The sequence below is a fragment of the Acomys russatus genome, chromosome 7, assembly GCF_903995435.1.
Source record: "Acomys russatus chromosome 7, mAcoRus1.1, whole genome shotgun sequence".
In the NCBI taxonomy this organism is placed as follows: Eukaryota; Metazoa; Chordata; class Mammalia; order Rodentia; family Muridae; genus Acomys; species Acomys russatus.
Window position 1 is genome coordinate 36420434 of NC_067143.1, and position 52336 is coordinate 36472769.

At 47.3% G+C, this 52336-nt stretch overlaps 1 protein-coding gene and 1 non-coding gene across 2 annotated transcripts; one reads left to right on the plus strand and one right to left on the minus strand.

Annotated features, from left to right (window-relative positions):
- The first annotated feature begins 13643 nt into the window (after window positions 1-13643).
- Window positions 13644-13770, plus strand: LOC127192491 (small Cajal body-specific RNA 15). The gene has a single exon (XR_007830976.1). It is a non-coding gene; the product is annotated as a small Cajal body-specific RNA 15 (non-coding RNA).
- A 4700-nt stretch (window positions 13771-18470) lies between these two features.
- Fsd2 (fibronectin type III and SPRY domain containing 2) lies at window positions 18471-50513 on the minus strand. The gene is made up of 12 exons (XM_051148833.1): window positions 49843-50513; window positions 49354-49449; window positions 43617-43847; window positions 42509-42531; window positions 40036-40157; window positions 38180-38335; window positions 34631-34765; window positions 33400-33550; window positions 29913-30046; window positions 27531-27663; window positions 21021-21197; window positions 18471-18865 (listed from the first exon to the last, which is right to left on the minus strand). Exons 1-12 carry the CDS (start codon window positions 50467-50469, stop codon window positions 18613-18615), a joined length of 2238 nt encoding a protein of 745 aa, XP_051004790.1. The 5' UTR covers window positions 50470-50513; the 3' UTR covers window positions 18471-18612.
- Between the last annotated feature and the right edge of the window lie 1823 nt (window positions 50514-52336).

The window sequence follows — 52336 nt, forward strand, 5'->3', positions numbered from 1 at the left end:
AAGTCTTCTTAGCAAGGGGTTTCTTTCACTGGTGCCACTTGGGGTATGTCTGATCTCTCTGTGGCTTCTGTAGTTGGCAATCAGTGGATTGTAATACAACGTGCACTCTATTGCAAGCCGCTTTCTCTGTTTGCCCTGCAAGAGTATTGTGTGACAATTCAAGTAGGCGTGGGTAGGCAGCAGATCATGTGTGCTGTTCCTTAGTGCTCACAATGGAGTGGAGGTGGGGATTTCCCCTGACACTTTTTATCCTGCCTCTACAACTCAAAAGTTGTCCTGAAACTGGGTGCTCAAAAGGTAGCGAGGGGCTCCAGTACGGTAATTCTGTTTCGATACTGGTGCAGTTTCTGGCGTGTCACAGGAATGGATGCAGACCCTGATCACAGATCCCCATCTTTGGCACTCATGTCTGTTGTAGTGCCAGAAGAGCCACACAAACCACAGGAGCACCCATCTCAGTGAGAATCATGATCTGGGCCACAGAAAGGACTCGGAAGCTTAACTGTGATGCCAATCTGTATATTTAGGGCAGTCTTTTTTTTTTTTTTTTTTTAATAGGAAAACCAACTGTAGAAATGGGAGCGGATAAAACATTTTAAGTTAATTTTGGCTAACTAGGCAAAGTATTATCAGCTAACCTTTAAGATGCTTGGTCTCAAGTGAGGCTGTGGTTAGGGTCTTCCGGAGTACAGCCAAGCGTAGAGATAACATAGAGTGCAACCAGAGTGTGGCCAGTTGTGGTGATAACAGAGCCTGAATTGTGACACCATTGAGTCATGGTAAAGTATACGGTGAACTTGACCCTCTGGCAGGGTCTGCTAGTGTCAGCTATGAATAACTACTTCTTGAAGCAGAGTTAAATTTCTTTTAACTTAATTTCACCTTATAAACAAAATGAACTTAATTTCATCTTTTATAAACAAAGTGGAAGATGAACAGCTTCAGCTACGTTACAAAGAGCAGGCCCTAACAATGTCCATTCTTCTTGTCAGCGTATGGTCTGATCTGACAAGGTATGGGTAAACCACTACTGAGGACCCTTGTAGCTGTGTTGCCCACAGCAGGTGTGCTCGCTCTCTCTGCTGTTACTATGGAAACAATGGATGCAAGCCAAGTATCTTCCCCACCCTACTCTAGGCTTCTGCTGTACAGACTAGAAGCTAGACCATGCTGGGGGACTGGGCTCAGACACGTGCCGCGTGGCATTCTGGTCAACAATGGATCACGTATGCGGATGTAGTTGCGTAAGATTAAGCATCACAAATGACACATAGAGTAGATAATGTCAACTCACAGTCACAGCATGCCATAATGTTGCAATTCTCAGAAAAATATCGGCCAGTAAGCTATGCATAACTGTAGCTACTAAGGGTGTCATTACCATGAGTCCCAATCCCATGTAGCTCTCAGGGAACAGAGAAAGATTTATATAGAGACAGACAGTCACACAGGGGACACCAAGTGAACATGCAGGTAGAGATCTGCAAATCAAGGAATACAGAAGAATGCCCGAGATTACAACAAACTACCAGTAGCTTTGCAAGAGGCATGAAAAAGATGTTCCTGCAGAGATTCATAAATAATCCTGTGGGCCCTCGGACCTCAGACTTTAAGCCCTTAAAATGGAGATAATAAATCTCTGTGGTTTAAAACCATTCTTCCTTTTTTTTTTTTTTTAAAGATTTATTTATTATTATGTATACAGTGCTCTGCCTACATATACACCCGCAGACCAGAAGAGGGCACCAGATCTCATTGTTAATGGTTGTGAGTCACCATGTGGTTGCTGGGAATTGAACTCAGGACCTCTGGTAGAGCACTCAGTGCTCTTAACCTCTGAGCCATCTCTCCAGCCCACCCATTGCGCCTTTTTAGAGAAGCCCTAGCAAGCCTTTCAAAACCTACCAAGACTAGGATCTCCCTTCAACCCTGGTGAAGACGGCAGCGGTTAAACCAAAAGAAGGCAGGCAAATAAAAGGTGAAACAACTAAGGGGCGTGGTCTCGCCGCCGGAGTTTGCGCTGTGTAGCTCTAGTGCCCTTTCAAGTAGGAAGAAGGCAACAGTGGAGCTGTGAGCGGTGTGAACTCTGCCCTATGCTCAAGGATGTCGTCACGAGAGAGTATCTTCTCTGGATTTGTAAGAGGCTCCTTTTTCGTAAGGATTTTCTTTTAGATATTAAGGTCTAGAGCAGTTGGTCTAGACAATGAACTTATTTAAATATTTAGTCCTAAGTGCTAAAATGATTATGAAGAAGATTAAACTGTATGTGCCAGGCTTTGGAGAGAAACTGGCTCATTTTACAGATGGGAAGACTGAGAAATGAAGGTTACAAAGCCCTGGCCTGCTTGATTTCAAGTGTCCGCTTGCTAATGACTGTCCCCAAACCACTGCACACAAGACACAAACTAAGTCAGCGGACGGTCTGGTCTCTCCCTCAGGAATCTTTATCTTGAATGCAAAGAAGGAGCTAATCTGCAGCCAGGATGGGAGAGGTGAGTGAAATGGTAATCCTGGACATGGGATCCAAAGGAGCCAGACACCCCAGTAATCAAGGTAAATACCCAGGCACGGAAGCTTATGCTTTTAACAAAACATCTTCAATGGAAGTGAGCCAAGTGATGGGAAAGAAATTATTTTTTAATTAATTGTATATGAGTGCTTTATCTGCAGAAGAAAGCATCAGATCACATTATAGATGGTTTTGAGCCACCATGTGGTTGCTGGGAATTGAACTCAGGACCTCTGGAAGAACAGGCGGCGTTCTTAACCACTGAGCCATCTCTCCAGCCTCCAGAAAGAAATTCTTGTATGTCCCAATGAGTTGTCTTAAAGGAAGTGATGAGACAAAAATATTCCCATTTAACCAAGTGCTTCCTTGCTGTGTACCCTATAAGGGATCACATCTGGGATCTGAGGACTTATACTCTTGGGTTCCTCTTACTGACCTGTGATCTTATATAGTCTTTGGTTATGTGTATTGTAAAGATCTCATTATGATGCTGCTTGGTGAATTAATTTAATGTTTTTTAAGATTTTCTTTCTTAGCCGGGTGGTGGAGGCACCCGCCTTTAATCCCAGCACTCCGGAGACAGAGGCAGGTGAATCTCTGTGAGTTCGAGGCCAGCCTGGTCTACAAAGTGAGTTCAGGACAGCCAAGGCTGCACAGAGAAACCCTGTCTTGAAAAACAAAAACAAGATTTTCTTTCTTTCTTTGTTTCTTTCTTTTTTTATTTTTCAAGACAGAGTTTCTTTGTGTAGCCTTGGCTGTCCTGGACTTGCTTTGTAGACCAGGCTGGCCTCAAACTCACAGAGATCTGCCTGCCTCTGCCTCCCAAGTGCTGGAATTCAAGGCGTGGCCTACAACATCCGGCATTAATTTTTAAAATATTTATTCATTTATTATTTATACAGTATTCTACTTGTATTTGAACAAGCAGTCTAGAAGAGGACACCAGATCTCATTATAGATAGTTGTGAGCCACCACGTAGTTGCTGGAAATTGAACTCAGGACCTTTTTTTTTTTTTTTTTTTTTTTTTTGGTTTTTTGAGACAAGGTTTCTCTGTGTAGCCTTGACTGTCCAACTCACTTTGTAGACCAGGCTGTCCTCGAACTCACAGTGATCCACCTGCCTCTGCCTCCTGAGTGCTGGGATTAAAGGCGTGCGCCACCACACCCAGCTTGAACTCAGGACCTTTGGAAGAACAGCCAGTGCTCTTAACCTCTGAGCCATCTCTCCAGCCCCTGAATTGATTTAATTTTGACAGAAAAATTTATCATTCTTTTCTATCCTGTCAGAATTTATATTTTATTTAAGAATGTCTCTAAGTAAAGTTTTCTTTTACTTTTCCTGGAAGTGTGTGGGGTTGTGGCAGGGTGTATGTGCGGGAGGGGGGTTTCGTGCTCTCCCTGGCTCAGAGAGGATTCCAGAGGACCTGGGTTCAATTCCCAGCACCCACATGGCAGCTCACAACTGTCTGTGACTTTAGATTCCATAGGGAATCTGACACTCTCACACCAATGCACATAAAATTAAATTATTTTTTTTAAATGTGACATTGACAAGTTCTAGACTCACTGGTGGGACAAGGCTCCAAGCATGCCTGTGAAGGATTATCTAGATCAGACTAGTTGGAGACTATTTAGGAGAGACCCAGGCACTGCACTTACATATATGCAGGTAAAACATCCACGCACGTGTAAAAAATAATGTTCTCAACTGCGGATGTTGCTCAGTGGTAGAGCCCATCTCTAGCATGTATGAGGATTTAGGCTCAAGCCTCAGCAATACAGGAAAGACAGAATTTTCTCCTTGCCCCCGGAGACGTTGCTTTAGTATCTTCTCACACACTTCCCTCCCCTGAAAATGAAACAGATGGCAATTCGGTCCCCATCTTTTCTGTTAGGGGGCTGGAGAGATGGCTCAGTGGTTAAGAGCACAGGCTGCTCTTCCAAAGGTCCTGAGTTCAATTCCCAGCAACTACATAGTGGTTCACAACCATCTGTAATATGATATGATGCCCTCTTCCAGCCTACAGGTGTATATGCAGCCAGAGCACTGTATACATAATAATAAATAAACAAATCTTTAAAAAAAAATAAAAATAAAAAAAATTTTAAAAAAGAAGAAAATCTTGTTAGGATATGTAAGATGAACGTGTGTGCATGCATGTATGGTGTGTTTGTATGTATGAAGTGTGTGTGTGTGTTTAATTTACTCTGCTTAACTCTGCTTAATAGCTTTTCAGCAAACAGTCACAGTCTCACTCACCCGGGCTTTGCTGCTTAGGTTTGGCTGGCCCTCGGGGAGGCTCCCAGGGATCTGCCTGTCTCTGCCTTCCCAGCATTGGGATCAGAGATGTAGGATACACACACCCCCTTTTCCACACGGGTTCTGGATATCAAAATCGGGCCTTCCTGTGTGCTGCACAAACACTTCACCTGTAGAAGCCCTCGCCTGTAACTACTTTCCCGTTTCTTCTGCAGGGGGGAAATCCAGAGCACACGGCGTTTCTACAGACTATCAGCCATCTTCTCCCTCATACTATAGTCGTTCCCTTAATTTTAAATATAGTTGGTGAAGACTCTCCCTTCAACACTTGAAGACAGCTGCCAGTATGGAAATAAAGGTTAAGAAAGCGGATCTGGGCACTGGGGGGTGGGGGGTGGGGGGTGGGGGGGTGGGCGGGCGGGCGGTGTAGCTCAGTGGTTGACTGTTTGCCGGGAGAGAGGGAGAATGACAGGACCATACCTCAGATGGTTAACACGTGAGTTCTACTTCACAGATGGACACAAGTCTGAGCCCTACAGACGCACTACAGGAGGGAAGCGTGTGCAGCCAAAATTCAGGAAAAGGGAAAACTAAGAGTGAAAGGGAGACTGAGAGTATGGAGGTAGCTTCCAGTTGATTTCTCCAGGGAAAAAGTGAGGCATGGCATGGAGTTCTGGGGAGAGAGGAGGAGTGAACATTCTCCTGAATGCTGGGGAGTGCACTGAGAGAAATATTTAGTGTCTACAGAGCAATCAGGTCTTCCTGGTACCTAGCCTCCTGACCTAACATTCTTGCTGTAAATTTGTCTCCTCAAACTTGGCAGCAATGGCTCAAGGGAACCTGCTATGAAGAGTTTTTGCTTTAAGCCAGATCTTGGCCTTCAGAGGCCGCTTTAGCACCTGAGTCCAGGTGTGTTCCCTCATGAAGGATAAAAGTGTGCGGCCACCAGTAGGCATGCCAGTTAGGAAGCTGCCTCACCTGGCTCCTTTGTTAGGGACTTTTCTTCTCCCTTTTATTGATTGATTGATTGCTTTTTTCTTTTTCTTTTTTTCTTTTTTTTTTTTTTTTTTTGGTTTTTCGAGACAGGGTTTCTCTGTGTAGCCTTGGCCATCCTGGACCCACTTTGTAGACCAGGCTGGCCTCGAACTCACAGCGATCCGCCTGCCTCTGCCTCCCGAGTGCTGGGATTAAAGGTGTGCGCCACCACGCCCGGCTAGATTGCTTTTTTCAAGACAGGGTTTCTCTGTGTAACTTTGGCTGTCCTGGACTCACTTTGTAGACCAGGCTGGCCTTGAACTCACAGTGATCCACCAGCCTCTGCCTCTCAAATGCTGGGATTAAAGGTGTGTTCCCACCATGCCTGGGTCTTCCCCCTTTTAGAAGAGGCACCTGGAAGATACTAGAAGCCACTTATGATAACCAAGAATCTAACAGCAGAGTTCAATTCCCATTTGATATTTCGTGCCATACACCTGTTCCTGAGATTCCATATTCAGCCAATACTAGTTACCTCAGAAATCTTGGTGCTGACATAATAGGGTTCTTGTGTCCTTTCAAGGTCTCACATGAACATGTTAAAAATACAAGATGTACCTAGTGTTAGATTGTGTTTGATCAAGGCAGCGTGGAAATAAAAGGCAGAGAACACTGACCTCACTGAGGCATCCTTGACTAGAACAGCGAAGGGCAGTGGTCTCTCTGATTGGGTGGAGACTGTGCTGTGGGGCTGGGAAAGCCAGGGTTGTATAGGGGAGTCAGAGCAAGGAAATGTTTGTGGTTTTTAGGATGACTGCTGGGGTCATTCGTAGAATGAAAAGCTTAATTTCAGGAATGAACAACGTGTACGATTTAAGTTGCACGCCATTCTGGGTAGCACGATGAAGTCACATTATTATTATTATTATTATTATTATTATTATTATTATTATTATTTTATTTATTTATTTTTTTTTTTGGTTTTTCGAGACAAGGTTTCTCTGTGTAGCCTTGGCCATCCTGGACTCACTTTGTAGACCAGGCTGGTCTCGAACTCACAGCGATCCGCCTGCCTCTGCCTCCCGAGTGCTGGGATTAAAGGCGTGCGCCACCACGCCCGGCTCTAAGGTCCTTTCTTTAAACCTACTTTCACAAGACGGATTCTTGTGTTCTTATTTTGCTTCAAATTCTGCCCTATGCTTCTAGGATCCAAAGGAGCTCTGACATCATTGTTCTGTGCCCATTTACTGACAGCTTTTGTTGTTGTTTTTCAAGACAGGGTTTCTCTGTGTAGCCAGCCTTGGCTGTCCTGGAACTCGCTCTGTAGACCAGGCTCGCCTTGAACTCAGAGATCCGCCTGTCTCTGCCTCCCGAGTGCTTGGATTAAGGCCGGGCGCCACTACACCCAGCCTACTGCCAGTCTTTGGTTTGCACATTCCTGGAGAATTCTGACAGCTTCCTGGGGGTGTCCATGTCTTCCTTGCAACCTCGCTTGGAAATAAGTCTACATATGCACTGCACACACATCAGACTGGACCAAGCTAGGGCTTTTAATCCAATAGGATGTACATCTTTTTGTTTGTTTGTTTGTTTGTTTGTTGTTTTCGAGACAGGGCTTCTCTGTGTAGCCTTGGCTGTCCTGGACTCACTGTGTAGACCAAGCTGGCCTCGAACTCACAGCGATCCACCTGCTTCTGCCTCCCGAGTGCTGGATTACAGGTGTGAGCCGTCACGCCCGGCCTAAGATATATGTCTTTATAGGACACAGAAACAAGCAGAAACAGGGAGACACCATTTGATAATAGAGCAGAGCGGTGCTGCCCGAAGACAACACACACACACACATGATTTCTAGCGATCACCAGAAACTAAGAAAAGGCAAAAAAAAAAAAAATATATATATATATATATATATATTCAATATGATAAAGCCTAATGCCACCAAGATGCAAATATCAAATAAATCTGTTGCTTTAGTCTCTCAGTATTTGAGGCCTATTTACGGCTGCTCCCAGGAAACAAATCCAAAAGTGATTTTACTTATCTTCCTAGACTCAAAAGTACCACGCCCCTGACCAAGGCCAGGATGCTCTCTGTCCCTTCCTCGGTGAAGATGCAAGGGCCTGCAGGCAAGAGCTACTGAGTAAAGGCTACTGAGGCAGTGTTCAACAAGCAGGGTGACAAGAAAGAAGCTTAACAACCAGCGCGGGGTGGTGCTAGGCCACCGTGGAGTGTCGTCGGGGCGGGGCGGAAGACTTCAGTCCCCGAGATGACAGCCTGCTAAAGGAGTAAAGAATAACACACTTAAGCCGCGGATCGTCAAGCTCAAGGCGGTCCCGGGGTCTCCAGGTACCTTTAGCCTAGCTGCAAGCCTATGACTGGCTCTGAGCATGCGCACAGAGAACTGCCAGCCCTGCTGCGCAGCGCTGAGGCGGGACTTTCTCTCTACGCCCAAGAAACCGGAAGTGGTCTAGTTTTCCACCGGAAGGAGAGAAAAATTGCGACCCGGAGCCGGACACCTGATGCTCTCCGTTTTTGTCTCCTAAAGTTGGGCCGATATCTGGCCACCTGGTGTGGTTGGTGACAGTGGTGTTCCGGTAGACAGGCTGACGTGGCAGGCGTCCCAGAAGTGGGAGTAAAAGAGATGGGTAAGGTGCCGGGTTTCCATACTGCTCTGTGCTTGATTTTTCTCAATCTCTTGAAAGAGGGTTGATAGCCCACGGAGCTGCAGTAGGGGGTAGATACGTTTTTTAAAATGCACTCACACAGACTAAAGTTTAATTAAGCACACACACATGCATATGAACGTACATACATGCATACATACATATTCGCATATCACAGAGCTGATGAATATCGGCACTATAAATCCAGGTATTCCGAGTCGATGACTCTTGCTGTTGACTGTTGCAGTAATTGTCGCACGTGCACACACACAAATACAGAGTTGGTGATTTTTAAGTTTCTTGGCTTAGTCAGCAAAGTCATTTAATGTTAGAAATGCAACAAAGCCATTTAATGTTAGAAATGCAACAAAGCCATCTTGATGATACATCTTATTTCTTCTTCAGCCGAAGGGCAGCAAGGAGACTAGTGGAAAGTCGCATGGTTTGTTAAGGACAGAGTCATGACTAAAACGTCATTTCATTTCCAGCCTAGAATTCTGGTAATCCCAGTACTCCAGGAGGCAGAGGCAGGCGGATTGCTGTGAGTTCGAGGCCAGTCTGGTCTGCAAAGTGAGTTCAGGACAAGATGAAGAAGAAAGAAAAGGACAAGATTTTAGTAATGGTGGGTGCTTCTGTTTGGCTTCTACCTTCAGACAATATCTAAATTTGGTTGTTTAGAGAGAAGGACTATTACTAAGTACTAAGTCACTTTAGTTGTTTTATGTCGCTTTGTGAGGGAGTCTATAAAATGGTTCTTAAAGACACTTCCCATTTGAGAAGGAATCCAGGAAATAGCTGTGGCCTTTACAAGTTTATCATTACCTTTGCAGGCTATAGTTTCCTCTATAAAAATCTTAGATTAAAAACGTTGGGGGTCTCTGCAAACACCATGGCCAGCAGTGTCGAGCCACATGAGGCAGGAGAGAAGTCTGGTTCAACATGACCTAGTAGCCAGCATCGGTTCAGGCTTCTAGAATGTGACCTGGGTGGTTTATTTTAAGCATATTTAAGATAGTACAGTTTGGCCGGGCGTGGTGGCGCACGCCTTTAATCCCAGCACTCGGGAGGCAGCCAGAGGCAGGCGGATCGCTGTGAGTTCAAGGCCAGCCTGGTCTACAAAGTGAGTCCAGGATGGCCAAGGCTACACAGAGAAACCTTGTCTCGAAAAACCAAAAAAAAAAAAAAAAAAAAAAAAAAAAAGATAGTACAGTTTGGGCCGGGCTTGGTGGCGCACACCTATAATCCCAGCACTTGGGAGGCAGGGGCAGGCAGATCACTGTGAGTTCCAGGCCAGCCTGGTCTACATAGCGAGTCCAGGACAGCCCAGGCTAAACGGAGAAACCCTGTCTTGGGAGGGGGAGGGGAGGGGGATGGGGAGCGGGGGGAGATAGTACAGTTTGGAAAAAGTTTCTTCACGTATCACAATTCCATGTGCACAATAAGGCATAATTACATTGAAGCTCTTTTCAAAGTACGTGTCTCCTCTTCCATAAAGATGGATCCTGCATAGACTACATGTGTTATCTTAAGGGCCTTGAAGAGGATCGAGTATGGTCTCAGCCATACAGATAGTGCAAAGGCCACTAGGCTATTAACCATCTCCTGTTTGTGAGGGATGGGGGAGGGTGGGCAGGTGTGGCCTGGCCCTACAGATAGCACACCTAGGCTATTAACCACCTCTCATCCAGTTTTTTGGGGGGTTTTGTTGTTTTTTGAGACAGGGTTTCTCTGTGTAGCCCTGGCTGTCCTGGACTCACTTTGTAGACCAGGCTGGCCTCGAATTCGCAGTGATCCCTCCCGAGTGCTAGGATTAAAGGCGAGCACCACCATGCCTGGCACTCTGGTCCTATTGTAGAGTCTGGGGGAGCCATACAGAGAGAGCAGAGGTCACCAGGCTATTTACCACATCCACCCGCATCTCTTTCTTTAAAGAGACAACCCATCCTGCTTAGCATTCCTGGTTCTCCGAGTACTTCCATGTGAGCACAGGGACTTTGTGCCTGCAACAACAAGCTAGCCGGTAGCCATATTCTCGTGTTGGGCCTTGTGGTGTGAATAGGTATGGCCCCCATAGACTTATGTGTGTGAATGCTTGGCCCATAGGGAGCGGCACTATTTGGAGGTGTGGCCTTGTTGGAGGCAGGCTTTGAGGTCTCCTACGCTCAAGCTACGCCCAGTGCGGCACAGAGTCTCCTGCAGCCTGGGGATCAAGATGTAGAACTCTCAGCTCCTCCAGCACCATGTGTGTTTGCACACCACCATGACGATAATGGACTAAACCTCTGAAACCGTAAGCCAGCCCCAATTAAAGGTTTTCCTTCATAAGAGTTGCTGTGGTCAGCCGGGCGTGGTGGCGTACGCCTTTAATCCCAGCACTCGGGAGGCAGAGGCAGGCGGATCGCTGTGAGTTCGAGGCCAGCCTGGTCTACAAAGTGAGTCCAGGATGCCCAAAGCTACACTGAGAAACCCTGTCTCGAAAAACCAACCAACCAAACAAACAAACAAAAGAGTTCCTGTGGTCAATGTCTCTTCTCAGCAATAAAACCCAAACCAAGACGTGCTTAAATTGTAATCTAGATGGTTAAACTTAGTGGGTCAGGGGACAACTTACACATACTAGTCTGGACCAGGGATTATGAACCACATTTATGATTCACAGCATTTAAAATAACACATCATCAGCCGGGCGTGGTGGCGCACGCCTTTAATCCCAGCACTCGGGAGGCAGAGGCAGGCGGATCGCTGTGAGTTCGAGGCCAGCCTGGTCTACAAAGCGAGTCCATGATGGCCAAGGCTACACAGAGAAACCCTGTCTCGAAAAACCAAAAAAAAAAAAAAAAAAAGTAAAATAAAATAACACATCATAGACCTTTGGGCTATCTGGGGAACAGTCAACACTACACCAAGTATTAAATGTGAGTGCCAGAGTTTTATTGTAGTAACGGGCGAGCATACCACACCACCTCCAACACCAGCCTTGGTTCTTCTACACTTATTCTCTGCACAGTAGAAGTCACCACAGTTACTGATGGCGCTGTGTCAGCTCCCTAGGTGGTTTTGGACAGAAGAGAATTATTGACCTATGTTTTTTAGCATTGTCCCACATCCCCCAAGAGCCACTGGACAGCTGCCTTGATTTCTTTTCCTTTCTTTCTTTCTTTCTTTCTTTCTTTCTTTCTTTCTTTCTTTTTTTTTTTCAAGATTTATTTATTTGTCATATATACACAGTGTTTTGCCTGCATGTACACCAGAAGAGGGCGCCAGATCTCATTATACATGGTTGTGAGCCATCATGTGGTTGCTGGGAATTGAACTCAGGACCTTTGGAAGAGCAGGTGGCACTCTTAACCTCTGGGCCATTTCTCCAGTTCCCACTGCCTTGATTTCTAATGAAAAAGCTTTCCTTCGATTTATAAGATAAATTGATGTCTCACTTCTCTCTTCAGGTACGTGAATTCCTTGAAAGCAGAGAGCAGTTGTCTCTACACTCTGGTTATTCAGAGGCTGTGCACATACAACCCTGCCTTTGCGTTGTGTAATTCAAGTGGAGCAGACACAGGCCAGTGGTTGTAGTATCAACACTTGAGTATTCCGTAGACGGTGAGTGTTTGTAACTCTGCTTGAGAGAGACGTGGGAATTAGGCAGTGCTTCTGAGCCGTGATTGTGAGCTATTCAGACAGCAGGAGGGCAGAGAGGAGGCGGTCCCGCACCAGGTATTAGGAATCAGTTGATATTGATAAAGTATAAGTGGAAAAAAGACAAAATGGAGTGTCGTCTGATTTTCACTTCTCATTTCTTCCTTACCTCTTGCTGCTGCTTCAGATTAATGTTTGTGACGTGGAAGGAAGTAGGCGGCAAAGGACGGGCAGGCTGTGGAAGGTAAGTGCAAACCCTGTCGGTCCGTTTCTAAGAAGTGTGTCCCTGGTTTGTTGACATGAACAACTGAGAAACTGAGTTTTGTTGGGCGGGGACTTTCCTGGTGTGAGGATTACACTCTGTCTCCAAACCACTCTGTTTAAGTGTCTTAAATTCCCTTCAAGGAAAAGATCCCAATGTAGGCTGAGGAATGAGGCAGGTGTGGGTCCAAGTTCACACTGTGAAAGTATTTTGGCTGAGTAACTGCAGGTTCTTGAATCAGCTGTAACCGGTTTACATCTAAAACCTCAAATAAACAATGGTTTCATTCTACCAAATTCGAGTAAGTGAAAACATCAGAGAAACCAGAGTCTGAGAAAAGGAAAACGTCAGTCCGACAGTGAGTGGCAAATCCTGAGGGGCCTCAGGATTGCCGTGAGCAGAAGGTGAACAGTGGTGTGATGATAGGACGCAGTGAACTTAACAAGAACCGTGCAGCAACAGCTCCTGGCTTGAGAGGCAGCGGTGCCAAGCCACAGGTACTGTCCTTGCTGTGACAGATGCTGACAGGTGGACAGCTGTCTTGCATTTAGCTCTGTTAACCACTGGCAGTGAGGGACGCGTGCCTGCAGTGCTCTGATATCTTAATGCCTGAAGTTATAGATTATCTTCTCCTTAACATCTAGGCATTTTTAAGAACAGTGGTTTAAGACCAGGGTTTCATATTATAGTCCAGACTAGCCTTAGACTTGTGGCAGCCCTCCTGTTTCAGCCTCCAAAGTGCTGAGATTACGGGGTTGAGCCACCATGCCCAGCTTTTAGTTTAGTTTCTTCAGATAGGGTCTCATGTAGGCTGGCTTCAGATTTACTATGTAGCTGAGGATAACCTTGAACTCTTTTTTTTTTTTTTTTAAGGCTTATTATTTTATTATGTATACAATGTTCTGTCTGCATGTGTGCCTGCCCACCAGAAGAGGGCATCAGATTACATTATAGATGGTTGTGAGCCACCATGTGGTTGCTGGGAATTGAACTCAGGACCTCCAGAAGAGCAAACAGTGCTTTTGTTTTATTTTGTTTAGTTTTGTTTTTCGAGACAGGGTTTCTCTGTGTAGCTTTGGCTGTCCTCGCATTGTAGACCAGGCTGGCCTCGAACTCACAGGGATCCACCTGCCTCTGCCTCCCGAGTGCTGGGGTTAAAGGCGTGCGCCACCACTGCCCGGCGAGCAGACAGCGCTCTTAACCTCTGAACCATCTCTCCAGCCCCTAACCTTGAACTCTTGATCCTCCTGCCTCTGCCTTCTAACTTCTGGGATTGCAGGCATGCCCAGCTAAAGGATGATAAAGTTTTACATGGTGGATTTAGTCATAGTCTTCTGGAGACTTAAGAAAATAGAGTCCTTGAAGTCAAGCCGACTCTGCTGTTAGCCTCCTAAATGAAAAGGTAGATAGAACAGGTCTTGTTTGCAAATCAATTCAAGACCTACTTATCTACCAACAACCATTATCCGCTTTCCACTGTCTTACTACAGGAAGTAGGCGCAGTGGACTGATGTGTGAGAGGTGGGGAAATCCAGAGTGGACAGTCTCACTCTACTGCTGTGATCTACCTGGAGATCAGATGTGGGGGTTTAGAAACTTGAGAAGACGATTCCTATAGTGCAGGTTTTGAGAATCCAAAAGGTGTAGGGTCATTTACAGAATGCCACATCTCAGTAAATTCCACTGTGCACAGCTTCTGGGGAGGGAGTCATGTAGGAGGAGAAGCTGAGCACACCCAGCTGCCCAGAAACTTGTTCTGTTTTGTACTGAAGGCCAAGTACGTGCTTCAGACGTATTTTATTGCATATGTACAAGCGACTGCTATCATTTGAACCATCGGGGAACCGACTATTTATTTTTACTTTTTGTGTGTGTGGCAAAGAGTGAAGAGAGGGTTTATGTCCCCTGGGACCCACATAAAGTTCAAAGGACAGCTTGGAGTTTCTCCTTCCATCACATGAGTTCTGGAGATTGAGCTCAGGTTTGGCAACACGTTCCCTTACCTGCTGAGCCATCTCACCAGCTCCAGGAGCCAATCATTAACAATACTTTTTTGCCGTTATAGTGGCTCATGTATGAAATCCCAACATTTGGGATGCTGAAGCGGGAGGATTGCCACAAGGTCAGCTTTGTCTACCTGGTGAGACACAGTCTTAGAAAAACAAAACAAAACACCCAACAACAAAGACAAAACAAAAAATAATTCTGCAAATAAAAACTTTAATTTTGCCAGAAGTCAATGCTGTTTTATATCCCATGTTGCTAACTAATAACTAACTAGCAGATAGATAACACTCTATCCACTAAAGAGGCTGTGTTTGGATAATCTTGATACCAAATGCTTCCCACCACAGCTCTGTGAGGGCTTTACAGACTCTGTCCCCTCTGCTAGGGTAGGGAGGCAGCACCGTGCAATGACTGCCAGGAGTTACACACTGAGACAGGTAATGCTGAGAGAAGAGCAGGGATGGTGTAGTTTGGCTTATCTGCCCAGTAATCAGGGATTGTGTCCCAGTGGTCTCAGTTTCTATATTGGGCATGGAGTTCAAGGCTAGCCTGGTCCTAATAGTGAGTTGTAGGCCCCCTAGGACTACATAGTGAGACCCTACCTCAAACAAACACAAATAATGAGACGTAAATTTTTTTATATGTCTTTCTGTTTTGTTTTTTAACAGATTTAGCAGAGGCTGCAGTTGAACGTGGCCGTGGGGTAAACCCTGCCCCGGTTGAAATGAAGTCTCATCGGCTTCTAGGTGGAATTGTAAGGTCTTGGGATTTATCACAAACCCCAGCAGGGCTCTCTCTTTATTTTTAGATTTATTTTTTCTTTTTGAAGATAACATGCTTAAACAAAGGTTCTTTATGGTTAGTTACTGTGATGCTTGAAGTTGGACATCCCCTTAATCAGGTAAATTTTAAATGTCAAAGATCTAGATATTTTGTTAAACTAAAAAAGCTATCTTGTTAAATAAAAAAAAGAATGTATCAAAATCTCACAGGTGTTATGTTTCCTCATTTACCCATGCTTGTGTTATGTGTGAAACATCTAGGAATCCCACTAGAACTCTGAACAAACTGGCCCTGTCTTTGATCCATGTTTTCCATTTGGTGGTTTCTATTTCAGTAGCTGAGAACTCCTTCCACTATATACACATGCATATTTCACTCACAGCGTCAGCCAGCTCTGTGTTTACAGCTGCAGTGCCATATGTCAGGGTAAGAGGCCCAGCTGGGCAGAGCAGAGGGGCCTGTGTGTCACAGAGAAGCTCTTAAACCCTCCAGGCAAGTGGTAAATCAGTGCTGCCTGCACTAGAATAGCCCAGAAGGAATTAGAGCCATTATTGTGGCAGAATTTGAGTGTGCTAGAAAACAAAGTTATAAAGGATGTTTCTCTGGGTGGTAGGAGTAGGACATGCCTGTGTTGGTGGCATCGAGGGACGCGGCACTCACAGGTTCCTGTTGTTTTGTAAGTGGAGTTTGTGCGGGGAGCCAGGAATGCAGCTGATGGAGCCAGGTGCCTTGATGATCGCTAATTGACATGAAGACAGTGGGGCAGGGCACCTGAGAGCTGCTGGCTAGAGTGTTCCTCACTCTAGCACCCAGCTTTGACTTTGGCGAGCTGATAATTACTTTCAAATATCCTGGGTCCACCATATGTCACCTGTTACTTGGCACTTAGGTTTGTCATGAAGCCTCACATCCCCAGGAGACATGCTATTTTTCCTTTGTTTGAAGGGAGATGGCCCGTAAGGTTTAGGTAAGTAGGTACAAAACAGCAATCAGACCCAGGTCTTGGTTTCAGATCTGGCTGCTTCCATTTCATGACAGTTCCTACAGTGAATCATAGCTAAGGTTCTGCCTCATTATCTCCATCTGCCCCAGCCCCTTCTTCAGCATACAGGAAAATTACCCCATTCCCAAGTAGATTGCGTGCGTGGGTGTGTGGTGGTAGTGTCCACTGAGCCACAGGTGCCTTCTGCTCCACACTGCCTCCCTTATGGTTTCCTTCCTCCCCGCCACTGGGGCTTTGCTATAGTTTTCCAAGAGCCCTGCCACCATTCTCACCAAGAGCAGCATGAAGCAGTGTGGGTTGAAGAAGGCCTTGTTTCCATAGCATGTACTGGTGTGCACCAGTTCACTTGTTAGCCCCCAAGGTCAAGTAATAAGCAAGGCACACACTGCCTCTGCCTTTAGGCATCTCACAGGTAATTCCAAAATTAGGACAGTATCAGAGCCACCAAGAGAGAGAAGACAGCCTGTCACAGAAGTGAGTGTGAGGAGGAATTTGCCATACTGCTGCCAGCGTGTTAGGAAACACGGGGGGGGGGGGGTTAGGTGGCTGGCTTAGTCACTCTTCTATTGCTGTCTTAACACTTACTTAAAAGTACAAGGTTTCTCCTGAGACTCAAGGCAATCTCTTAGCTGAAACCCCCGGTAAAGCAAAAATAAAACAGTAGATCACATACTTTCAACATAGTGTCACAGAATAGACGTTAGCATTCTGGCAGGAAGGAAAGGGAGCACAGCGGAGGAACTGCTGGACCAACGCAGGACCCACGCCTAGCAAGACTAGTCTAATGTCAAAGTGCTCTTCAGAGCTCCAGCTCCCTCCAGCCTTGTGGACAGCAACACGCTTCTCTCCTGGGCTGCTTCCACTCCCTCCTCGCACCTCGCCTTGCCAGGTATCCATGGCTCTAGAATCTCCAGCATCCTGGGGTGTCCCAGGCAACCAAGCTTCACCATCACAGCCTCTCACCCTCTCCCTGTTTGCACCCCTGTGTGGCCTCGGTGGCTTTGCTTAGCAGTGGATGGAGATAACACAACTTCTTTCTTGAGAACCACATGGCTGAATGAAGCTGCCAACTTCTGCTAGATGGGCTGGAGTTCCGCCTCCTCTTTAAATCATGTTTGCATCGGCTTTCTGTTGCTAATGGTTTCCTTCACTGCTTCAGCTTTCCTCTGATTCCTTTCACAAGTTGGAAGCTTAGCCCTGTGGGGGTCTTTCCCTGAGGTCACCACTCCCTTTATTCAATTTAGCACCAGGCTTTTCTTTAAACTTTGTGTCTCCTTGAGCACAGAACTTGCCTGGAAGGAATCATTTCCTGGCGCTGCTTTTTTCCTCGGGCTTTACATTTGTTTTGTTGTTTTTTTCTCCCCTGACTCCTTTTCATTACAGATAGGCGCCACAAGACAGGGTTAGTACTAAACTGTCTTGAAATCTTTTTTTGCTAAAGCCCTAATCCAAAAACTCTTCAATTTAGCCTCAGGCAGATTTTCAGGGCAAGGGTAAAAAACAGGTTCTTTGTCAGATGATCACAAGAGTGGTCTCTAGGATGCTTACTAACACTCACCCCCGCCCCCTTTAAACATGATCTGGCCCCACAGTTCAGATCACCCCAGGACTGTCTCCTATGCTCCCATTGAGCCCCACTTAAAGTATCCAACCACGTTTCTAGCCCAAAGTCTTTCATATCCTTCCAACAAACAGCAAGGTCCGGCCTGTTACAGCACAACCCCAGTAGCTGATAAAACTTCTGTGTTAGGCATTGGTCCATTGCTGTGAACAGATGCCACGGCCACACGGCCAAGGCAACACTTACAAAAGAAGACAAACGAGATTGGGGCTCACTTAAAGCTTCAGAGGTTTAGGCTCTGTTGTCATCGTGGCCGGAGGCATGGTAGGAGGATGGCAGCACTCACAGTGCTGGAGCAGCCGCTGAGAGGTACATCCTGACCCACAGGCAGAGACACTGGGCCTTGCTTGGGCTTCTCAAACCTCAAAGCCCACCCCCAGTCAAATACACGCGCCTGTTGGGGCTGTTCTTCAACCCACCGCAATGGCCTTGAGATAGGCACCCGACTTCCTTGGTTTTCTGCAGAGAGTTTTTTGTTTACTCAAGACTGTTCGTGGTGAATAGTGAAATGTCTCAAGTGTACTGGGCAGCTGACTTTATCATGGCTTCCCTGACTCTCTTCCTAGGTCTATAGACTTAGGAGACTCGCAATATTTACATATCCACAAACAGATAACTGCAATTTGACCCCACAAGAGCACTTTGAGTTCAGAGTCTGAGCCATCATTTAACAGCCTGGCCTGATAATGGCTCCCCCAGCATCATCACACAGGGAGCAGCACGCAGAGTGAGTTCATATCCAGTGAAATCCAGCACACCATCTACTAGACACTAACATGAGCTTTAGCGTGTACTGGCTGTAGGAAACTTGAAAACCAAGTTCAGCCAGCGAGGTGAGGGTGGCTGAGGGAGAGGACAGAAGAAAGGCTGGAAACAACATCAGAGGGAGCTAAAAGAAAGTGACATGCCTTGGCATTGAAATGCCATTGCAGATCTTTAGGCGTCCAGTCTTTTCCAAAGAAAAACAGGGATGCACAAATTGGTGGAGCTGACAGCTAAATGTGTACAGGTGTTGAGCGATGTCCACATTGAAAAATGACAGCCTGGAGTTTTCATAGTCTAGCAGGACGCCGATCTTCTTCGGAGCAACTGTGATTCTTATGTCTGGAGTTGTCTTGTTGTGCAGAAATTCATACCGATGCCTGAAATTTCAATGTTGATACAACAAAGCTTTGGCGACTGTAGCTGAGCTATTTGCGGAGTTGTCCCTTTCTTGTCATCAGTGACTACCAAGTAATATGACATTTTAAAACTACTTGTTTCTAACATTTATCCTAAAAATGCAGTTTCAGACTTTCTTGAGCGAACTCTGCACCCAAAAAGGTTTTATGCAGAACCATGAATGTTAGCATTGTTTGCCCAGACAGAGGGAACACTTGAGGCTGGTGTGTGACTCACTTGGAGTAAAGACATCTGAAATGGAAAGCCTAGTGGGCCCTTCTCTACAAACTCAAGAGAAGAGGCACCCAGTTCTTAAACTTGTAATTGCGCAGGGGCTGCGGTCACCCGGTGTCACAGGTGAGTGCTGGGCACTACCTGCACACTTCTCGATATGTGTCCTGTGTGCTTTGGAAAGTGGCCAAAATCAAAACTAGCCACAGGACATACATGCCTCTGGAGACCCTGGGCGTCTGGTATGTTGGTTCGAACTCCCTAAACATCAGTGAGCCGGCTGGTCTCCATCCCGGTTCGCCTTCTCACTCCATTACACTAAGCAGCCACCAGAAAGCAAATGAGTCTCCTCTTTCTTTCTCCCAACAGAATCAACCAGGAACCAAAAACATGGGTCTACAGAAGGCCTTGTCCTCATCCTCTACTGGCTCCCTTCTCTCTTCCTCCCGACATGATTGCTAGAAATTTCCACGAGCCCCCACCCCACCTTCATCATTCTGGCAGCTAGAATCTAGGTCACCTCACCCCCAGCTCCCCTGTTACACAACTCCCATGCTTCCTTTACCTTCCTGGCTTGACCTGACCCATGTTCTTTCTCAACAAAAGAAGCCTTTGACTTTTATTCTCAGTGTAGATTAAGGACCTGGCTTCTCGCAGAGTGATTCTGGCATCCCTAAAGTGGCTCCGAGGGTTAGCAGAGTCCACTCTAACCCAATCTTTCTCTGGGGAAAGCTGCTGTTTTCTTAATGCTTGGACATGACCAATAGTGTTCTACTATCAGAATGGGTGGTCCTGGGCAGGCTTCATCAAGCCAGAAAGTGTCAGAGGCTGGTTTATTGTTGTTGTGTTTGGTTGGTTGGTTGGTTGGTTGATTGGTTTTAAGTTTTTCAAGACAGAGTTTCTCTGTGTAGCTCTGGCTGTCCTGAAACTCACTCTGTAGACCATACAGGCCTCAAACTCAGAGATACACTTGCCTCTGCCTCCCAAGTGCCTGAGATTAAAGGTGCGAGCCACCACCACCATGGGGCCAAAGGTACATTTTATAAAAGGTGCATAGAAAGTGGTAGGGGGGAAAAAGAAAGGAAAGAAGGAAGGAAGGAAAGGGAGAAAGGAAAAAATTGGTAGGGGACTTGGGGGCCTGCATGTGTGTTTTGTTTTGCAAGTGAAAGAAGTTTTCAAGTGAAAGAAGGTAGTTGCCATGGCCTTGTAAGTCCAAACATTCTGTGCATTGGCCAGGACCCCTGGATTTTTTTCCTTACATGCCCATGGAACTGCTCCATGCAGAGCTAGTCTATGCATTGCTCATCTGTAGAAGCCATGGTCATGGGAGCTCTTAGCCACACTGACTTAAGATGGAACTGGGCTTCCGTGGCAGCTCTAAGGAAGGAATAGGGAGCTAAGCATGAGTGAAAACATAGGCAGGAGTTAAGCAGTGCCCTCCTGGAGCCAAACTGCCTGGGTTGGAAGCCAAGTTCTGATCATCTGCAGTGGGCGGATTATCCAGCAGCTGCTGTGAGGGGTGGCTTTTGACTGCACTGTAAAAGCAGAGGGCAGTATGGGCCAGGTATGGTGGAGCACACCTTTAATCCTAGCACTTGGGAGGCAGAGGCAGATAAATCTCAGAGTTCAAGATCAGCCTGGTGTACATAGTAGGTTCTAGGCTATCCAGGGCTACACAGTAAGACCCTGAGACCCTTCAGACCCTGACTCAAAGGGGAAAAAGTACAGGACACCGGAAGAGCACACCGTGAGCTTTAGCTGTTCTTTTTTTGGGAGAGAAGCAGGTGTCAACAACTCCCGGGACAGCTGAGACTGTGAGGAAATGTGTGTGCCATGGTTACTGTCAGTAAAAACCTCTTTCTTGTGGTCTTTCGTCCTTACTTTGGGTGTCCCAACTGACTTTACCTTGTAGAGGCAAATGTATGCCTCATGCACCAGGACAGGCAGTTTGCTCCCAGGTCTTCCTGTTTAGGGACATCGTCACAGGCCACACCAACAGTATAGTCCAACCGCTCATCTACCTCCACCTCCCAGTAATGGCGTCCTCGGACTGGAATTAGATTTCCCATGACAGCAACACACCTGGTTTTAGAAAGTAGAAACACAGGCTAGGCTGGAGTGTTAGGGTTATTGGGTAGCATGTATAAAACTCTGAATTCTATCAAAAGCTGGGGGGGGGGGTGCTGGAGAGATGGCTCAGCGGTTGGAAGCACTGACTGTTCTTTCGGAGGATCCGGGTTCAATTCCCAGCACCCACATGGCAGCTCACAACTGTCTGTAACTCCAAAATCTGACACCCACAGACATATAATGCACATTAAAAAAAAAAAAAAAAAGCTGGGGACATCCTTCACTTAGGGTGCCACAAGACTGGAATATTATGTCACCTGGCAATGGATGAGGTAACACTAAAACATACAGAACAGGTTCTGTTGCCTCTTTAAAATGGATAAGGCATTTATTCCTAACAACGAAGGAAGATTCATTATAAGATGGGAGGGACTAAAGTCAGGCACACACCTGTAATCCCAGCACTCAGGAGGTGGAGGCAGGTGGATCAATGTGAGTTAGAGGCCAGCCTGGTCTATGAAAAGAGATCCAGGATAGCCAAGGCTATACAGAGAAACTCTGTCTCAGGAAAAAAAACATGGGAGAGAGGGATTGAAAATATGAAACCAGGCATGGTGGCGCACACCTTTAATCCTAGCACTTGGGAGGCAGAGGCAGGCAGATCACTGTGAGTTTGAGGCCAGCCTGGTCTACAAAGTGAGTCCAGGACAGCCAGGGCTACACAGAGAAACCCTGTCTCAAAAAACAAAAAACAATAAAATAAAATAAAATAAAAGTGGAACACAGCAGTTAGGGCATCTTATGCATGAAGTTCGCGACTAGCCTGAAGGATCTCTGAGGTACCCTTTATGTCACCTCTGAGGGTGACAAGACTCCAGAAGTTGGGCTGGTGTAAAGGTGTTTGCTGGACAAGCCTGGCAACCCGAGTTCCACCCCATAGGTCCCACAGAACCCACGGTGCTGTCCTCTACCCCCACATGCCATGGCACATGTATGTCTGTGCTCACATGTGCACATCACACACACTAATCATGAGAATGATAAAAAGCATCTTGGGGGGAAAAAAACAAACCTCAGAGAATGACCCAAAATCAAGATAACACATCCCTCCCAGTCATCAAAACCGCCCCCCGCACTCCAGTCCTCCACTGGGAGCCATCACTGACAGCTCAGAGGGGCGTTTTGGTTTACAGCAAAGTGTTCAACAGAGGAAGGTTTTCATTGCAAGTTGGGTCACACCAGAACCTCTAAAGTGAACATCTGTCTCAAGATTCCTGCGCTAACCAAACCTCCTGTGGCCTCCAACATGACTGGAAGGCATGTCCGAGCATCAGAGATGTTTTTCGGCTCTCTACGCTCCAAGCAAAGCTTCAGGAAGGCAGCCCACATTGCCTGCTGCAAATTCAGCATCTCAAATGGAAATCATGCTGTTCCTACCTGTCACAGCCGCCAGAGCCTGTTTAAAGTGGAGCAGAGAGGGGTATGTACTTCTCTGATCGCCCTTATGGTTATCTCACTATTCAGGGGCTGGGAGATAGCTCAGTTGGTAAAGTCCTTGCCTTGTAAGCATGAGGACCTGAGTTCAAGACTCAGAACCTGTGTGAAAAAAAAAAAAGCTGGGGGGGGGGGGCTGGAGAGATGGCTCAGAGGTTAAGAGTACTTAACCACCATGTTTGTTCCCCAGCAACCCATGGCAGCTCAGAAGTCTGTAACTCCAGTTCCAGGGAACTCTGCACCAGACACACATGCAGTGCACAGACATACATGCAGGCAAACACTTGTACATACAAAACAATACAATATAAAATACATAAAGTAGCTGGGCCACTCTTGGAGACAGAGGCAGGCGAATCTCCGTGAGTTCCAGCCTGGTCTACACAGTGAGTCCAGGACTGCCAAGGCTGCACAGAGAAACCCTGTCTCAAAAAATAAAATAAAAAAAAGTAGCTGGGCAGTAAGTAGTGCACTCCTTTGATCACAGCACTCAGGATGCAGAGGCAGATAGATCTCTGAGTTTGAGGCCAGCCTGGTCTACAGAGTGAGCTCCAGTATAGTCACGGCTTCATAGAGAAACAATGTCTTGAAAAGGGAGGAAGGGGGGCTGGAGAGATGGCTCAGCGGTTGAGACAACTGATTGATCTTTCAAAGGACTCTGGCTCAATTCCCATCACCTACATGGCAGCTCACAACTATCTATAACTCCAAGATCTGGCACCCTCACACAAACATGCAGGCAAAACACCAATGCACATAAAAAATTTAAAATAAAAAACTTAAAAAAAAAAAAAAAGAAAAGAAAAGGGAGGAAGGGAAGGAAGGCTTAAAGCTGGTGTGGTGCTGTGGCAGATTCTTAGGCTCACTGACCAGCCTGCCTAGCCTATTAGCTGAGGCCCAGTATGACCATGTCTCAAAACCAAGGTGATGGCTCCCATGAACACCTGAGGCCGTCCTCTGGATTCCACGTGTGAGTCACCAAAAACCCAAGACAGGTGACAGGAATACTGTAGTAGCTACAAAGTCAACTTCTAATTTAACCCGAACCCACCTTGACAGTATGTCTTTAGGCAGGCTACTCCTCTGCCTCAGTTTTCTCATCTGTCGAATGGGATTGATGAGCTTCCGGCCCTAGAAAAGTTGTCCTGATCCATGGAAGGGACTGACCACAGCTAGCACTTCATGGCCGTGACCATTCCACTCCTTGCTCCTCCCCCTCTGCTGCTCTCCACCTAGTTTGCTTCCTAAACATCCGCTCCTCTCATTCCCCGCCCCCTCTACTGCTGAATATGTGTGCTTCTCTCATATCTCCCTGCTGCTGCTGCGAACCAGGCTTCTTGGTTCCCATCTGCCAGTCCCTGCCCCTCCTGTCTTCAACCTTTCTGTGGACTGTGTGCTCTTCCCGAAATGTAAATCCGACAGGGACACTGTTCTGCTTCGAGTCCTCCATAAGTCCTACCATCTAAATAGAACTCCAAAGGGACCACCTTTATTTTATCACGTTTCCCTGCCTTGGCTCTACCTCTACAGGCCTGTGCTGCAGGCCTGCCAACCCACTTGTCTGTAGTAATGTAAACAGGGTCCACCTGGCTTCCGTGTGTGTGTGTGTGTGTGTGTGTGTGTGTGTGTGTGTGTGTGTGTGTTCAAAACACATACCTGCCCTGTCAGCCCCCCAAAATGCAGCTCTCCCAAGAAATCCTCCTTAGGGGCTCTGTGCCAATTAAGTTAACACAAACTAGAGTCATCTGGGAAGAGGACACCTCCATTGAGAGAATGCCACCATCAGATTAGCCCATGGACAACTTTGTGTGGGATTTTTGTTGTTGTTGTTGGTAGTGATTGATGTGAGAGAGTCCAGCCCACTGTGGCAATGCTACCCTTGGGAAGGTAGTTCTGTGTGGTGTAAGAAAGGTAGCTTAGCTGGGTGGTGGTGCCACACGCCTTTAATCCCAGCACTCGGGAGGCAGAGGCAGGTGGATCTTTGTGAGTTCGAGGCCAGCCTGGTCTACAAAGTGAGTCCAGGACACTGAAGGCTACACAGAGAAACCCTGTCTCAAAATAAATAAATAAATAAAATAAAAAATAAAGGTATCTTAGTGGGCCGTGGGGAGCAAGCCAGGAGGCAGGGTTCTTCCATGGTCTCTGCTTTAGGCCTTGCCTCCAGGTTCCTTCCCTGATTTCTCTCCATGGTAGGCTGGAAGGGGTAAGATGAAATAAGCCCTTTCCTCTTCAATTTGCTCTTGGTCGCGATGACAGCAATGGAAAGCCCACTAGGACAGGCTCCTACGGTGCCTTGTGTCCCACTGCCTACCCGTTCCTAGGCAGTTCTGACTCATACCTGCTTGAAGAGTCCCCATGGAGGGCAGAGACGGGGCCTCCTCTCCACCCTTGCACACAGCACAGCCATTCCACATATACTGGAATTGGAGAGTAAAACAGGGCTCTCTAACTCAGCTGGACCCCCTCAAAGAGCCAAGACAATGGCTCTTAAGTTCTCCCATGTCTCAGGATGAGATGCTAGACCACCAAAGCAGAACCTGCAAAAAGGGACGATCAGAAGCGTTTTCCAGAGTCAGGTATGGCGGCAGGCCACCTATCATCTCTGGGCTTGGGAAGCAGAGGCATGAAGATGCGACAGTCACGCTCATCCACGGCTACGTCAGATTCTTTGTTGAAACAAATTAAATTGAAAACCCTCTGAAACGAGACTGGCTTCAGACTACCTGCACCTCCTTGAGCATGTTCAACTGTTCTTTGCTTAAACCTCCTCCACCTGCCTCTTCACCCATATTTAATCTACAGGAGAGGCTTCTCTTATTATTTATTTATTTATTTATTTATTTTCTCTGTGTGTGTGGTTTTTTCTTAATTTATTTTTTTTTATTAATTTATTCTTGTTACATCTCAATGGTTATCCCATCCCTTGTTTCCTCCCATTCCTCCCGCCCTCCCATTTTCCCCTTGCTCCCCTCCCCTATGTCTGTGACTGAGGGGGACTTCCTCCCCCTGTATATGCTCATAGGGTATCAAGTCTCTTCTTGGTAACCTGCTGTCCTTCCTCTGAGTGCCACTAGGTCTCCCCCTCCAGGGGACATGGTCAAATATGAGGCACCAGAGTACGTGTGAACTGTGTATGGTTTTTTGAGACAGGGTTTCTCTGTGTAACCTTGGCTGTCCTGGACTCACTTTGTAGACCAGGCTGGCCTCGAACTCACAGAGATCCTCCAGCCTCTGGGATTAAAGGTGTGCACCACCATGCCTGGCACTAGGGCTTCTCTTAGTAAATGCCAGCTTTACCTAATACTGATTCATCCTGAAATGGTCTGTGATTGATCTGGGATTTATTGATCAGAGGCCTCCTCGGGTTGGTAAAGCTGGCAGCATGGAGCTGTGTCTTGAGCTGCTGCTGAGGTCAGAGAGTCACTTTCCCCCTCCGCTCTACCGTTTGCCCTGACTACTAGGAGGTGGAGAGGCCGTGCTCCTGTGTAAGCATGGGAACTGACTCAGCCTCGGCAGTTAATCCGCCCCTTTCTCCCTGTTGCTATTGTAGAGTAGCCCTTTATTTTAAGCCCTTTTTTTTTTTTTTTTTTTTTCCGAGACAGGGTTTCTCTGTGTAGCCTTGGCCATCCTGGACTCACTTTGTAGACCAGGCTGGCCTCGAACTCACAGCGATCCGCCTGCCTCTGCCTCCCGAGCGCTGGGATTAAAGGCGTGCGCCACCACGCCCAGCTCTATTTTAAGCCTTTTATACCTCCTCAGAGAAAGAATAGTGTAAGTGAATAGCTCAGCATAATATACCGAGTCCTAGAAGGGTCAAGCAAGCCGGACAGACAGACAGACAGCCCCTCAGGTAGCCCCTGCCCTCCGGTCCTGTATAGGTGCAAAGACAATTTGCTGCACCAACTTTCGGACTGGCCCATTCCACCTCTTTGGTCTAAGGGAGATGTGGTCTTTGGTATGAGGGTGATGGGCCAGGCAAACAGATGAGAGGATCCAAGGGAACTGGTGCGTTCCTGTTTCCTGGAGGGCAGAATGGTAAACACCTTTGAGCTGCAGTTCATTCTCCCTGCTACACCAGATGCTAAGCAGCCAAGATGCTGCCCTGACTGCCACACAGGTGCACTGGTGAAGGATGTCTGAATCTCTAAAAAACCTGATGTCGTGCATTTACTTGCATCGTGGTTTTGACTCCTCTTGGCTTTTCTAGAAGCTCAGGAGAAATACTCTAAAAAGGAGATCTGGTCTACCTTGATTTGGGAGGGAAAAGGGTCACCTTACCTTCGGAGCAGCCACCTGACTCATAAATATTCATACAACTCATTAAGAAGCTACAAAAGCACCCTCTGTGCTATGGTCCCAGTCCCTCCAACTCTGGCAGCGCATGCACTTCTTTGCCAAGTGAACTTCTGCCAGGACTGTGCTCTTGGCTGAATTCTCCCTGGAGAAGACAAGACCTAAGGCCTGTGACCCTTTAATACAGTTCCTCACCTTGTCCTGACCCTCAACCATAAACTTATTTTCATTGCTACTTTACAACTGTAACTTTGCTACTGTTGTTAATCGTAACATAAATATCTCTGTGTTCCGACAGTCTTAGGCCACCCATAGGTTGGAAAAACACTGACCTAAGGGGAACCCTTCATAGCAACAGGGGAAACAGGAGCCTGGGACCTCCCTCTGCAGACACCACCACATTCTTTTCTTCTTCTGAGTCTCTCTTGCATCCTTTTGTTATAATCCAGTGTCCTCTGAATAGCAGTGGCATTAGGTAGGTAAATTTCCCAAATGTTCCAATGCGGGGGTGGGGGGCTGGGGGGGGGGGGGGGGGTGGGGCTCAAGGCAGTTAGATACCTGCTAAACTTCGTCTTGCTGGGTGGTGGCTCCCTTCTGAAACCTTTCTTCTCACTTCGAACCACTGTAAAGCCATCTTCAGAAATGGTCAGCCAGGGATGGCAGGTGTCCTTGTTCAATTGGAAGTAGCTTCCTATGGAGGGAGGAAGCATCGAGAAACCCCAGGCAGTTATTGCAGGACTCTCCCAACATGGCTTGGTAGCATCACCCAAGCACATGGTTCCCCACCCTACACCCCCCAGGATGTACAAAAATGCGTCCCAGGTCCCTGGCAGAGTCGTGACTGACCTGTTAATAAGGTGGCCAGGTCCCTGGCAGAGTCGTGACTAACCTGTTAATAAGGTGGCCACTACTTTGGGGCAGGATTTGTACTATTAGTGCCATATGGTTTGAATATCTTATTTCCCCTAGCCCTTATGGCCATACCTAGACAGGGGTGTTATTTTCTTCATTTTGTAGATGAGGAAACTGAGGCACAGCTGATTAAGAAATAGGCTGGTAAGTGACAGGCGCCAGATTTTTTTTTTTTTTGGTTTTGTTTTTCGAGACAGGGTTTCTCTGTGTAGCCTTGGCCATCCTGGACTCACTTTGTAGACCAGGCTGGCCTCGAACTCACAGCAATCCACCTGCCTCTGCCTCCCGAGTGCTGGGATTAAAGGCGTGCACCACCACGCCCGGCCCAGGCGCCAGATTAAACTGCTTACCCTTCTGATTCCAGAGACTAGGCTCTGAATTTGCAGTCTCTGTGTGTTTGTACCCGAAGAAGAATTTCTCACCTTGCCAAGGAAAACAAAACTGAGGGAATTTTTTGTTTTGTTTAAAGATTTTATTATTACATACAGTGTTCTGCCTGCATGTATGCCTGCCTGCCAGAAGAGGGCACCAGATCTCATTATAGATGGATATGAACCCCCCATGTAGTTGCTGGGAATTGCACTCAAGACCTCTGGAAGAGCAACTAGTGCTCTTAACCTCTGAGCCATCTCTCCAGCCTCCTGATTTTTTTGTTTTTGTTTTTTTTAGACAGGGTCTCATATTTGTAGCCCAGACTCATCTGAAACCACTCTGTCACACAAAACTGTCCTTGAACTTGTAGCAATTCTCCTGCTTCAGCCTCTGAAAGAAAATAGAGCGGGTCATACTCTCGTTCCCTGCTCTCAGTGTCATTGTTTGTTTGTTTGTACTTAGAGCACGCATCTGCTATTTCAAACCAGCCAACTTGCTTTTCCCATCTGTGTGACAGGAATATGAATGTGGGTGACTTGCGGACCTCTCCTCCTGCCGTTGGAAATGGGGACAAAGAGGCACAGTGTGTTTCAGTGAAAGCTCTCGGCCAAAGGAGATTTGTTCCCTAAACACTGGCTAGGCACTCTGCTTCTGCGGCTCACCTGGAGGTCACCTATTCGCCTGGCTTGAACTGGCTTGCTCTGTGAGGCTTCTGGAGGCCTCAGCAACGCTCGGGTTGTAGTGCTATTGGCATTGCTGAGGGAGGGGGCAGGGCTGGCTATGGATGTTCTAGTGAGATCTGTGCTCACTCAGGACTTGGGTACGGGACAGGCCTGTTCTCTGACATGATGAAGGCACATGAGTAAGGAGGTCAGCACCCAGTCTGGTTAGGGCATGGAGGAGGGGAATGGAGGCTGAGCCATGAAGACTCAGTTGGCATCTAACTGGGGAGCTACTTGGTCTGACAGCAGGAGCAGGGGGGTGGCCATGTCTACTTGCAGTTCTTGAGAACGTCATAAGAACCCTCTTCCAAATCTCAGCACTTGGGAGGCAGAGGCAGGCGAATCTCTGTGAGTTTGAGGCCAGCCTGGTCTACAAGGTGAGTCCAGGACAGCCAAGGCTACACAGAAAAACCCTATCTCAAAAAAATAAAAAAATAAAAAAAAAAAAAAAAAAAAAAAAATCCTCTTCCAAAGCAGGCATGGTGGCTCACACCTGTAATGCTCTGCACTGGAGAGGCTGAGGCAGGAGGATATCTTCTTGAGTTCCAGGTCAGCTTGACTACATACTGAGTTTTAGACCAGCCTGAGCCACAGAGTAAGACCTTCTCTCAAAAAAACAAAACAAAACAAACAAACAAACAAACAGTTAGATAAGAAATCTATAGGCCACCCAGATCCAGTGGAACATCAGCCTCTGGTACTTTAGGGACATGGAGCAAAGCCTTGAATTCTAGTGTTAGCTCAGCTAGCTCTCTGGGGCTTGGGCCTTCATCTATAAAAAGAGAGCAAAGGCTTTGACGACCCAGGTGCCCCTTTGATGCCTCGTCTGTCCATGATATGATAGTTATGTTTTCTGATGCACTCTTAGGTGCACTGAGACTGCCACAAAGTGGCTAATCTTGAGTCCCCCAGAGTGCGTGGCTGCGGCACAGACCTGTGGTGTGAACTGTGGCAGGCTCACTCCTGGCGCTGGTGCCCCCGACATTGAGGGCTCGAACGTAGATGGTGTAGCTGCGTCCAGGCTGCAGCTGAATCAGGGACTCGCAGGTTGGGATGCCTACAACAGATCTGTGCACGGAAGTAGAGCGACTGTTAGCGCGAGCCCAAGTGCCAGCCATCCTTCTCACGCCCCCGCCGACCTCTGACCCACAGCAGCACACCAGGAGTGTCAGTCAGCTTCCCGGGCAGACCTCCCACAGTTCACAGCTTACTTGCCAGGCTGCAGCTGGCTGTCTCCCTTCCAAGTTCCTCAGCCAGGTTTCCCCGAGCACCTAGCAGTGTGCTCATCCTGTCTGCTGGAGCGTTTGTGGAGTATGTACCCTGTGTCTGTCTCTGGCTGTTAGGGCCATGACCTTCCTGAGGGCAGGACCAAGTACACTAACTGTTGGAAAGAAGTCCTGGACCCAGGAAAGCCTTTCAGAGTGTATCTGCGAACAGATGACTGTTAAAAACACCAGCCACGGGGAATAACCCATCTCACTTCAGTTGGGCTGTACGGGGACTACAAGCTCAGAACAGGACCGTCTAAATTTCTGTGGCTGTCAAAGGCATTTCAGTTCGATGGACAACCAAAGCCTTCAGGATGTGCGCATGTACAGATATGACCTTTTACCTAACAGAGGCCATCACGTCATCTTGGAGGAACATTTCTGCTCATTCATTCAGTAGATATTAACAAAGTCCCTTCTATCCCAGACGCTATATGCCCTGGGGGAACTAAACATAAATCCTCTTCCAGGAAGCCTCCAGTCTCTATGGGAAGAGAGGCATTTCTCAAGAGAACACCATGGTGTGGAAGGGTGGTGGGGACTTTCAAGCCGAGTTCTGAAGAGTGACTAAAAGGTAACTGGGTGAAAGGGGTCTAGAGTAGCCTCCCACACAGGAGGCACATGGGAAAAGGTCATGTGGCAAGAAGGAGAGCCTAAGAGCTAGGGAGGGAAGGGTGGTTGGCATGGGATGGGTGAGAGGAAGGAAGGGCCACTGCCTGAGAAGAAGCTCTCGCCTTTCCTTTAGTGATCCAGTTTGTTCTGGGATAGTAAGCACCACCTCAGATCACCCGAGTTGCTGGCCTGTCCTCTGAGGGGCTCCGTCATTAGGGGTTGGCCCAAAGTCCCAGGCTATTATAAATAGCGAAGGAAACCACTGTTGCTATGGTGCTCAGAATCACTGGACCCCTCCCCTGACTTCTGACTATGTTTAGAAGTAGAAAGCAAAGGTCAGCTTTGATTTGGCTATAGGCACATAGATCCTGGCGAAACAGGTGAATAGGATATGTAACAGACTCCAAGGCTGTCAACCAGCCCCAGCTAGCAACGCTGAGTCTCCGCAGATGGAGGGAGAATGCCAGTGATCTGTGTCAGGTGACGAGGGGACTCTAAGCAGCGGAGCTCAAGTAGTGCAAACAAAGCCCGTCTTCTCGGTTTTTATGATTAAAGCAAGCAGAACATGAGGTGAGGTTTACAGTCAGCAAATGCGAGTGCAGTGAGGGGATACACCTGACACTGTGTCTGATCGTCTCTGGTCACATGAAGGCAGCCAAGAATATTCCTCCCAGGCCTTTGCCATTCCCATGATGACAATGTGGACATGTGAGGCTATTCCCTTCATGTCATTGCTTTCAAATGCATCCGCTCATCATAGTTGTTTCTAGAAGGTCCCCTGTGGGAAGACCATTCTGCACTCTGCCCCTCCCCCCATCCATAGTCCACAGTAAGCTCAGAGCTTTCTTATACAGAGTTAAAATTTGCCTCTCTAACGGCTAGTCTGGGAGGCCCTTTCCGTTCTCTGGACACCATTCAGTGCACCCCTGCACTCCACAGCAGAGCTACCTGGAACTCCATGGCTCGCGCTGGGCTGTCTAGCTGGATGCGTCTGCTCTGTAAGCTCTGTAAGTCTGTTAGGACTGCCTGGCTCTAAGCCAAAAGCAGCCACACTTCCTCTGCAGGGCCCTGCTGTAAACTCTTGGGACCCGTAGACCCTGGTGGCCACCATGTCCAGTTCTCATGGCCTGGTGAAGGCCTCTCACTCTCAGACATGGGTGGAGAGGCCTCCAGCCAGCCTTCTGTATCCTTTGTACAGTGTGTGTTGAGTCTCCTTTTCATCCCTGTGCCCTTCTCCCTCATGTCCTAATTTCAATCACATTAGCCCCATTTTATTTTTTTCTTTCTCTAAGTTGTGTATTTTAGGTGTAGTTTATTGGTTTGTTTATACTTAGTTCTTCCCTGTACTATGAGCTCCTTAGGCCAAGAAATGTGTCTCTCACGGTACTTGGTACATGAATGAAAAGGAAATCTTTTTTTTTTCCTCTGAGACAGGGTCTCTCTGTGTTAGCCTTGGCTGTCCTGGACTTGCTTTGTAGACCAGGCTGGCCTTGAACTCACAACTATCCGCCTGCCTCTGCCTCCTGAGTCCTGGGATTTAAAGGCGTGTGCCACCACGCCTGGTGAAAAGGAAATCCTTTTAAAGTAGACTCTCAGACCCATGCTGGGCTTGAATTTGTTATACAGAAGAGGATTTTTTGAACCCCTGATTCTCCTGGCTCCACCTCCCAAATGCTGGAGTTACTGGCATGCACCACCATGCCTGGATTATTTGGGTTTTGTTGTTGTTTGTTTGTTTTTGGTTTTCTGAGATAAGGCTTCCTCTCTGTAGTCTTGGCTGTCCTGGACTCACTTTGTAGACCAGGCTGGCCTTGAATTCACAGTGATCTGCCTACCTCTACCTCCCAAGTGCTGGGATTACAGGCATATGCCACTATGCCCACTTTATTGTTGTTTTTCGACAAGGTCTCACTCTATAGCCCAGACCATCCTCAAACTCTTGGCAATGCTTTTGCCTCAGCCCCTCAAGTTCTGAGTTTACAGGTATATGCCACCATGCTTGGCCTAGAGATAAATCTTAATTTAATTAGACTCTGTGTGTGTGTGTGTGTTGGGGGGGGGTGTATGTGCGTAGTGTCTGCAGGTATATGTACCCATGTATATACACAGGGCAGGGGAGGACATCAAGTGTTCTCTGTCACTTTCTGCCTATTCCTTTAAGACAGAGTCTCTCATTGGTCCTGGAGCCAGGTTTGTGGCCAGTAAGACGCAGTCTGTCTCTGCCTTCTACAATGAGGTTAAGGAAAGTAGCCACACCCAGTTTTTTACTGGGGTATGGGGGATCCTAACTCAGACACTCACACTTACACAGCAAGCACCCACTGTGTCACCTCCCAGCCCTTAACTGGACTTCTTTTTTTTTTTTTTTTTTTTTTTTTTTTTTTAAAGCTAACATGGGTTTCACCACTTGTATTCATCATTCATGACCAATAACACTTCTTGGGCGCCCTAAGCAACCTCATGAAGATTGCTGTGTGTCACCAGTTGTGACCTTGTCCCTACACTGCATATGCTTTAACAGTGGAGGCCCTCGAGACTCACTCTGTTACCCCCGAGGATTCTGGCGTTTCTGCCTGGATCAGCTCCACCGTGTAGGAGTCCACAGGATCCAGGTCCCCAGATGCCCAGCAAACCAGCGCAGCCTCTTCACAGCTTCTGAGTGCCTCGCTTTTTATGGTGGGGGGAGACGGGGCTAAGCACAGGAGAAAGGAGACATGAGCCACCATCAGGCTCAGTTCCAGCCATTTTGGTCAGAGCTGTGGAGAAACACCACAGCAACACAAGTCCTGGGACTCCCTTTCAGACATTCTGTCTGCCCCACCTGACCCCCAGAATTAAATAATGAACACTCCCCATAGTCCATGGTATTTGAATGTCCGGTTCCCCTTTGGTAGGCCTGTTTGGAGAGTGTTAGGAGGCACAGCCTTGTTGGGTGAAGTGCGTCACTGTAGGTGTGCTTTGAGTATGTAAAAACTCAACACCATTTCAAGTTCGCTCTCTCTGCTTTGCACTTGAAGTTCAGGGGGTGAGCCCTGCTCCTGCTGCTGTCCCTGCTGCCATGTCCCTGCCAGGGCTCCTCCCTCTGGAACTGTAACCCCAAATAAGCCCTTCCTCCTTTACACTGCCTTGGACATGGTGTTTTAATACAACAATAGAAACGTAATGACATAAGTCCCAAGGGAGGGCTGGAGAGGTGGTTCAGAAGTTAAAAGCATTGACTGCTCTTCCAGAGGTCCTGAGTTCAATTCCCAGCAATCACATGATGGCTGCAACCATCTATAATGAGATCTAATGCCCTCTTCTGTCATTCATGAAGGCAGAGAGCACTGTACACACAATAAATAAATAAAACTTAAAACAAAGCAAAAAACAAGTCCCAAGGGACAGCATAACTGTAAGTAGCAGACCGACCCTCAAAAGAAGTATCCCTGCCACGCCAGGCATCTACATCTAGTGCATTAAATGAAGTACAGACAGACAGACAGACTCCACACACTGCTCTTTCTATCCTTTCAAATGAAATGGGAAACCCAGTCACATCTAGAAACCTGCAACTCCTGTGTCCCCTTGAATGAAAAGGAACAACCCAGAGCCAGGTGTTTAATCCCAGCACTCGGAAGGCAGAGGCAGGCAGATCTCTGTGAGTTCGAGGCCAGCCTGGTCTACAAAGTGAGTCCAGGACAGCCAAGGCTACACAGAGAAACTCTGTCTTGAAAAACAAAACAAAAACAAAAACCAGAGAAAAGAAAGAAGAAAGCAAGTGATCCAGTACCTGTCATATACACGGCATGCTCACTAGAGGGGCTGGGCCCGGTCCTGTTCTGAGCTATGACCCAAAATTCATATTGGGTATTTGGCTCAAGATTTGTCACCGAGCAATATGTTTCTTTGACCGTCCTGGTAAACTCTGGAAGAAAAAAGAAAAAGTAAGAATTCAAACCTTAAAAGGCCACAAGGCCTTACTGTGTCCCTGGGCCACAGACTCGTCCCTCCCCTGCAGGGACAAGCCCTCTGTGTGTGTGCTGAGAGACTCTGGCTCCCTAGCTGGTCCTTAAAGTGGAGCTTACCTTGGTGACCAACTTAACAGTGGTTCAGTGACACAAGAAGAAGAGGCTTGGGACACAGTGAGAGGCTTGCTCCCCAACACACACACCCCACTGCTGGGAAGAATGGTTTTGCTACATATGACTGTGTCTGAGGACACCTCGAGAGAGTTCAAGAAAATTCCCCGCCCCCCACCCTACACCAGCAGAAGAGAAGGCATTAGTTACTTCTATCTAATAAGAAGCAACTTGAGTAAGGAAGGGTTTATTTCCATCAGGGCAAGCAAGGCAAAATGGCAGCGCCATGAGGCAGCTGCTCCCACTGTATCCATGCGAGGAAGCAGAGAGCTGAGCACAGGTGCTCAGCTTGCTTTCTCTTTTTTAAAGATTTATTTATTTATTATTATGTATACAGTGCTCTGCTTCCATGTACTCCTGCAAGCCAGAAGAGGGTGCCATATCACATTACAGATGGTTATGAGCCAACATGTGGTTGCTGGGAATTGAACTCAGGACCTTTGGAAGAGCAGGTGGTGCTCTTAACCACTGAGCCATCTCTCCAGTCCCGCTTTCTCTTTTTTAATCAGTCTGGGACCTGGTCCCATGGATGATGCCAATCACATTCAGGGTGGATCTTGCCTGCTCTGCTAAACCCTTCTGGAAACACTCATTGCAACCACTGTAATGAGTAAAGCCGCCTTGGTCCATCTGTTTGCTCTCATGGGGTCTCAGATCTGAGTTGTCTAATGAACCCAAACCTTATAAAACAAGAAATATGTGTTATTTTAAGTCACTAAATTAGGAGCAGGAAGTATAGTTACAGAGCAAGAACTGACACAAGGCTAATACGTGGTGGTGCACATCTGTAATCCTAGTGCTAAGGAGTCTGAGGCAGGAGGATATCGGTGAGTTCAAGGCCACTTTGGGCTACTAGACTTTCTCTCAGAAACATAACCAGTTAAAAGACATGAAAAAGTCATAAAGAAACCTGTTACTTGGTAAATGGTGATGATGATAGTGGTGGTGGTGGTGGTGAGGATGGTAATGAGTACCCTCATGCTGAATAAACTGCTCTCAGAAGCCAGGTGTTGTTAATGAAAATCAGTTTTAGGAGTCGGCTACTGTATTGGCTACTTTTCTGTTGCTATGATAAAACAATGCAACCAGCCTGGCATGGTGGCGTACACCTATAATCCCAGCACTCAGGGAGGCAGAAGCAGGCATATCTCTGAGTTCGAGCCAGCCTGGTCTACAAAGTGAGTCCAAGACAGCCAAGGCTACATGGAGAAACCCTGTCTTGAAAAACAAAGCAAATAAAACAAAACAAAAAACCCAAACCCCAAAACGACCCCCCAAAACAACAACAACAACAAAAACAATGCGGCAAAAGTTACTTATGGAAGAAAAAGTTCAATGGGGCTTATGGGTTCAGAGGGATAAGAGTTTTTTTTTTTTTTTTTTTTTTTTTTTTTGTGGTAGGGAGGCACAGAGGGCAGCTGTAGGGAGGCAGGCATCGCAGCTGGAGCAGGAAGCTGATTGCGAAAAAACAGGGAAGCAGGATGGGGCCATGCACAGCCTGGCACAATGTACAGTGCTCTGCCCAGGGAGCCTGAAGACCTGGTTCTCACCCTAGAACTGCCCCAACTCACTGTAACCCGCAGACAGCTCATTTCTCTCTGAGCATCTGCCATCCTTGTCAATCAAATGGATGCTGCCAAGCCCAGAAAGCTCACTCTGACCCAACTCAAACTAGAAAGACCTATCATCAGGACCAGATACTGATTATTTCAGGCGTGTGGAGTTTTGGGGATTGTTTTTCTGCAGTCTGATCTCTCCTTCTTGTTATGATTTAAGTAAGTGCTCCCCAAGAGCTATGTGTTGAAGGCTGTTGCTAGCCAGTGGCCCCTAGGAGGTGGTGAAACGTTTAGGAGATGGAGCATCATGGGCCAAAGATAGGCCATTGGGAACATGACCTTGAAAGGAATAGTGGTACCCCAGCCCCTCCCTGTTTCTCTTGGCTCCATGGATGCTATCAGGTGAGCAACTTTTCTGCCACACTCTGCTGTGATATACTATCATTAAAGACAGAAACCATGGGCTAAAACTAAAGCTTCTTCCTTAAAAGCTCATTTATCAGTCAGATGGTAGTAGTGCATGTTTTTAATCCCAGCACTCAGGAGGCAGAGGCAGGCAGATCTCTGAGTTCCAGGTCAGCCTGGTCCACAAAGCAAATCCAGGACAGCCAGGGCTGTTACACAGAGAAACCCTGTCTCAAAACAAACAAACAACAACAACAACAAGTTGATTTACTTTTGATATTTGTTATACTAACAGAAAACTGGCTATGTGATTAATCTTTTTTGTTGGGATAGAATCACGGAAGAGACAGGCCTCTGGGCATTTCAAAAGAGGTATAGATGAGGAGGGATGACCCACCCTGAACATGGGTGCCACCGTCCCGTGGGCTGAGGTCCTGGACTAAATATAAAGGAGAGAATGGCTACAACATCAGCATTCATCTCTCTGTTTCTTCTTTTTCTTTTTTTAAGATTTATTTATTATTATTATTATTATTATTTATTTATTTTTATTTATTTTTTTTTTTTGGTTTTTCGAGACAGGGTTTCTCTGTGTAGCCTTGGCCATCATGGACTCGCTTTGTAGACCAGGCTGGCCTCGAACTCACAGCGATCCGCCTGCCTCTGCCTCCCGAGTGCTGGGATTAAAGGCGTGCGCCACCACGCCCGGCTTAAGATTTATTTATTATTATGTATACAGTGCTCTGTCTGCATGTACACCTACAAGCCAGAAGAGGGCATTAGATCACATTATAGATGGTTGTGAGCCATCATGTGGTTGCTGGGAATTGAACTCAGGACCTCTGGAGGAGCAGACAGGGCTCTTAACCGCTGAGCCATCTCTCCAGCCCCATCTCTTCTTGACCCTGGATTGACCAGCTGCCTCATGCTCCTGCTGCCATGCCCTCCCTGCAATGGTAGACTGTACCCTCAAACTGTAAGCCAATGTAAACCCTCCCCTCCTAAAGTCGTTTCTTATTGGATGTTTGTCACCACAACAAGAAAAGGAACTAATCCGAACAAATACACCACTCACAGAAGGGCTGGTGGGTGGTTGGTGGAAGGGTGGCCCCAGCCTTAGTATACCAAGCCATTTCCCCGAGGTTGAAGGAGATTGGTCCAGAGCTGCCCCCAGGGAGCAAGAGGCCATTCCCTGAAGCATTCTGGTCTGCAGCTGCTCTTTTAGGCCCTTGACCTTACCTGCTTGGTCCTTGCTGGATGAGCTGTCCTGCACTGGCCTGTAGGACAGGTGATAGCTCTCCACAGTGTCATCAGAGTACAGGCTCCAGCACACACGGACTGAAGAACCTGTGGCTGAGTTGGGTGCCTGGGGATTTATCACCGGAGCAGAGGGCACTAGTAAAGGAAAAGAGAGAGAGCAATGAGGTGCCGTGTGTGCATGTCTGGGATGAGAGCGGCCACTGTCTAATCTATTGTATTGTTTTTGTGGGGGTCGTGTTCTGTCTGCATATGTGTCTGTGCATGATGTGCATGCCTGGTGCCCATAGAGGACAGGCAGTATTCAAAACCTTGAAGGGTCTCCAAAGCTCAATGGCACCAACCAGAGAAACCCTACTAATGCCATTTTTTTTTAAAGTGCAAAGGACTCGAATGGAGGTTTTTTGGGGAAAAAAAAAAAGACATCCAGGTTGCCACCAAGAGTACAAACTCAACATCACTAACCATGAGGAGAATGCAGATCAAACCATAACCCAAGGGCCATGTGGTGGTGCATGCCTGTAATCCCAGCACCTGGGAGGCTGAGGCAGAGGGATTACAAGTGTGAGGTGAGCCTGGCCTACATTGTGAGTTTTAAAGTAGCCTGGGTATAGTGTTAGACCCTGCCTCATCAAAACTACGAGCCACAAAGAAATAAATGCCCCCCAAAACCATAATGAGCTCTCCCCTCACACCTGCTAGAACAGCCACGCTCAGAAAGCAAGGGATGGTAAGCACTGGCGTGCATCTGGAAGACTGAAAGGCAGGGGTGCTGCCAGGAAAATGTACCTTTGTGCACTGTGGAAAACAGTGTGGCAAACCACCGAAACATTGGTAAGGACCTGCTAGCTAGCACCTGTAATGTCGCACCCAGGAGGCCAGACTATCACTTGAGTCCAGGAGTGCAAGACTATCTGGTCAATACAGCGAGATCCTGGTTTTAAAGAGGGGTGGGGGTGGGGGTGGGTGCAGGGCTGGTAACGTAACTCAGAGATGCAGTACTTGTGGGGCATGCATGAGATACTGGGTTCAATCCCCAGCACTGCAAAAGGAGCGAGGGAGGGAAGAGACCTCCCAATGGGTCGTCAGTGAGTCTAGGCGTGGGTGTATGTCCAGAAGAACGGGAATCAGGGTCCTAGATATGTCACACACTCGTTTCATGGCAGCCTCATTTACAGTGGTCAAGGTGAGAGAGCAGCTGAATATTTACCAGTAGATGAAGAGAGAAAGAAATCATGGTAAGGGATGCTACTGAGCCTCAGAAGAGAAAGAACCCTGAGCTGGGAAGCTGAGGAGATGGTGCCTCAGTCAGTAATGTGCTTGCTCCAGCTTCAGTGAGAGCCTTGTTTCACAGCATGAAGTGCAGAGCGGTTGAGGAAGATGCCTGATGGCAATCTCTGGGCTCCACATGCACGCGAATGGGTGTGGACGTGATTGTGCACCCACACACACCCCCACACCCCCCACACCCACACACAACGAGAGAGAGAGAGAGAGAGAGAGAGAGAGAGAGAGAGAGAGAGAGAGAGAGAGAGAAGGAATGTGTGCATGCTTGCTAAGAACCCCTAGCATCAGATCTACCCCCTTACTACGTGTGGAAGTGACAGGTACCATATTGTTTCCCCAGCCACCTCACGGAAGGAGACTGGTGCAGCATTTGTCTTTCTGTGAGTGTTTATCTCACTTATTATTCTGTCCATTTAGGTCCATTCATGTCACAAGCGGCTCGCTCTCTCTCTCTCTCTCTCTCTCTCTCTCTCTCTCTCTCTCTCTCTCTCTCTCTCTTCCTCCTCCTCCTCCTGCAAGCTGCTGTGAAGATACACAGGCCAGAATCACACCTGGAATGCTGTTGATAGAGTCCATCAGCTGCTCTACGTCAGAGAAGTCCAAGGTCTGATCTTCAAACTCAGGCTGTGCAGACAGCTCCACGTCTGTCTTGGTTTTCAGGAATCTCCCCAGTCTGTTGGCATAAAAAGACATGCCTAGGGGCTGGGGAGTTGGATCAGCAGTGGGGAGCACTGGCTGTAGTTCCAGAGGATCTAGGTTCAATTGCCAGCACCCAAATGGCAGTTCACACCCCTCTGTGACTCTAGTTCCAGGGGATGTGACACTCTCTTTTTGCCCTCTGTGGATACCAGGTACACACATGTTGCACAACACACATGCAGGCAAAATACTCATCCTTTGTATTTTGATGAGGCCTAGCTTCACCGACCTTTTTTTTTTTTTTTTTTTTTTTTTTTAGAATATTTTTTCTTTTATATATTTTATTTATTTATTTATTACATATACACGCCAGAAGAGGGCACCAGATTTCATTACAGATGGTTGTGAGCCACCATGTGGTTTTTGGGAATTGAACTCAGGACCTCTGGAAGAACAGCCAGTGCTCTTAACCTCTGAGCCATCTTTCCAGCCCCCTCATACATAGTTTTTAAAAGAAACAAATCCCCACAAAGATGGAGGGCTTTCTTCTTAGGGTACATCTATAACGCTAGGCCACTAGCAGGAAATGAGGAGGGGACTCTTTGCCAAACTTGCATTTCTTCACGTGCATCTGGATTCTACTGGTTTGATGATGGGCCTGGGGGGCTGCTGTGTTGGAATTGTGCTGCTTTGACAAATCCCTGAGATGAGCAACTGAAAAGGAGGGGGGAACGTTTACTTTGGTCCGTAGTTTCAGTCCTTGATCAGCTGGCTCCATCATTGCTCTTGGGCCTGTGGTAGAAGCTTTGCGGTGGGTGCGGTTCAGGCAAAATGGAGAAAGCTGTTCATTTTGGGCAGCCAGGAAGGAGAGAGAGAGAGACAGAGAGAGAGAGAGAGAGAGACACAGAGAGAGAGAGAGAGACAGAGAGAGAGAGAGAGACAGAGAGACAGACAGAGAGAGAGAGAGAGAGAGACAGAGAGAGAGAGAGAGAGAGAGAGAGAGAGAGAGAGAGACAGAGAGACAGAGAGAGAGAGAGAGACAGAGAGAGAGAGAGAAACAGAGAGAGACAGACAGACAGACAGACAGACAGAGGCAAGGGGAAGGGGCCAGGGACAAGACATACCCTTCAAAGGCAAACACCTAGTGACGCACTTCCTTCAAGGACACCCAACTCCTCATTTCTGCCACCTCCCAACTGTATCGTAGAACTGTGAACCCACCAAAGGATTCTCGTTCATGAGGTCAGAGCTCTACTAACCCAGTCACTTCCATGGCTTCCCACTTCTGAACAGAGCTGCTTTTAGAATGAAACCTCCAACTCTGGATCCTTTTGGGAACATTTCCTCTCCAAACCATCTCTTATTGTCTAAGCCTCCCCAGGGGGAAGAGGAAGGGTTGGGCCTAAGGGTGGGCGGAGTCCATCCATCAGTAGAAGGCAGCCCCATGCCTTCTCCACCCCCACCTCATCCTACATCTCCACAAGTACACAGGCTTTCTACTCTGAAGACTCGCACTCCACACTGGTCCAGTGTCCTCACGTGCCTGGTCGCCATCCGTGCTTTCCGATGCTTGTGACCCACAGGATGCGGACCGCTGCTCTGGACGGTCTCATATTTGTTCCCCAGCAGTCACAAGGTTTCCAAGTGGCAAAGGCAGAATTTGAAATCTAGGCCCATTTTTGCCAAAACTTATGTACATAGGCCCTTCCATTATTAAACCCCCATGCTGCTTTACCAGCACTGTCTTTTTTTTTTAAATATTTATTTATTATTATGTATACAGTGCTTTGCCTGCATATACACCCTCAGGCCAGAAAATGGCATCAGATCACATTACAAATGGTTGTGAGCCACCATGTGGTTGTTGGGAATTGAACTCAGGACCTCTGGAGGAGCAGACAGTGCTCTTAACTGCTGAGCCATCTCTCCATGTCTTTTATTAAGTTCTCAGAAAACTACCTGTCTGTAAATTGGGACCATGGGGCCTTGGAATCGGGCCTCTCCGAGGTCACTGTGGCAGCAGGGTTTACACTCTGCTGCATCTGACTTTAAAATGTACGTGCTTTCTGCTGCAACATGGCAAAGGGCTGAGGGGAGCTGGAGACGTGTTCTAGCCCTCAGTCTCTTCCAGTGAAACAAAGTTCTGATGTGTGGGAGGGGGATCTGAGGCCAGGCTTGCGGGATGGGCCTCACCACGCATGCTCCCTTCCAGCCCAGATTCAACACCAAAGGGCACTACCGACCCGGCACTGCCATTGCCCACAGCCAGCACTATTTTATTTATAGTGTTACCGAAGCTGAAAGGGGAAGCAGGTAACCTAGTGGAAATGTGTCTAGAGGTGAAAGGAATGGAAAAAGAAACTAGATTCAGGATAAAAATATTACCTGTCAGTCATAGCCACTGCATCCTGAAAGGGAAGAGAATATATTAAACTGGTTTAGGAAATAATTTTTGCTAACAATGTAATAATGTAAACATTTTAAATTGGAGATTAGGAAAAGGGGGAAAACCACCCTAACAAAACTATAACTACAACACTTGGGCATTTCTCCACTCACACCTTTCGGGTCACACAGGGTCCCTTGGATCATTGACTGCAAAGACTGCAAGGGATCATTGCATAGCAACAGGAGTGTTTGCTTAATGGTTCCTCTGCTGGAGGACATGCAGCTGTCTGGATTTGCGCCCCAGCGGCACGAGGGAGGGAGCACTGGCTCAAGCGGTTAATCACTGGTGCCTCTCATGGCACCTGCAGATGGCTCTTCGCCTCTGTTCATGGCTCTCCTACAGTGATCATAGTGGGAAGGAGGTATGGTTGGGCTTTGAGGAGTAACTGTGGGCTTGGACAATGGGTGGGGGGTTACTCAGCATCTAGAAAGATAGTAAAGAACCCTCTCCAACCCTTTGTGAAGCCAACTACATCTGCCCCGTGGTCTCATGGGACCTTGAAAGGTCTCTAACTGAGGTTGAAATTCCTATAACTCTGGTATGTGGGGTTTGTGCCAGATTTGATAAGGTTTGCATATGATTAAGAAATGGATTTGTGGGTGCATACATATGAAGTTATAAAGCAAGATTGACAACTGCCACCGTTGGCACAGGGCAATTTAAAGTACGTTATTAACCTGGACCAGTTTTCTCCTAGAGATCCAACAGTGGCTATCAGAGGCAGCTAGGGGACTCTCAGGGTGCTGTCTGTGCTCAACACCGCGATCAAGGGACAGTCAATGATCAAGGGACAGAGGAACAAAGCTTGGAACTCCCTGGGGAATGGAGGGAGGAAAGGCCTGGTGTGTCCCTGCCTGCTTAGCCATTAAAGAAGTGACGTGGGGAGATGGAGAGAGAGCCCGCCACCATGAATGTCAGATTGATGCTGACTACCACAGCCAACTCAGATCTGCAGGAGGAGAGAGGATTGGCTGGCCTACCCTGGGCTAGACCTGGCATTTCACCTCACGGTTCTGTTCCTTTCTTTCCTGTTTCATCACAGACCTTTAAGAACTCAACCTTTTCTTCATGACACATCTCCTCTATGGTTTCCATCAGCTCTCTGCAGGCATCGAGGTTTTCTCCACAGCTGACCAGCTGTCCGTATAAGGCTTCCAGCTTCTCTTTCTTTTTCTCCCCTAGAGCTTGAATTTTTTCTTCGTACTTTTGAGCAAGGGTTTCCAAGATCTCATTGTAATGTGACTCAAAGTTCTGTTCTTGTCTTCCAAAATTCTCCTGAAAGACAGTTGACCTCAACCATCATTTTAGTGGATGTGATATGTTGGCTAGAGTTGCCGGGAACATGAAATTCTATCTACCTGGAGCCACTTTGATCCACTCACTTTATCCTATCTCTCAGCAGCATGCTGGAGTAGATGCTGGGGGGAGGAGGGCTAAAAACAAAGGAGACTTCTTAGATCCCCAGGAATTAATTGATTAATTAATTAATTAATGCATATGAACATGTGTGTGTACATACATGTTTATGCACATGGAAGCCAGAGGACAGCCTCAGGTGCCATCCACAGGATCTCTTGCTAGCAAGGAGCATACCAATTAAGTTAGGCTGGTGGGCCAGCAAGGCCCAGAGACACCCCATCTCTGCCTCACAGCATTGAGGTGACAAGCATTTGTCTGCACACCCACCTTTTATTTGTTTGTTTCTGTCTGTCTGTCTTTTTTTGTTTGTTTGTTTGTTTTTCCCAAGCAGAGTTTCTCTGTATAGCCCTGGCTGTTCTGGACTTGCTCTGTAGACCAGGCTGGCCTCGAACTCACAGAGATCCACCTGCTTCTGTCTCCTTGAGTGCTGGGATTACAGGCACCACTGCGCCTAGCTCATATGCAGCCTCTCTAAGTGGGTCGTTGGGGCCAAACTCAAGTCCTTGAACTTTACCAACTGAGCTGTGTGTTCAGCTCCCCACCCCCACCCCAAATATTCTTGCCAGAAAGTCCTGCTATCTTTCCTAACAGCGTGTTGCAATCCTTTCCCTGGTTTAGCTACCTACCATCACCATGGCAACCACCCTGGGAGCTCATCAATGGTTAATCAGCTTGTATCTGGAAGCTTTGACTTCAAGGCAGAAATGTTTGCCCAGAGAGTTGTCCACCTGCAGTTCCATCCTGCGCTCTCACACCTTGTGATACCTCCTCACTAACTGATACATGGGTTAGAAAAACACCAGGAGTATGTCAACCTGGTCTATGGCAATGAGGAGAGATTTGAAAGCTGAGAGAGAAGGAGGGGTTGTGGCAAATGGCACTGCCTGATGAGTGAGGAAATGTAGGGAGAAGGGTAGAGATACCGATTCCGGTATGTGTGGGGTTTATGTAATCGTCTATTGTCTTCTTGGCATGGCATCTTATTGGGTGACCCTATATGACCAGGTACCCACTTTGCAGGCCAGGCTGGCCTGGAATCCACGCCAATCCTCTTGCCTTAGCTTTCCAATGCTAGGTTTACAGGCATGTACCGCCTGGCTGATACCGATAGGAGCACAGAGGCTGGGCAACGTTGAACAGAGCAGATGGGTCCCGGGACTCCATTTCTCACACTGGAAGCCCATGAAGGCTCAGAGGGTTTTGACTGCTACCAGCTTCATCCAATGACAAGAACATTTCTGAAGAGGTTTCTAGGGATCACTCAGAGAGCTGTTACTAACATAAGGCTCACTCAGAGCGGGTGAGAGGAGAAGCAATAGATGAGTCCCCAGTGAGCACAGCAGGATGGCCCCAGGGTCCTCTCTGAGGATGAGGATACTTAGACACGAGAGTAAGATGACAGAAGAAAGCATAAGGAACTTTTAAAAAGTTGTAAGTTTTGCTTGCATGCATGTCTGTGCACCACATGTGCAGTGTGCACAGAGGCCAGAAGGGGGCGCTGGATGCCCAGAGCTAGAATTACAGGCCTTTGTGAGCCACCTGGGAATCAAACCCAGGTCCTCTGGAAGAGCCCCAGTCCTTTCGACCTTTGAGCCATCTCTCCGGTCTGAGCATACAGAGTTCTGTCATGGCTGCCTCACTCTTACCCTTTCGCTTTCCACCTGGTGTTCTGCAGTACAAGGGATAGTGGGGCAGCTTCCACTGGGATAGTGGGGCAGCTCTCGCTCCCTCTAAGGCTGAGGGTGAAGGATACAAGTCATACAGTGTCCAACTAAAGCTGGCCAGGACAGAGGATTTGCTCTTACTCTGTGGAGCTCTAGGGGACAGTACGGCCATTGGGCAACTACGGACAGCTTTCAGTTCAGTAATCTTGGTCCATGGATTTAGAACTGAGAAACTGTAAAATTATAAAATGTAAGACGCTTGTTTGCCCTGACTACCAAGAGGCTTCTCCCAGTTCTCGTTACTGCTAGCCTCAGGAGTTACACCCTAGTTCCCAGAATACCTATATGCGAGCTCCCAAATATCAGAGGTCCCATACGGTTTCCAGTAACCGCCCTAGGGACCCACACCCAAGTCCCCACAAGAGGTCTCCCAACGCCAGATGCCCTAATGTCCATATGGTCTAATTTGACAAGCAACCCTACCTGCTTTGTGGTTTTAGCCTTTAAAACTAGCCTGTAACAGTCACTGGGGGTCCTTAGCCTCTCGAGTGCTGAGGGACCCTGGCGCGTCAGCAATAAACCTTTGCTTTTGCATCAGTGCGTTGTGCATCGTGTGGTCTCTCACGGCGACCCCCTTCCCGTGTTGGGCATGAGGGTCCAACAGAACCTACATTCTTTCCACATCAGGACAGGGAGAGGGGCCATTAAAGAACTCTTTTGAGGCAGTGGAGGCAGAGAATAGCTTAGCGACTTTGGACTCTACTTGTCTTGCACTCTTCCCCCCCCCACAACAATGCACCTAGCAACCTGTTAGCAACATATGACCCCTATTTGCATAGAGCTGCATGTATACAAGCTTCAGACAATAGAAATGGTTACTCTTCTTAGCAAACCCTTACTAACGTCCCATTTTCATTCAGATACATCCTGGAATACAATCCGGGACTATGAGCAATAGACTGATCTGGCTTAGACTAACTTTGGTTGCAAGCATAATATGCCAAACTGTGTCTTCAAAGCGACCTTTTAGAGAGAAGAGATGATGTGTAATGTACCGTCTTATGCTTACACATATTTGGGCATACATAATGGCTAAAACCAGATGCATCCTGGGAAGGGAGGTAGGCGGTGAATAAGGGTTCATATAATCAAAGCATGTCAGTCAGCATTGTGAATTTCCCAAATTATAACCCCAATAACCAAACTCTTCATTTAAAAGCCGATAAAGGGAACCCCCAACAGTAAAGGGAACCCCCAAGCAATAATCAGGACCCTTAAGTACTCATGTTTCCTGTTGCCAACATTTTGGGGTTTTGTTGTTGTTGTTTTTGAGACAAGGTCTCTCTACATAGCCCTGGCTGTCCTGGAACTCACTATGTAGACCCGGCTGACCTAGAACTCACAGAGATCCACCTGCCTCTGCCTCTGTTGGGATTAAAGGGGTCAGCCAACACACCCAGCTCTGCTGTCAATCTTAACAGTGTATATCTGATTTGCTCTAACATTCTGCCTTGGGTAAAATGTCCTTGCTACTTGGAAATTTATGTGGCCTTATTTCACTTTTAAATAAGACACCGAGAAGCTGGGCCCAGGGCCCAGAATGCAGCCACCAGTCTCGGAATTCTAAGTTCTTACCAGTCTCGACAGAAAGCCTACAAAATGGTCAAGTTAAGGGGAACAGCACAGATGCTTATTGGGTTAAGTCGTCCACCGCTGGAAGCCTGTTTGTGCTGGAGGAATGATAACCAGCCAGAGTGGAGGTGTCTCTGCATGGACAACGAAAACCTGCTTGGCAAATCAATGCTGGTGAGCGTGTGGACAAGGAATCCACACACACTGCTGCTGGGGACGTAAACTAGTCCAGACACACACCGCGGAAATCAGTGCGGAGGTTCCCCAAAAACAAAGTACATCTCCCATTTGGTCCATGTCAGCCTGCCACAGACATCTGAACCTCTGTGATCATTGTAGCTCTTCATAATTACTTAAGTTACGGAGCCAACCTAGGTTTGCCTCAGCAGAGGGATGGGCAAAGACAAGGGGCACACACACAATGGGATTGTTGGCAGGAAAAGGAACGCTACCGGAGATAATACAAATAAATGAGTTAATCTAGTCTCAGAGGACAATTATCATACGTTCTCTCTCATTTGTGGTTCCCAGACCTTAACCTAGATTCATGAAATCGTGTATGTACATATGACGTGAAAGTGTCTAGGCAACAGAGAGTACTAAGGGGAGAGGAACAGGAGAGAGAAGAGAGGGGAGTGGAGTTGGGGGAATATGGTCAACACATGTTACATGCGTGTGTGAAGCGTCCCGATGTAGCATAGTGTACCATGTACAAGGAATATACAAAATAAACATTTTCAAGGGGGGCGGGAACTTTGGCTGCTCACACCTGATTGAATTCAAAGACATGATAGGTACCCCAAAGACCTAAAATTGAAAACTCCACATACAAGGCAACAACTATGGTTATACACAGCAGGACATCAGGTTGGACCTAAGGGACTCTCAGGGTGCGACCAAAAGCAGGAAAAGGAAAAGGGGGTGGGGGGGAAACAACTAACTAACCAACAACCAACCACACAAACAGAAAGCCTACCAAGGACAGGGGCTTGGGGAAGTGGCTCAGTTGGTCCAATACTTGACACACAAGCACGAAGGCCTGATCCCCAGCACCTAGATAAAAAGCCAGGTGCAGCAGAGAGTAGATGTAATCCCAACGTCAAGGGCAGCTGAGGCAGGGGGATTGTCCAGGCCTTGCTGGCCAGCCAGGCTAGTCAAATTAGAGCGTTCCAATTTCAGTGACAGACTGAGTCTCAAAAACTGACTACAGAGTATCGGAGGAAGTTACCCAGACCTCTGCCTCTCACATACATGTGTGTGTACACTTGCAAACACAGGTGCACACAAACACCTTCCCCGGCCCACCCCAACTCTTCACCGTCTGGATAGTGCCACCATGGAGTCATCACTGTTAGAATAAAAAGCAAGCAAACAAACAAACAAACAAGCAAACAAACAACTAAACCTCATGCAATTGGCACTTGGATTGTAAAGTTTCCGCCTTATTTATCCATGCAATAAACATATATAAATCCGGGTAGTTTTGTCACACACCTTTAATCCCAGCACTTGGGAGGCAGAGGTAGGCAGCTCTCTGAGTTTGAGGCCAGCTGGGTCTACAGAGTGAGTTTCACAATAGCCGTGGATACACAGAGAAATCCTGTTTTGAAAAACCAAAATAAACAAACAACAGCAACAAAAAGGTATCATACATTTGCTTTGAAACATCCCATGTCTAGTATAGGCTTGGAGATAGACACACACCAGCCTCTCCCACCTAGTGGACACAGAGGACATAGTAGGGGATGCAGGCAAGTGACCATCAGCTCTTTGGCTGCCCAGGGGTGGTGAAAGGTCTATAGATAGCTACGCAGGGAGGGCAGATGACATTTCACATTTTTTTTTTTTTTTGGACAGGGTTTCTCTGTGTAGACCAGGATGGCTTCGAACTCACAGTGACTCACCTGTCTCTGCCTCCCTAGTGCTAGGATTACAGGCGTGAGCCACCACACCCGGCGACCCCTCACATTCTAAGAAATGGCTTCTTTATCTCATTAGGATCTGCAGCTTGATGTGGCCACCGATAGAAGCTAAGTGTGTGGTGAAATCACCAAACACGCTCTCACCTCCACAGTAATGAACACTTCCTCTAGGTGGCTAGCGAAATTTTCCATCTCGATAATCTGCTGTTCCAATTTGCACATATTTTTCTGAATTTCATCCTGAGGAACAGAACAGAACAAATGAGGTATTAATGTTATGTTTGTTCTTGTCTTTCTTAAGTGTGTGTGTGTGTGTGTGTGTGTGTGTGTGTGTGTATGTGTGTGTATGGATGGATGGATGTCTGCACACCATGTGTGTTCCTGGTGACCACAGAGGCCAATAGAGAGGCCATCAGATCCCCTGGGACTGCTGTTACAGATAGTAGTGAGCCAGCACGTGGATGCTGGGAATCGAACCCATGTCCCCTGCAAAGGGAAGCCAGTGCTCTTAACTGCCAGGCCATCTTTCTAAGCCCCATTCCATCTTTACAGAGGCATTTAGGGTTTGTTCTCTGCCCACTTCTCTGAGACACACATACACTCTCCAGACAAAGATGGAAGGACACCTGTTACCTTGGCACTTTCTAGTGCTTTGTTGATTGGGGCTACTTCATGTTCCTTGTGTATATCAAAATCCTTCTCAACAGTTCTGACTGGAGTTTTACAAGTGACACAGAAGACATCAGCAGGCTCTTCTTCATCCTCCTCCTCTGGGATGACATAGCATTCATACTCCTCGCTGGCACGGCCATGCGTGTACCTGTAGGCTTCCCGAAGGTCTTGGCACTGGTCAGGAAGGCCTTGTCCTCCATAGTCCAGACCCTCGGCCTCAGCTGCCTCACCGCTAAGTCCCCAGTCTCTCTGCTCCCTGGGTGGCTCTCTCCTCATCCCATGAGAAGGATACCCCAGAGGCCCCAGTCTGTGTTCATCATCCAAGTCCTCCCCTAACTCATGGTCATCTTCAAGCCCGTATAGATGGACAAGCTCGTCTGTATCCTTCTGAGGATGCATACTGTTCCCCGCCCCTCTTGGCTCGTTGGTCAGTTCGGCTTGGGTCACTTCTCTCCTGACTCTGTTGTTTTCTTCCGGGAAGAACTGCAGTCTATCCTCAGAGTCATACAGGTCCATGTGGTAGAAGTGGAAATCTTTGGGGGCTGTTGACCGGCTCCTCCCCGGCTCCTCCCCTGCTTCCGCCTCCATCGGCACAGAACGGATGCTCTTCAGTCAGTCAGTGGCTATCCTGGGTCCTAGGACACGGAAGAGATGACCATCAGTTCCCAAGAAGGAAATTGCAGCGGCTGAGATCACATGGGTTCGTGTCTCCAAGGAGTTATGGTTACAACCCACATCGTGGCAAACAAATTCACCGAGCTGCCCTGGCTGGAGCTGACTCACAGCTGCTCAATAAAACCACACAAAGACCCAGGTGACCCAAGGCTGGCTGGTGAGCAAGGGGAGCTGGGGCACCGTCCGGAACCAGAGACACCCCATGACCTCTTCTCCATTCTCGGCCCTCACAAACCATGCAAGATGATAAATATTGATTATTTTAGGTTATCAAGCTGTGGAATACTTTGTTACAAAATAATAGTATGCATGATGCCAGTCTAAAGATAACCTTCCTTCCTTCGTGCTACCGTCTCCCCCTCTTTTGTTCATAGTTAGGCTACTTCTAAAGGCAGCACTGATAACCCTGATCTCCACATGGCTCCTATACACGGGACTTTCCGTAGAGGATGCGGGCATGACGTCATGGATGGTTATCAGCTCTTAGACACTCAGGTTAATATTCAGGTTTTCTCAGAGCTGCTTTGTCTGGGAATGAGCCAGCACCCAAGGTTCTCTTTTCTCAATAGCCCGTCTCTTATCATAAAAGCAAAAATATACTTCCTGTTCGCTCTGAATATTACATTGCACAGTAAGATTTCATTGCTTGGGAATTTAATAAAGCCTCCAGGGCACTAGATGAAAGGCCGATTTGAAACGCGGGTATCAATGCTGAGAGTGAGTGACATTAATGAATGGGTAAGAAAGTTTTTTTTTCCAAGGTAAGTGCTTTCCAGGTCTTTGCTTCCAACAAAATTGCAAGAGGATCTAATCAAGTTGTCAGCTGATATATTATTTAAAGTAAATGTTCATGATAGGTCGGTATATAATTTTGGCATACGTTTCAGAAAGAGCTGAAAGAATGGAATGTCACTGTTATAAATTGCTTCCCTTCACATCTACTTATGTAGGTGAGCGTGGTCACTCTGTTTGCATAGATAAAATAAAAAAACAAAAATACAAATTCACCCTCATTCCTGTTGCATTCTAGAATGTGTAACTTTCGAACTTGGATAGGGGCTTTTTAAAACAAAAAACAAAACAGAACAACAATAAAAACCAAAGTTCCACCCACTGGAGAGATGGCCCATCCTGCCACATAAACATGGGGACTGGAGGTGAGATCATGTAAAAGCCTGGCACAGCAGCATGCAGCATGCATCCTAACCCAGCACAGGGAGGTGGGGAAGGGACAGAGACAGCCGGATCCCTGAAGCTCTTTGATTGGCTAGCCTAACCCAATCGATGAGTTGCAGGTTCAATTGTCTTTGTCTCAAAAGAGAAGGGGGGGGGGTAGTGATCAATAAAAGAAACTGCCTTACACACGCATGTACACATGTACACTTACTCATATAAACACACACACAGCCAGGCGTGGTGGTGCACACCTTTAATCCCAGCACTTGGGAGGCAGAGGCAGGTGGATCTTTATGAGTTCGAGGCCAGCCTGGTTTGCACAGTGAGTCCAGGACAGCCAAGGCTACATAGAGGAACCCTGTCTTGAAAAAAAACAAAACAAAACAAAACAAAACCAAAACCCACAAAAAACCAAAACAAACAAACAAAAAGCAAAGAAACCAAAACAACAAACCCAAACAAACACACACACACACACATTTCTATTTTCTTTTAAATTATTTACCAAAACTTGTAATGTATACATGCTGTCCTGCTTACATTTAACTAAAAATTATGTTGGTATCTTGATTCAGTAGAAAAAGGAGCTTACTATTTACAGGCT

Coding starts and splice junctions, on each gene's coding strand:
- Fsd2 (XM_051148833.1), bottom strand. CDS start 50,469: ATGGAGGCGGAAGCAGGGGAGGAGCCGGGGAGGAGCCGGTCAACAGCC. Junction 42,532..43,616: donor AAAAGGTTGAGTTCTTAAAG/GTCTGTGATGAA, acceptor CTTCCCTTTCAG/GATGCAGTGGCTATGACTGA. Junction 18,866..21,020: donor CATACATTTGCCTCTACAAG/GTAAAGTCAGTT, acceptor TTGAAATTTCAG/GCATCGGTATGAATTTCTGC.